This window comes from Nicotiana attenuata, unplaced genomic scaffold, assembly GCF_001879085.1.
Source record: "Nicotiana attenuata strain UT unplaced genomic scaffold, NIATTr2, whole genome shotgun sequence".
NCBI lineage: Eukaryota > Viridiplantae > Streptophyta > Magnoliopsida > Solanales > Solanaceae > Nicotiana > Nicotiana attenuata.
In genome coordinates, this window is record NW_017672449.1 from 29,440 (window position 1) to 101,528 (window position 72,089).

The 72,089-nt window shown below is 40.5% G+C and overlaps 2 protein-coding genes and 2 long non-coding RNA genes across 12 annotated transcripts; 2 read left to right on the plus strand and 2 right to left on the minus strand.

Moving 5' to 3' along the window:
• The first annotated feature begins 37,709 nt into the window (after positions 1-37,709).
• LOC109213246 (titin-like) lies at positions 37,710-56,489 on the plus strand. Of its 9 annotated transcripts, none has more exons than XM_019377021.1 (27): positions 37,717-37,883; positions 40,259-41,677; positions 41,793-42,242; positions 42,357-42,671; positions 42,776-43,183; positions 43,301-43,774; positions 43,889-44,230; positions 44,346-44,813; positions 44,924-45,394; positions 45,508-45,849; positions 45,965-46,333; positions 46,450-46,896; positions 47,007-47,402; positions 47,506-47,880; positions 47,996-48,629; positions 49,121-49,290; positions 49,400-49,549; positions 49,633-49,794; positions 49,907-50,023; positions 51,191-52,408; positions 52,491-52,652; positions 52,769-52,879; positions 53,052-53,162; positions 53,793-54,173; positions 54,286-54,444; positions 54,529-54,786; positions 55,280-56,489. In XM_019377021.1, the coding sequence occupies exons 1-27, from the start codon at positions 37,848-37,850 to the stop codon at positions 56,306-56,308; spliced, it is 10,974 nt and encodes a 3,657-aa protein (XP_019232566.1). In that variant the 5' UTR covers positions 37,717-37,847; the 3' UTR covers positions 56,309-56,489. The 9 variants fall into 9 exon arrangements, with proteins under 9 accessions (XP_019232575.1, XP_019232566.1, XP_019232567.1 ...); XM_019377022.1 differs by having other exon boundaries at positions 53,061-53,162; XM_019377028.1 differs by having other exon boundaries at positions 47,506-47,862.
• Positions 37,890-42,836, minus strand: LOC109213248. The gene is made up of 3 exons (XR_002065977.1): positions 42,747-42,836; positions 42,453-42,588; positions 37,890-39,721 (listed from the first exon to the last, which is right to left on the minus strand). It is a non-coding gene; the product is annotated as an uncharacterized LOC109213248 (long non-coding RNA).
• On the minus strand, positions 43,121-43,591 carry LOC109213247. The gene is made up of 2 exons (XR_002065976.1): positions 43,506-43,591; positions 43,121-43,406 (listed from the first exon to the last, which is right to left on the minus strand). It is a non-coding gene; the product is annotated as an uncharacterized LOC109213247 (long non-coding RNA).
• Positions 56,490-60,097: 3,608 nt separating the features above from the next.
• Positions 60,098-60,433, plus strand: LOC109213245. The gene has a single exon (XM_019377020.1). The coding sequence runs from the start codon at positions 60,098-60,100 to the stop codon at positions 60,431-60,433; it is 336 nt and encodes a 111-aa protein (XP_019232565.1).
• Positions 60,434-72,089: the final 11,656 nt, after the last annotated feature.

Sequence of the window (72,089 nt, forward strand, 5' to 3'; positions counted from 1 at the left end):
TATATCATGGAGAAGGGTGCACTTCGTGTAGCTTCTCTTCTGTTTAGAGTATTTCCCAATTTAGAACGAGGTTTGGATAAGTTGCTAAGCCGGCGGAGCTTCTGTATCCCCGGTACGCTGCCTCCCCCTCGGCCCGAGTTGTCCGCTCGGGTAAGCCAGTTCTAGACCAATAAACCTAGGGTTTAAACCTAGAAGAACAATAACCTCATGCCGGATCCCTAGTAGGACGCTTGTTTGCATCATGTGCATTTGACTTAGGGGGCTCAACACAGGAGATGGGTCTGTCTAGGACAGGTGTACCCGGAATAATGGACCATCCTGATGCATCCTACTTGTGCATTTATCTATTTTGGACTCGCATGCTGACCGGCTTTGAATATCTGGGAAAATTTGGAAAAACAAAAAGAGAAAAAAGAGAAAATAGCAGTGTAGAGAATTAATTACTAGAAAAACCAATGTCCAAGTAGTGCCGAAATGCTGCCGGATTTTTGAGAAAATGAAAGAAAAAGAAGAAAAGTAGTTTTTCTTTAGTTTGTTTTGTTTACCAATGGAAAAGAAAAAAAAAAGTTTTATTTTTCAAATTAGTTTGTTTATTTGCCACTGAACAAGAAAATATAAAAAAGAATCTTGCTTTCAGAAATAGTGTATTTGCCAACAAAAACAAAAGAGTCTTATTTTCAAAAAATAGTTAGATTTATTTGCCCGAACTACGCCGGTTTGATTCTCACCGGATGTGAGATACGTAGGCAACCCTCATCGGGTCCAACCTCCCTTTTTGCAAAAATAGCCAAAAAATGTCAAAATTTTAATTTTTGTCATAAATAAGTCGGGTGATGCCATTCTTGTCTAAAATAAGCCGAATGTCCCTAAAAGGACACCGGAAGGCCGTTTTTGCAAGAACAGCCACCCTGAGTCATTTTTACATGGTTTGCGGGCACAGCTTTAAAATCTTCCTCCCAGAAGTGCTGAAAGGCTGTATTTGCAAATCCAAGTCCTGTTTTCTAAATAAAGAATTTCTGCACAAATAGCCATTTTTCAAAATAAATCATTAAAGTCCCCAAATAAATGTGCAGGATGAATTCAAGTAACATCGAAACCTTCTCAGTCCTGAGCGAGATCCCTTTAAAGCTCCATATGCGGTGGAATGACTTGGGGAAAGGTAGCAGAAAACCATGATCAAGGTTTTGGGTGGTCTCGTCGATTTGCTGAACATCAAACCAAGAAAAGATATTATTGAGGCATTGGTACCATTCTGGGACCTGACCCGTAATGTATTCCGGTTTTCAGATTTTGAACTCACACCTACATTAGAAGAGATTGCCGGATACGCCGGTCTCAACGGGAACATCCGAGGTAGATACCCATTGGCCCCACGACCCGTAACCCTTCATAGGTTCTTGGATTTGTTGAACATCAGCCGGGATATTCAAGATCTGTATCTGGCGGAAGGGTGTTGTACATTGTATTTCTTATATCACCGGTATGGTAACCCAAAAGGTTTCGAGGAACCCAACACAGGATTGACACATGCCGGAAATAAAGACAAATGGGAAGCCCGACGGGGATTAGCCTTCATGGTAGCCTTTTTGGGAGTGGTAATTTGTCCAAGAAAAGATGGTCACATAGACCTTGACCTGGTAGGGATGCTAGATGTTGCCATGAAAAAACCTACTAGCACAGTGGCTCCCCTGATTGTAGCATAAATGTATCGAGCTTTGACCAAATGTCGGGAAGGGGAGAAATTCTTTCAAGGTTGCAATTTGCTCTTACAATTGTGGATACAGGAACACCTCTGTCACCGCACAGGCTATATGAACTACGGTTTAACTGGATTGAGTTGTATTGCAGAATTCGAGACCCGGGTGACAGGTATTGAGTTCCCTGAGGGTACTGAGGCCTTGTCGTCATGCTTATGATCCCTGACCGCAGATAAAGTTGAATGGGCTTATGGATGGCTTCCTGCTACTGAAGCTGTATACACATCAGCAGAGGTCTCTTATATTCTTTTGATGGGTATTCGAAGCATACATCCTTATGCTCCTTACCGAGTTTTGCGACAATTTGGAAGATTCCAGACAGTGCACAACGATAAAGACCTGAGTGAGCAAGTCATCGAGTTAGGCCCGAAAGCTGCATTCCCTGAAGGCAAAATTCAAAAAATATGGAATGAGTGCAGGTACCTTGAACCCAAGACTATAGTACAGGACCGAGCCAGAGGTGAGGTAGATCCCAAATACTTGGTCTGGTTTGGTAAAAGATTTCAAATTCCTGAGAGACCCGCCAAAAGGCCACACGTACAACAATTCACTAACGAGGTCCAGGTGCAATGGGATTGGTTAGCCAAAGAAAAGGAGTACAGGGCCCAAATAGGAGCATTGGAAAAACAGGTTCAGGAGCTCCGGTTTGAAAACACCTTACAAGCTGCAGCTGATGAAGGCGATAAAAAGAAATTGACCCAGGAGAATGAAGCTCTCAGGGCCCAAATTCAACAAATGAAAATAGATACCAGGAATTGAGAAAGAAGTCTATCCGACGAGAGATTGATAAAAGGGTTAAAGAAGCAAGTCTTGGACTGCCAGGAAGAATTGGAGGAATCCGAGGGGAACATGGCGAGACTTCGAGCACAATGGGCAAAGAAGAGTGAGGAAAGGGCCCAGTTTGTACAACAAATGAAGAGAAACTACGAGGGAACCATTGCTAACATGAAAACGAAAATGAATACTCTTGAAGAAAAGGCCGCTCGGCGGGACAAATAATTTCAGGCCGAGAGGGAACAATGCTATGGGTTAATCGCCGAAATGGAAAAGGAAATTAAATTGTTACAAGACCTTCACTTCCAGGATTCTCAGGTGCTAGAGGCTCGTACCCAACAGATAAGTCGACTACTCCAAGAAAAGGGCCAAATCAGGGAAAGAATCAGAAACATTGCCAACTACATTGTCATGAAGTGTCAGGCTGGTGAACGGATGGGTCGTACCACGTCCTTTGCTTCAGTGATGATATTTGTTCGACAGGTCATGAATGATTTGGAGCAGTTGCAAAGGGGTCTTGCACGCAGGCCCGCGGCGATGCCGAATGATGCCCTTCGGGCCCCAGGGTTTGAAGCTTTGATGTATTTCTAGTTAATCGATGTCTGTATTTTTGTTTTTGAGTCTGTTTTGTATTTTCCTTTTGAGAAAAAGAAAAACAAATAGTCTAGTATCTCTTGTAATCGGCGTTTATTAATGGAAAAATTGAAAATTCCCAAAAAATTATCTCTTTATTTTGCATTTAAGTTGCAAGAACTACGGTCGGTCTGATTTACGCGGGGTCGTGATACGTAGGCAATCTCCATAGGATTCGACCATAACTAAATGAAAAGGGGAGAAACAAGAAAGGAATGAAGGGAAAGAGGTGAAAAACAAGAAAGGAAATAAAAACAAAAGAGGGGAAGAAAAACAAAAAGAAAATAGGAAACCAAACAAAAGCAAACCGGAGAAAATAAAAAGGGAACAAAGGAAAGAAAAGAGCAGAAAAACAATTTTGAGGAAAGGAGCGAATAGGAACAAGGAAAAACCAAGGAAAAAGAAAAAAGAAAAGAGGGAAAAATAAGAGAGAAAAGAAAAAGAAAAGAGGGAAATGCAAGAAACAAACAATGGAAAACACGAGGGATGAATGAGAGGAAAGGAATGGCAAATAAAGGAAAATGAAAAGGCCGGGATGACGCATGCGACCGATCAAAAGCATAATAGGAACTGTTGACTACCTAAGTGCACCCACTCCCCAAATGTGTGGGTACCAATATGTTAAATGCCCTAACGCTAACGTGATGGTTTCATTTTGTCATGTCATTCCAGAAAGGTGGTTGGTTTGTGGTTTGAAAATGGTAACTCTTCTTTACAACACAAGGACAAAAGGCAATGGCAAGCAACAAGAGAACTGAGTTGGTTGATACCGGTGCTCGACAACAGTTGGTGGAACGGGATAATGGGTTGGTTGAAGAGGTGCGGAGGCTGAGACAACACATGACAAACATGTATCGAGCCTGGATGACTGGAAAGGCGCCACCCCCGCCACCACCAATTTTCCTGGACGCTACCCTTACCCAAACTCCCAACACAATACCAGATGATCCTCCATATTCTCCAGATACACCCGCTTATCACACTCGTCCCAACTACCCTACTAGCTCTATCGCTCATCCTTCAGTCACTTCTCCCCAAAATTGCCCTCCTGTCATTTCCATTACCCCAAATAATGAACACCCATTCAAAGCTCGTAATGCCCAATTTCACCCTCTGGAGGTTGCCCACAGGGTCCTTGATTCATACAAGAAGAGCTCCCGGGATGAGCTCCATGCTAGAAATGAAAAGGTTACAGGAAGGGAAGGACGAGATGAGACGCCCAGGAAGCTGAAAAGCATAGAACTGTCCTTAAGGGACAAGCGAAGAGTGGAAGGCCAGGGTAGCATGACTCGCACAGAATTGATTGTGCCACATGACGCCCGCCTGCCCGTAGGATTCAAAGTACCAAAATTTAACTTGTATGATGGGCGTGGAGACCCGGTAGCCCACCTGAGGGTCTATTGCAATGCAATGAGGATTGTTGGAGAGCAAGATGACGTGATGATGGCATATTTCAGTAAAAGCCTAACTGGGGCAGCTTTGGACTGGCATGGTCGTCAAAATGTCGATGAAGTGGCTTACATTGGGCGACATGGCTCAAGACTTTGTCCGATACTTTCAATGCAAATCAAGTGTTGCCCCAGACCGCACCTCGCTATATAAGATGGAAAAGAGGCCGGAGGAAAGCTTTAATGAGTTTGTGCTCAGATGGAGGGAGCAAGCTGCTCGGGTCAGTCCCCCGATCAGCGAAGAAGAAATGGTTAAGCTTTTTCTACAGGCCCAGGGACCCACCTTCTACAGTCATCTGATCCCGGCCCTGGGAAAGCCTTTTAATGATGTGTTAAAAATGGGGGAGCTGGTGGAAGAAGGAATCAAGTCAGGCAAAATCGTGAGTTGTTCGGAAGCCATTCAGAACGTACCAGTAAGCTTGGTTGGAAGAAAGAGGAACAGAAAAGACGATCCGATAGGTTTTCCTGATCAACACTTCCAGCCTCAACATCGTCTCCGTGGTTATCCTTGTGCATTAGATGACCTTCCCCGATGCTACTTCTCTCTACAGAAATCCCAAAGTCGCACATCACAGTACCCAACTCAAAATAATGCCCATCTACCCCCGCGAGTTCCCCAAAAACACCCCGGATCAGGTTTTCGGCCCAATCCAGCATTTAAGAATGAGAGGTTACGAAAGAAAAAAGCCTTCACTCCGTTGGGAGAATCATACGCCAGTCTGTTTCAGCGGTTAAGGACACTGGACATGTTGAAGCCGATTCAGATAAAAGTGCCGAACCCTCCTCTAAAGAAGTTCGATCCTTCTCAACAGTGCGAATACTGCTCAGGTGCCCTAGGGCACGACATAGAGAAATGTTGGAATCTGAAGAATGCAATTCAAAAGCTTATTGATGCAGGCGACATCGTCGTGCAAAATCCAGATGCAACAAACACTGGCCAAGATCCATCCCCTGTGCACAATGAGACGCATATGGTGGGTATGATTGATCGTGAGAATGAGCCGGCAGAAGAATCCCAGAAGCAGTTTGCTCAGAACAACGTGATGAAGACTTGTGAAAATTCCAGCAATCTTGGTGTGAAATTCAGTGGCTAAGACGCCGTGCTTGGTAATTGGGAAGACGCTCCATCTCTTGGAGTTTTGGTGGTTTATGTTGTTGTCATTTCTGTTGTCCGGGTTATTTCAGGGTTGTAATCCGGATATTGTCTTGTGACTCAAACCCTTCTATCCTTTCACTTTGTCTTGTTTGTCTCGTCAGTGCTGTTTAGGTTGGTTCAAGGGTTGTAACTCTAGTATAGTTTGCTTGTTTCGTTGTTTAAACCCTTTCACCGTCAGTCTAATTCAATTCTCTGTTTCCTGCCATTTCTAGTTATTTTATCTAGTTCCTTTTTCCTTTTGCAATTCTTTTCATGCTGGTTCTGGTGACATGACATGCACGCATAATTCTCAGCCTGGTTTTAAAAGTCAGAAGCAATAAGACAATGTTGAAGATGTAAGGACAGTCGAGGGATTTTGAAATCTCTTCGAGCCCAAATTATGTGAAACTGGGGTAGACGGAACATAAAGAAATACTGTTGAAATGCATCATGCCACATCGGCTTAAAACCAAAGGGAAGTTTGCCCCAAGTCTACAGGGGCCGTTCATGGTCGATGGTGCTAGGTAATTGACAAATGTAGAAGGCAAATGTGTGGATATGGTTAGTAATTCTGGTGCAATCAAAAGATGTTACGTATGTTTTCCCCATGTTTGTTTAATTGTGTAGTTTGTACTTGGCATGTTTTGGAGATTGGAATGACGAAGGCATTTTGTTCTGCTATCCAAACACTTTATCCTTTGTTACCCCTTTGAGCTTCGGTTATTTTCTTGCATACCCCTCTTTCGGAATCAATAATAAAACTCGTAAGCCGAGCGGGGAAATAAAATGGAGAAACAAGAGAAAAACAGTGAAAAAGGAAAAAGAAAAGAAAAAGAAAAGAAAAGAAAAAAGAAGAGAAAAGAAGAGAAAAGGAAAAAGAAAAGGAAAAGAAGGAAAAAACAAAGAAAAAAGAAGAGAAAAAAAGAAGAGAAAAGAAAAAAAAAGAAGAGAAAAGAGAAACAAAAGGAAAGAAATGAAAAGAAAGAAAAGAAAAGTGGGAGAAAAAGAAAGACCGCAACAACGAAGTAATTCTATGACCTGAACTACGTTTGACTTGATTCCGAAAGGATACGTAGGCAGCCTCTCTCCGAGGTTCAGTCACACCAAATAAAAATCCAAAAGTCCCCAAGAAAGAAACTGGGGCGGAAGTTGTGGTTGTTGTGAGAAATCTGATTCCGAAAGTTGTAATTTTGAGCCCATGTTGAATTGTTTTGAGCCTTTGATACCTTTTCTTCCTAACCCTGTCCAAAAGCCTACATTACGGTCCAAAGAAAGACCTTCTGATCAATCTTCGAGAGATGCCGAGTCACACGAGTAGAGGTGAACCATATCAGGGGCAACACTCCGGTCCAAACAAGGGAAATGAAGAATGAGAGAGTCTTGATGATAAATGCCCTCACGGGCACCATAAGGTGAGTTGAGAGAAATCAAAAATGAGAGAGTCTTATTGGTGAAAACCTTCACGGGCACCTTGAGGCGACTGTAAGTTGAGAGAAAGAACGAAATGAGAGAGGCTTGATGGTGAAAACCCTTCGGGCACTACAAGTCGAATAAGGATTGTGAATCAGATTGGATAAGCGGAGCATCGAAGCCCAGTTTCATGGTGAAAAGGTACAACAAGAGCTGAACATCAGATTTTGCTTGACAAAATATCTACAGGTGCATGTCATGGTCATTAGAGTTGGTATCCACACCTGATAGGTTTCTACTTCGTAGTTTTCTTGTTAGGAATCATATCTTTCCTTTGTCCTTCACTCTGTTCCTTTTGTTTCATTTACTTCCTCCTCTTGAGTCTGTGTGGTCAAAACAAGTGAGAAATGACTTCAAAATCTGCCATCAAGCTTTCCAATTGAACAAAACGGGATCTGGTGAACACATCAAAGCGTTAAGTCAGGAATGAACAACAAACGCACTGAGCTGGTAACAGTTAACATGCCTTGGGATTCGTGTATAATACAAGGATTTGGTACGTATCAATTCATGAACAATGAAATAAGATGGAGGGTGCTTGGTGAACGGATCAAAGGTATTTTCTGTGAAAAGATTGACAAAAGGGTGGTGAACCAGTGACAAGCGAGGTATTCCAAGCAGAAATCAAGTTATTGTTGGAGTATGGCAAGTGAAGGAGATAGATCTCTAGGCCAAGGCCATTGATTCAAATCAGGAAAGAACAACATGCGCGCTGAGTTGGTAACAATTAATATGCTTGGGAGTCCAGGTGAAACACAAAGGTTTGGTAAATGTCGGTACGAGCGGTGCAACAGATAAAGGGTATTGGGCCTGAACGAGAAGAGGTGTTTTTCGGGTCAAGGCTTACAAAGGAAGTGGTTAGTCAAGGAATGAGAAAGGTCGTCGAATGGAAATCAAAATGAAGGACCAACAGACCTCAAGGCCGAAGCCAGTGGTTAAGTCAAGAAAGAACAGCGTATACACAAAGTGGGGGTAATGGACGTGCTTTGGGATTCATGCGAGACACAAAGGTTGGGTAGATGCCAGTTCATGAGCAATGCAACAGATAGAGGGTGTTGGGTCTAAATGGAGAAGAGGTATTTGCAATGGTAAAGATGACAGAGGAAAGTGGTTAGTCACCAAACAAGCAAGGTCTTCAAATGGAATCAGCGATCATGGGAAGAAAAGGAGCAATCACCCTCAAAGTTCAAGGCCACAAACCAACCACCACATTTTTAAACTGACAAGATTTTTCTTTGATTGAAACAGGGGCAGAAATTTTCTTTGTTGCTTATTTTTGTTGCAGTAAGGAGCCCACTTGGAGAACAAGGGAATACTTTTCAAGTTTCAGCAGTCAGGCGCCCACCTGGAGAGCAAGGGAAGTGCAACTCAATTTTAGCTTTTAATTTTTAATATTTGATAACATGCTGTACCCAGTTACCAAACTGGGGCAGAAATTTTCTTTGTTGTTTATTTTGTTGCAGTCAGGAGCCTACCTGGAGAACAAGGGAATACTTTTCAAGTTTCAGCAGTCAGGCGCCCACCTGGAGAACAAGGGAAGTGCAATTCAATTTTAGCTTTTAATTTTTTATATTTGATAACATACTGTACCCAGCCACCAAACTGGGACAGAAAATTTTCTTTGTTGTTTTGCAGCAGTCAGGAGCCCACCTGGAGAACAAGGGAATACTTTTCAAGTTTCAGCAGTCAGGCGCCCACCTGGAGAACAAGGGAAGTGCAATTCAATTTTAGCTTTTAATTTTTAATATTTGATAACATGCTGTACCCAGTTACCAAAGTGGGGCAGAAATTTTCTTTGTTGATTATTTTGTTGCAGTCAGGAGCCCACCTGGAGAACAAGGGAATACTTTTCAAGTTTCAGCAGTCAGGCGCCCACCTGGAGAACAAGGGAAGTGCAATTCAANAATGCAACAGATAGAGGGTGTTGGGTCTGAATGGAGAAGAGGTATTTTCAAGGGTAAAGATGACAGAGGAAAGTAGTTAGTCACCAAACAAGCAAGGTCTTCAAATGGAATCAGCGATCATGGGAAGAAAAGGAGCAATCACCCTCAGAGTTCAAGGCCACAAACCAACCACCACATTTTTAAAACCGACAAGATTTTTCTTTGATTGAAACAGGGGCAGGAAGTTTTCGTTGGTTTCGGAGAAACCCTCCTTAGGGAAAAGCAAGCACCAAAACAGATATGACGGGAAATTTTCAGGACCCTCTTGGAAAATGGGACTAGGTTTTCAAAACAATCATGAATAGCATAATTTAGCACAAATGTATCCCAAAGAACATAGGTTGTCTAAGATAGGATTCAATTAGGAGTGTCAAGACCCTCCTGAATGATGGGACACGGTTTTAACACCTCCTTTAGGCAACGAGATATTGTTCAGCCGTAGAATTGGCACACTTAAGATGAGACTCGAGTTTTGATTTTTCAGGACCCTCCTGGATAATGGGACGTAGCTTTAAAGTTTGTTTAGATAACAAGATATAGTGGGAGTCGTACCTTCAGTAGATATAACTTAGGTTAAAACTATCTTTTAACTAGAAGTTGTCAGGACCCACCTGGATAATGGGGAGTAGTTTAAGACCTTTTAGACAACAAATGTAGTGGGGGTAATACCTTTAGAAGATATAACTTAGGTTCACAATTATTAGAAGTTGTCAGGACCTCCCTGGATAATAGGACTTAGCTTTCAAATTCTTATAATAGTTGGTAGAATAATTCAGTTTAACACTTACCCATGTACCCAGCTACCAAACTAGGGCAGAAAATTTTCTTTGTTTTTGTCTATTTTTGTTGCAGTCAGGAGCCCACCGGAGAATAAGGTAATACTTTTCAAGTTCAGCAATCAGGAGCCCACCTGGAGAACAAGGGAATGCTTTTCAAGTTTCAGCAGTCAGGAGCCCACCTGGAGAACAAGGGAAGTACAATTCCAATTTTAGCTTTGAATATTTGATAACATGATGTACCCAGTCACCAAACTGGGGCAGAAAATTTTCTTTGCTTGTTTTGTTGCAGTCAGGAGCCCACCTGGAGAACAAGGGAATACTTTTCAAGCTTCAGCAGTCAGGAGCCCACCTGGAGAACAAGGGAAGTACAATTCAAATTTTAGCTTTTAATATTTGATAACATGCTGTACCCAGCCACCAAACTGNCCAATTTCACCCTCCAGAGGTTGCCCACAGGGTCCTTGATTCATACAAGAAGAGCTCCCGGGATGAGCTCCATGCTAGAAATGAAAAGGTTACAGGAAAGGAAGCACGAGATGAGACACCCAGGAAGCTGAAAAGCATAGAACTGTCCTTAAGGGACAAGCGAAGAGTGGAAGGCCAGGGTAGCATGACTCGCACAGAATTGATTGTGCCACATGACGCCCGCCTGCCCGCAGGATTCAAAGTACCAAAATTTAACTTGTATGACGGGCGTGGAGACCCGGTAGCCCACCTGAGGGTCTATTGCAAAGCAATGAGGATTGTTGGAGAGCAAGATGACGTGATGATGGCATATTTCAGTAAAAGCCTAACTGGGGCAGCTTTGGACTAGCATGGTCGTCAAAATGTCGATGAGTGGCTTACATTGGGTGACATGGCTCAAGACTTTGTCCGATACTTTCAATGCAAATCAAGTGTTGCCCCAGACCGCACCTCGCTATATAGGATGGAAAAGAGGCCGGAGGAAAGCTTTAATGAGTTTGGGCTCAGATGGAGGGAGCAAGCTGCTCGAGTCAGTCCCCCGATCAGCGAAGAAGAAATGGTTAAGCTTTTTCTACAGGCCCAGGGACCCACTTTCTACAGTCATTTGATCCCAGCCCTGGGAAAGCCTTTCAATGATGTGTTAAAAATGGGGGAGCTAGTGGAAGAAGGAATCAAGTCAGGCAAAATCGTGAGTTGTTCGGAAGCCATTCAAAACGTACCGGTAAGCTTGGTTGGAAGAAAGAGGAATAGAAAAGACGATCCGATAAGTTTTCCTGATCAACACTTCCGGCCTCGACATCGTCCCCGTGGTTATCCTTGTGCATTAGATGGCCCTCCCCGACGCTATCTCTCTCCACAGAACTCCCAAAGTCGCACATCATATTCTCAGTACCCAGCTCCTTAAAATGCCCATCTACCCTCGCAAGCTTACCAAAAACACCCCGGATCAGGTTTTCGGCCCAATCCAGCATTTAAGAATGAGAGGTTACGGAAGAAGAAGACCTTCACTGCATTGGAAGAATCATATGCCAGTTTTTTCCAGAGGCTAAGGACATTGGACATGTTGAAGCCGATTCAGATAAAGTGTCGAACTCTCCTCCAAAGAAGTTCGATCCTTCTCAACAGTGCGCATACTGCTCAGGTGCCCTGGGGCACGACATAGAGAAAAGTTGGAATATGAAGAATGCAATTCAAAAGCTTATTGATGCAGGCGACATCGTCGTGCAAAATCCAGATGCAACAAACACTGGCCAAGATCCGTCCCATGTGCACAATGAGACGCATATGGTGGGTATGATTGATCATGAGAATGAGCCGGCAGAAGAATCCCAGAAGCAGTTTGCTCAGAACAACGTGATGAAGACTTATGAAAATTCCAGCAATCTTGGTGTGAAATTCAGTGGCTAATACGCCGTGCTTGGTAATTGGGAAGACGCTCCATCTCTTGGAGTTTTGGTGGTTTATTTTGTTGTCATTTCTGTTGTCCAGGTTATTTCAGGGTTGTAATCCAGATATTGTCTTGTGACTCAAACCCTTCTATCATTTCACCTTGTCTTGTTTGTTTCGTCGTAGTAGCTTGTGTAGTGCTTTTTAGCGGTTGTAACTCTAGTCTAGTTTGCTTGTTTCGTTGTTTAAACCCTTTCACCGTCAGTCTAATGCAATTCTCTGTTTACCACCATTTCTAGTCATTTATCTAGTTCCTTTTTAATTTTGCAATCCTTTTCATGCTGGCTCTGGTGACATGACATGAACGCATAATTCTCAGCCTGGTTTTAAAAGTCAGAAGCAATAAGACAATGTTGAAGATGTAAGGACAGTCAAGGGATTTTGAAATCTCTTCGAGCCCAAATTATGTGAAATTGGGGCAGACGGAACATAAAGAAATACTGTTGAAATGCATCATGCCACATCGGCTTGAAACCAAAGGCAAGTTTGCCCCAAGTCTACAGGGGCCGTTCATGGTACCGAGATTGTTGTCCGATGGTGCTAGGTAATTGACAAATGTAGAAGGCAAATGTGTGGATATGGTTAGTAATTCCGGTGCAATCAAAAGATGTTACGTATGTTTTCCCCGCGTTTGTTTAATTGTGTAGTTTGTACTTGGCATGTTTTGGAGATTGGAATGACGAAGGCATTTTGTTCTGCTATCCAAACACTTTATCCTTTGTTACCCCTTTGAGCCTCAGTTATTTTCTTTCACACCCCTCTTTCGGAATCAATAATAAAACTCGTAAGCCCGAGCGGGGAAATAAAGTGGAGAAACAAGAGAAAAATAGTGAAAAAGGAAAAAGAAAAGAAAAAGAAAAGAAAAGAAAAAGAAGAGAAAAGAAGAGAAAAGGAAAAAGAAAAAAAGAGAAAAAAAGAAAAGAAAAAAAAAGAATAGAAAAAAAAAAGAAGAGAAAACAAAAAGAAAAGAAGAGAAAAGAGAAAGAAAAGGAAAGAAATGAAAAGAAAGAAAAGAGAAGTGGGAGAAAAAGAAAGACCGCAACAACGAAATAATTCTATGACCTGAACTACGTTTGACTTGATCCTGAAAGGGTACGTAGGCAGCCTCTCTCTGAGGTTCAGTCACACCAAAATAAAAGTCCAAAGTCTCCAAGGAAGAAACTGGGGCAGAAGTTGCGGTTGTTGTGGAAAATCTGATTCCGAAAGTTGCAATTTTGAACCCATATTGAATTGTTTTGAGCCTTTTATACCCTTTCTTTCTAACCCTATCCAAAAGCCCATATTACGGCCCAAAGGAAGACCTTCTGATCTGTCTTCGAGAGATGCCAAGTCAAGCGAGTAGAGGTGAATCATATCAGGGGCAACACTCCGGTCCAAACAAAGGAAATGAAGAATGAGAGTGTCTTGTTATGAGAACCCTCACGGGTATCCCAAGGGGACGAAAGCTGAGAGAAATAAAAAATGAGAGAGTCTTATTGCTGAAAACCTTCATGGGCACCATAAGGCGATGGCGAGGTGAGAGAAAAGACCAAAATGAGAGAGGCTTGATGGTGAAAACCTACGGGCACCACAAGTCGAATGAGGATTGAGAATCAGATGGGAAATCACCAGATGAAGATCGTGAAAGACGACAGAGCAGCGAAGCCCAGTTTCACAGTTTGGGGGTATAATAGAGGATGGACATCAGATTTGCCTAACAGGATAGGCCACAGGTGCATGTCAAGGTCATTAGAGTCGGTACCCACATCCGGTAGGTTTCTACTTTGTAGTTTTCTTGTTAGGAATCATCTCTTTCCGTTATCATCTACTCTGTCCCTTTTGTCTTGTTTTCACGATTCTATTGGGTCAATACAAGTGAGAAATGACTTTAAAATTTGCCACCAGCTTTCCAATTGCACAAAACGGGATCTGGTTAGCACATTAAAGCGTCATAAGTTAGGAAAGAACAGCAAGCATACTGAGTTGGCAACAATCAACAAGCTTTGGGATCCTTGTGAAATGCAAAGGCTTGGTATATATCAATTCATGAACAAAGCAACAGATGAAGGATTGGGGTGAACAGATCAAAGGTATTTCTTGTGATAGGATTTACAAAAGGTGGTAAACCAGTGACGAACAAAATCTTCCAAGCAGAAATCAAAGTTATCATGGCAAATGAGGGAGCCGTAGACCTCAAGGACAGGACCAGTGGCTNGGGGGGGCTGGAGAACAAAAATTTGGGAAAAAGTTGAAAGGCTTGGATTATTTTCTGGTTTTCTGATTCCATTTTCTTCTTTGAAGAGTACTTTCAAAGTTTAAGAGAAACATATATACGAATTTTTATTTTTTGAGTCCGACTTGGAGTTCCAAAGAGATGAAAAGCTGAATTGAAGTTTAAGTTCGGGTTTACTGTTGTTGTTCTGTTGAATTGCTGCTGAACCTCGCTAGTATTCGAAGGAGAAAGGTGTGTTATTAAGGCTGTAATTATTAACAGAAGTTTGCGACTTCAGGTTTGATTTTCTTTTTCACCATGTAACTCTGTTTTGGCTGTTCTTGAGCTATGAAATGGACTGAAGTTTGAAAAAATGACTGAGATTTGTGTAGTTGTCCTAATCTCATCTCACTGCTCTGTTTTTTGTTTCCTTTGGTTTGAATTAGCTTCTTCCCTGATTTCATATGTGTGCTAGGGAGTGTCTGTATGGTCCTCGAGTCTCAGAATCCATCGAAACGTGTGATTTGTGTGTTCGTCTGCCTCGTCTATCACTGTTCGATCATAGTTAGTTCTGAAAATGTTTGGAGAATTGGTTCCTAAACTGTCTAAAGGTTAATTTTGCTTGGCGTTGTGTTATCATAAGCTGTTGGAGTTGGTTTGTTATTGCTATTTGAATCAGCGAAGGACTCGTGTATTTTTCCTGAAATTTCATGCTTATTCATATACTAACCTTAAAATCAGTCGAGTCATGCATAGTTTTCATTCATGCCTTAACGTTAGAAATGTATGACTATCTGGACATTTGAAATAGCTGTTTATGTACCCTCAGTTCCAATGATCTGCTGCACTTCTAGCTAAGATTGGCACCATTGCAGCTGTCACCCTGCTGGAATTAGGCTTAAAAATGCATACCTGGCTGTTTGCTGAAATCAGTTTGCTAGTTTTACTCATGCCTTAATGCTGAAAGTGGATTAACCAGAGAATCACTTGTTTCCATTTCTAGTGGCTCGTTTTCATCTTTGAATAAGATCAGATCATCTTAGCTCTCAAACATTGGTTTTTTTAGTTAGCTGGAGAAACTTGGTAGTGCCATGCTTCTCAGCAGATTCTGTGCAAATGTTTTACTAAAGTTGGATATTCGGATGTCTTTCGTGCTTGATTCCTTTGTTATGCAAACTTTTGAGTTTTGAAATTCAGTAATTAAATAATTTAGCAAGCCAAGTAGGATCAAAGCGACCGTGCTAGAACCACGGAACTCGGGAGTGCCTAACACCTTCTCCCGGGTTAATAGAATTCCTTACCCGGATTTCTAATTCGCAGACATAAACAGAGTCAAACATTTTCCTCGATTCGGGATTCTAACTGGTGACTTGGGACACCATAAATCTCCCAAGTGGCGACTCTTAATTTTTGATAAAATGAATCCCGTTTCGATTGTCACTTATTATACCCTTTCGAGGTGTAGTAGAGAAAAAGGAGGTGTGACAACCCATATAGAGATGAAGGAACATGTCTAGAATCCCAAGGATCGTTGCAAATATAGCATGATTTTGCTTGAAATCACACTGGAGTAGCCAAGAACAGACAAGTGATGAACCTTAGATGCAAGTCGGCATGGCCCTGGGTCCTTGAACACCTTGGAGAAGGCAAGCATGGCATGAGTGAGGCCATTGGAGGTTCAGGAGACTATGAGAGGTCACTGGAGATAGCCGGAGATGGGAAGTCGACGGTTGAAGACTAGGGTTAGTTTGAGAGTGTGCTGAGAGTGGAGAGGATTTCAGGGCGGCGGTGTGTAGAGAATGATTAGGGTTGGGAGGTCGTTTGGAATAAAAAAGGCAAGACTAAACGAGGGCCGTTGATCTTTTAGATCAACGGCCAGGATTCGACGGGTTTGGGGTCGGGTAGGTGCTTTTAGGGCCTGGGTCGGGTTATTTAATCCGAAATTGGGCTAGGGTATTGGGTTTAATTGAGGCTAAAATTGAAATGCAAGGCTAGATTTTAAATAGCCAATTTATCCCCATATAATTTATAATAAATGATAAATGATTTCTAAAAAATAATTTCGTGTACTAAAAATGTTTGAAATAGATATTTAACATTAAAAAATATAGAAGATCATTTTATACATATAAAACGTAATTGTACATTAATAGGGCTAATATTGCAATTATATTCAAATTGCCTTTAAAAATATAAATGCAATTATAAAAAATACAAAAAAATTATCTAAGCAAATTTTTGGCATAAATATAGGATTTAGATGGTTAAATTATCACAACAATAATTTGAAGGATAATTATTGGAAATTTTATAAATAAAAAGAAAGAAATAAATCAATTTAAAACCTTCAAAATTATAGAAAAATTTTAAAGACCTTGTGCATGCTTATATATGCATATATATGCTATTTTGAAAGTATTTATGCATATCAAAATATATAGGAGAAAATTGGGTATCAACAGCGGGTATCTATCGTTCCTTCTGCATTCGGAAAGACTATAATCCCCAAGAACGCCACTATGAAAGCGAACCTACGATGAACTTGCCAAATGCTCTTATCTTGTATGTTGTTCAATCCCTTTTCGTGTGTTCCGAACCCGACTGAATGCCCAAATCTGGAATACAAAAAGTGAAACGAAAACCATCCTTTGTTCACATGAGCCTTCTTCATTTGCTTGCTGATACTCAGAAGATCAAAGAACTTGTGCACAGAGGGGGCCCTGGGAATATAAGTTGTTGTTTTCTCAAGTCCCAGCCAAAGCGAATATATCCGGCTATTTCCTCCAAATTAGGGGTGAGCTCAAAATTAGAGAAACAAAAAACGTTGTGCACAGGATCTCAAAAAGTTACCAAGGCCTTGATTAAATCCTCCCGTGGTTTGATTTCCATAATGTCCGTAAGGGCACCAACCTGTTCTTTCACCCAATCCTTACCATCTTCATCTAAATCATACCACCACATACGCAACTGCAACTGAGCCTGTTCTATGACCAATAGTGCTGGGTTTTGGACAGTGTTCATTTTGTACCTGTGGATGGTTAAGGTTAGGGTTGATTCTGGTGGACTCTTTTTGAGAAAACCAGTTCTTAACTTCCAAAGGAAAAAATAAATATAAAAAAAATCAAAGGAAAAATAGCCCTTTCCCCTCTACACTATTTTTTAACGAAAGTGGTTGTTTTTGTAAATGTGGCCCCTTCACAATTTCAAGTAAATTTTGAGCCCGGGGGAAGAAACTTTAGAAAAATGACACATCACAGACAGACTTGTCCGTTCTCTATGACAATAGCCCTTCGACAATTGAAAGATATTTGTGACGACCCGACCCGTCGTCCCATGTATTATAGCCCCATTTTTCCCCATTTATTGCTTCTTCATGTTTAATTATCAGCAACGAGTGTGTTATAGTTGAATTGAATTGGTTTGGAGGCCCGATGTAGAATTAGGCTTGAATTGGCGAGGTTAGTATTGGCGAATTCCGGTGGATGGGTGAGAATTTGATCCGGGGGTCGGAATGGAATTCCGAGAGTTGCTGTAGCTTCGTTAAGTGATTTTGGATATGTGTGCAAATTTTCAGGTCATTCGGACATCGTTTGCTCGGGTTTTTTATCGAAAGTGCATTTCGGAAATTCTTTAAGAACTTAGGCTTGAATCCGATGTGAATTGATGATTTTAGTGTTGTTAGGTGTGTTTTGATGATTGGAGCAAGTTCGTATGATGTTTTAAGTCATGTTGGTGTTTTTGGTTGAGGTCCCGGGGGGCCTCGGGATGATTTCGGATGGCTAACGGGGAGTTTTTGGAATTTCATACAGCTGAAGGCATGCTGTTTCTGGTATTCTCGCTTCTGCGGGTCTTGGACCGCAGAAGCGGAGCCGCTTAAGCGGAGCTGTGATCGCAGAAGCGGTCCTTGAGGGCTTGGCAATTTCCGCAGAAGCGGAAGGCAGTCCACAAAAGCGGACATCGCAGGAGCGGGTGGTGACCGCAGAAGCGGTCCTGAGGATTTTTAAGTTAGACCGCAGAAGCGGTTATTTTGCGCAGAAGCGGGAGCCGCAGGTGCGGTATCCCAACCGCAGAAGCGAAACCTGGCTGAGTTTAAGTGAACAGTGTTTTCACGATTTTGAAAGAGAAGAAACATTTTGGACTTCGGACTAAGGAGATTTTGGGCGATTTTTGAAGAGGGTTTCGAGGGCTATCATCAGGTATGGATTCTTAGACTTAGATTATGATATTATGGTGTAAAATCATGGATTAACACTGAAAATCCAAGGAATTAAAGGTTAAAAATGGAAGTTAGGGTTTGAGAAAATTATGATGTAAAAATGGAATTTGGAAGGTCAAACGAACTCCGATTTTGGTAAATTTTATATGTATGGACTCGTGGCGAGACGAGGAATCCGGTGATGTGAATTTCGTAATTTTTCGAGAAGCGGGCCCGGGGCTCGGGTTTTGCTAGTTTCGAGATTCTTGCTAATTTTCGATTGTTTTCGATTGGGTATTGTTCCCTTAGCATATTGTGATGTATTCGCTCTGGTTTTGGTTAGATTCGACGCGCGTGGAGGCCGATTGAGGGGCAAAGGCATCGCTAGCTAGGGATTTCACCGGTCCGAGGTGAGTAATACTTGTAAATGATATCCTGAGGGTTTGAAACCCCGGATTTGCACATCATAGTGCTGTATTGTGGTGACTTGCACGCCAGGTATGAGCGTGGGGTAGAGCACCGTTGGGGATTGTGACTTAGTCCGTCCCGGTTGTTGGTTTTATTGCGTAATTGACTGAAACTACTTGTTATCATCATTATTTGGTTTGATTGCTATATTTGGGCTTCGTGCCAATTGTTTGAATCCTTCAGGGATTGATATCACTGTTTTTGCATTACTTTGCATATTATTTTATCACAGTCCAAGGTTTAAAATACTGTTTCGCAAACTCAGCTATCTTTCTAAGATTTGAAAACCTAAATGATATTTTACTGACGTTTTGAGTTAAGATTGTTATTTTACTATTGCCCAAGGGGCTTATGTGCATTTCTGGACTGAGGATGGATCGGGCTGCGCGCCGCAGCGGTGTGATATTGATATTGCGCTTGGGCTGTAGGAGCCCCTCCGGAGTCTGAACCCCCACAGTGAGCGCGGGTACCCAAATGGATCGGGCTGCGCGCCGCAGCGGTCATATGCATTGCATTGCATTCATACATTGGTTCCTATTTGTACTACGTGTCATGACATTTAGCACTCTCATATCATTGGCATCCATGCTATTGCTTGTACTGATTACCAGACGCCCTGGTGTTAATTGTTTGTGGAGTGTTGTGCCCGAGGGGCTGTCTTATGTGCGGACTTGCACTATCTGATTACGCGTTCATTTGCCTGACTGTTGGAAAAGGATGTTTTCAAATGAGGTTTTAAACTGAGCCAGATATTTTCTAAAGGATTTTCACGGTTTTACTGTTTTCTCAAAGAGTGGTATTGTCCTATATAGCATGATGGATTGCTCTTACGTGATTTCTTGCCTCTCAGTTATTATTTACTCTTATTACCACTGAGTTGGAAGTACTCACTTTACTCCCTGCACATCGCATGCAGTTGCAGGTATTGTTCACCCGGTAGCGGGTTATTAGCTGATTGAAGGTATGGCTATTGTAGCTGAGTAAGGTGACCGCCAGCGTTCGCGGCACCGGATGTTGTCTTTTGATTTCCAGGATTTTTCCTTNTTTAATTATTATGGTGTTATTGACGTAGAATGAATCATTTGATTGTAGATAATTTGATTTTGGGATTTAATTTAGGTTTTACATTTTAAATTTTGAAACTAAAAAAAAGAATTTGAAGGAGAATAAAAGGAAATTGAAAACGAGAGGAGGTTAATTTGGGCCAGATTTCGATTTTAGATATGCAAGCCCAAACGGATTCCACCCTTGAACCAGCCCATACCCATTCCAAAAACCCGGTCCAATTCATCTTCACAACGAAACGACACCGTTTTAGGCCGATTGGATCTGAGCCGTCGAGGTGAGTAAATCTAACGGCTCAGAAGTGATGATCTCCGGGTATTTAACTGTCCTAATGCCCTACCCCCCCTCTCAGAACCCCCTCACAACTGGCTATCACAACTCCACCCTGAACCACCGTCTGCCGCCCGCCGAAAATCGCCTACGGCGGCGGCCGGCGTTCAATCACCGTGAAATTAGCACCACAGCCCCGCCTTCGCCTCCTCACCTCAAATCACCACCCAGCTTCCTTCAAAACTTGTCCAAACTCTTTGAATCTTGATTCGCAGCCACGAAGCCTAGCGCCACCCTCATTTCAACCGGTGGCGGCGCCATCTCCAATCACTCTCAAATTAATACCACACAACCCCCATGACCCCCTCACACCTAATCCATTGCTATTTCCCTTCGAATATTCCCAGAACCCCTCGAATCTTAGATCGAGGGCAGAAACCTAATTCCAAAAAGGTTGCAATTCGGGTCTGTTTCGAGGGTTTGAGGCTCACCTTGACATTATTCATGCATTCTTGCATGATTAACGTCATAGTTGGCCAAAAAATCCAAAAGTTAAAGGTTTCAGGTTCCTTAGTTTTTAATAGGTATTTTCCTTTATCCTTTCCAGCTTTATTTTAACTTTTGTTTTATTTTTATTACTCTTCTGTCTCTTCTTGTTTCTTGACCTCTGTGTGATTTTGGGATTTTCCCGGGTGGTGTTCTTAAGCTTGTTAAGATTAGGTTAATGCTATAATTGGTTTTGTAATTAACTTAATTCAGTTTCGTTAGTCTAGTAAATTAGTTATTAATTCGTTTAGGATGTTAATCGGAGCAAAACCATTTTAGAATTCATAAAAACTGTTAATTAAGTGTCTGCTTGGAGATTGGGCTGCCTCTGATTCGTTTGATGAAAAGCAGCCCATTCGACTTGTTTGGGTTCAGCAGGTCATACTTTGGCCCATTCTTGGGTAGTGTCTTGTAGTAAACACAGGGATATCAAGGGGTGTTTTGGTCATTGGTGGGTAGGGAATAATTTCTGTTGTGAGGGAAGCTTCTAGAGGATAAGGTTGAGTTCACATGTGAAGAGATAAGAGAGATTTTAGATATTTTCTGAGGGGAGAAGGGGGGTATTTTATCAATTAGAGTTTTTTACTTAGGGGTGAATTGGATAAGAAGAAAATTAAAAAGGGACTAAAAGGAAACACTAAAATCTGAAGGATGCCCTACTTTGCTTGCCTATAAAGGAATCCTAAACTTGTCTTTCAAGGCAGACCTGAAGAGAGGGAGAGAGCTAAAAATATCAGAAAGTTGAGGCAGGTCTACTGTTCCATTAGAAAAAAAAAGATCTTCGAAAGTGCTTCAAGTCCTATTTCTGATAGCAATTTCAAATAACTAGGGGTAAAACCGAGTTGAGTTTTAATTGTTGTCCAAGGGTTTGGTTTCAGATTCAATTGTATTCAGGTTTCAAGTTTTGGGTGTTGTGATTGTGAATTCCAATTTGGTTCAAAGTGGTTCTATTTCCTTGAGCATCCTGGGGTCGGTCCTGTTGCTGAGACACTACTCTTGCTGTTGCTCGTTTGCTGATCATCTCTTCTTCTCATTTTGCTTTAATTTTCCAGGTATATTTCAACCTTCAGGGATTTCACTTAAACATGTAGTTGGAAGCATGATTTGAAAACGGAATAAACAAGGCACTATTCATGGATTTCACCTTTTCTGCGTGTATTTCCTTTCTAGTTATTCTATAGTTGTAAAGCTTGAATTTATGCATTCTCCAAAAGATGCCATAGTCAGTTTGAATGTGTTAACTTGTGTAGCAGTTTCCTTCTGATTTGGGATTGTTTTGGACTGTTTGTTAAAGTGAAGTAGGTTCTGGGCACATATGCATGTAAAGGGGTCTTGGGTGATTATGAGAACTGTGGGTATTAGGTGGCTGAGGGACTCCTTTAATTCAGTAATTTGTTAATCGAATAAATTAGTCATGGGCTCATGTATAAATTTGACTGAACTGTGATCATATGGTTAATTGTTTCAATCAAGCCACCAATGCTCTTGATCATTGATGTAACGGTTGATATCATTTTCAGATTGTGTGACGTTTATTTCTTTGTTATTGTGTTCTTAAAATTCGAGTTGCCTTCTGTTGTTGATTGGGATCGAACGCATGACCTTTGAGGCCCATTTCGAGTGGCACCTCATGGGGATTTGGAGCCTCCGTTCAGGCCCAAAAAGGGCCAACCATGAGATCTAATTCCTGCGCCCCTGTGATGTTATTAGGGCTATTGGGCCTCATTTTTGGCTAGGTTGGTTTCGGGCCCAAAGTAGTGGCAGACCAGAATCACTTTTGGATTTAATGCCGTTAAAATTAAATGGTGGACTTTGGGCCTTTCAAGTTAAGTGGCATACTCGAGCTAAGGGTCTCTTCAGTAATGGGGAGCGTCCTTGTTTGAGCTTGGACTTGATCTTGGGGCCCAGTTTTTCTTGAATACCTTGATGTTAGTTAATTTGACTAATTAGGTTTTAGGAATAGAGACGTATCCTAATAGCTAATAGTAACTCATCTTTAGGACGCCCTTTTAAAATAAATTGAGGTGCACCGCGCCAAATAAAATCAAAAATTGCGTGGCCCTCTTTGATTACTTCATTAAAATATTTAGAATTCGGGACGTGCCATTTAGCGAATTTTCATGGCCTCCCGCGAAGATAATAACACGCTAGTCGCTTTAGGCGCGCTTTTTAATAATATTACTTTCCTAAATACGGGTGTGCATTTCGTGCAACCCAAATCCAAATCCCAAAACGTTGAATAAAAATGTGTCGAGGATACGGGTGCATCTCATGTGACGTGATCCAAAAACACGTTTTTAAACGACGTTCACTTTCTTGAAATTTTTTTTAACTAAAAGCGGTTAAATAATTTTTAAAATTGCACTATAGGATGACATGTATTAAAATCAGACTTTAGCCAAATATAGCAGTTGAGCGACCGTGCTAGAACCACGGAACTCAGGAGTGCCTAACCCCTTCTCCCGGGTTAATAGAATTCCTTACTCGGATTTCTGGTTAGCGACTTTTAAACAGAGTCAGACCTTTTCCTCGATTCGGGATTCGAACCGGTGACTTGGGACACCATAAATCTCCCAAGTGGCGACTCTGAATCTCTTAATAAACGAATCCCGTTTCGATTGTCCTTTAATTGAAAAACTCTCTTTATTATACCCCTTCTGGGGGTGTAAGAAAAAAGGAGGTGTGACAATAATCCACTACGTCACAGCTGTAAAAGGCAACGATCTGTCGAAAGAACAGGTGTCATCGGTGCTGCTGAAAAAATTCGGCGAAACCTTGACAGAGGGAACGCTGACGTGGTATTCTCAACTACCGGCACGATCAATATCAACGTTCGAAGAAATGGCATACAAATTCGTCACTGCTCACGCGGGAGCGAAAAAGGCAGAAGCCAGGGTAAACGACATCTTCGCCGTTAGGCAGACGACGGACGAAGGACTCAGGGACTTCCTAGCTAGATTCAACAGGGTAAGAATAAACCTACCAAACGTATCAGAAGGGATGTCGATAGCGCCCTTCCAAAATGGGCTTAATAGAAATGGGTCGAAAGCAACCAAAAAACTGCTAAGTAGGCTCATGAAATATCCTCCCACCACTTTGGAAGAAATCCATAATGCCTATTGTGCCGAAGTAAGGGCAGATGAGGACGACCTAAATGGTCTGATTCAACGAGTAACATCAGTCCAAATCGAAATAAGGAGAGATCGCCGCAACGATGGCTGAAGGGATCAATTACCCCGTTTCAGTCGAGAAAGGCATCAGCCCTACATTCGTATATCCATCCGACCTCCTCCCCGACATGCAGATGCCACTCCTCGACACACCGCGCCACACCGAAATGAAAGAGGTATTCCTCCATTATTATCTACTCATAACTTTTGTGTTTCTCCTTCAGAAATAGTGTATGCACTAGAAAAGCTCGGCATAAAGGTACAGTGGTTGCAAAAGATGAAATCCGATCCGAGCACCCGGAGATCGAATGTTTTGTGCGAATTCCATCAGGAAAGAGGGCATAAGACCAAGGACTGCATAGGCCTATGACAGGAAGTAAGAATGCTAAACCAGGGACACCTGAAGGAACTATTGAGCGACCGAGGACGGGTTAACTTCGCCCATGGACGCGACTAACCTCAAGGACCCCCAAAGACACCTTCACCGGCTCGTACCATACAAATGATCATCGGCGACGGCGATGATACGACAATCAACCATGTAAAATTCACCACTACACACAAACTCAAGCGGACAGTCGCTCACGAACGGTATGACGACCTCGAAGACAGTATCATCTTCGATAAGTCGGATACCAACAGTTTGTATTTCCCTCACTATGATGCTCTGGTTATAATTTTACGAGTCGCGGATACCGATGTAAAAAGAATAATGGTAGATGACGGAAGCGGTGCGTGTATTATTCACCCACTAGTCCTCATATAGATGAGACTCGAGGATAAAATAATACCACACTGCATAATGCTAACGGGTTTTAATAATGCAATGGAACGAACCTCTGGAGAGATAGTGCTGCCCGTTCTGGCCGGAAGAGTCACTCTGAGAACGACCTTTCACGTCATGAACAAGGAAACAACCTACAACGCTATCATAGGGCGCCCATGGATACACGCCATGAGAGCCGTCCCATCAAGTTTCTATCAAGTAATCAAATTTCCTACTCCGTGGGGAATATTCAGCATCTGGGGCGAGCCACGCACCGTCCAAGAATACTACCGAATCGCCCAGGATTGCACACACACCAGCAACTAAAGGGAGCAAGTGCAGAAGCATAGAAATCAGCCATATCGGGAGCCAAACCGGACATACAAATGGATGCCATCAAAGACCCAAATGTCGTAGAAGCCTGCAAGGCAACCGTAGAGGACCTCGATCCCGTTCTATTGGACAACAACGACGGCACGAAAAAAGCTTATATCGGGCACAACCTCTCAGAACCAGGTAAGTTCCATGAATTCTTAACTAACAATGCCGATTTATTTGCCTTTTCCCATTCAGATATGCCGGGAATCCCAAGGGACATCGCCACACACAGGCTGAATGTCGACCCCCTTACCTGCCTGTGCGGCAAATGAGGAGAAAATTCAACGCCGCCATCAATGACGCAGTCAGCAAAGAAGTCGATAAGCTGCTCGCTAATGGTTCCATCCGAGAATCAAAGTATCCTCAGTGGGTCACCAATGTGGTCATGGTGAAAAAGAAAAACGGGAAGTGGAGGATATGTGTCGACTTCACCAACCTAAACAAAGCATGCCCAAAAGTTTCGTTTTCATTACCACACATCGACTAGCTCATCGATGCAACGGCATGGCATGAATTATTGAGCTTCTTGGACGCCTATTCTGGTTACAACCAAATTCTAATGGCAGAAGAAGACCAAGAAAAGACCACTTTTATCACTCACCGGGGAACGTACTGCTACATAGTCATGCTGTTCGGACTCAAGAACGCGGGAGCAACATACCAAAGGTTAGTCACCAAAATGTTCAAAGAACAACTCGGAAAGACTATGGAGGTCTACATCGACCACATGCTAGTGAAGTCGAAAAGGAAGGAAGATCACATTGATCATCTGAAGGAAGCCTTCGGAATATTGAGGCAATACGGAATGAAACTGAATCCCGATAAATGCGCCTTCGGTGTAACCTCGGGTAAGTTCCTCGACTTTTTTGTGTCACAAAGAGGCATCGAGGTCAACCCAGATCAGATCAAGGCCATCGAAGGAATACCGGAGACATTAACCAGCAAAAAGCTGGAACAAAAATTGACAGGACGAATAGCTACCCTGTCGAGGTTCATCTCACGATCATCACACAGGTGCCATAAATTTTTCAACGTATTAAGGAAGGACCACGGACTACAGTGGAAATCAGAATGCGTCGACGCCTTAAGAAAGCTGAAAGCATACCTGTCCTCACCGCCATTACTTGATAAGGCAGATCCAGGTGAATGCCTCCTGGTATACCTAGCAGTCTCCGAAGTCGCGGTAAGTGCAGTTTTGGTCCACGAAAACGAAGGTAAACAATCTCCAATTTATTATATCAGCAAAACCTTAATTGATGCCGAAACAAGGTACCCCCACCTTGAGAAATTAGCCCTGGCATTAGTCATAGCTTCACAAAAGCTTAGACCATATTTTCAATGTCACCCCATAAAGGTAGTGATGACCTTCCCCCTCAGGGGCATCCTACACAAACCCGAACTATCGGGTAGGTTGGCCAAATGGGCCTTAGAATTGAGCAAGCATGATATAACATATCAACCGCGAACTGCGATAAAGTCGCAAGTGCTCGCCGATTTTGTTGTCGATTTCAGAGCGGAAATACTGCCCGAAGCGGAGCAGGAGGCGCTCCGCATTTCCGCACGATCCGACCTCTAGATCCTCTACACCGACGCCGCATCTAATGCATCGGAATCGGGACTGGGACTCTTCCTCGAAGTCCCTACAGGCGAAGTGATTCACCAATCCATACGGTGCCCCGAGATGACTAACAACGAGGCCGAGTATCAAGCTGTGATTGCAGGACTGAAATTAGCCCTCAAATATGGCGCTCGACGACTCGTCGCCCAGTGCGACTCTCAACTCGTGGTGGATCAAGTCACTGGGACTTTCCAAATCAAAGAACAAAGATTTCAGAAGTACCAGTCGGAAATTCACAAACTACTGCCAGAATTCGATAAATGCCGCATCGACCAGATACCCCGGGCGCAGAATATCGAAGCGGATGGTCTCTCCAAGCTAGCGGCAGCCACGAGAAATATCAGCAAAGAAAATGTGGTCACCCTTCTCCATTCCTCGATAGACCAGGTCGAGGTACACTCTATAAATTTAACTTAGGATTGGCACAACCGTATCATAACATATTTGCAGGAAGGAACTCTCCCACAAGATAAGAAAGAAGCCAAAAAGCTACGAATGCAGGCGTCCAGGTACAGCCTCGTGAACTGTGATCTTTACAAAATAATGTTTGGCGGTCCCCTGGACAAATGCTTTGGGCCAGATCAAACAAGGAGGGTACTAGAAGAAGTACACGAGGTTCACTGCGGTGCCCATACGGGAAATAGTGCCCTCGTTAGATGCCTCATCCGTGCAGGATACTACTGGCCTACCATGAAAAAAGAAGCTGCGGATTACGTCATGAAATGTGAGCAGTGCCAAAAATACGCCCCTATGATACATCAAGCAGGAGAACTCCTGCATTCCGTCACTTCGCCAAGGCCATTCATAAAGTGGGGGATGGATATTGTCGGGCCCCTCCCAGCAGGGCGAGGTAAGGTCGCTTCCTTTTGGTTTTAACTGACTATTTCTCTAATTGGGTGGAAGCAGGTGCATGCACTCAAATATGTGAGCAAGAAGTTATCGCATTCATATGGAAAAATATAATATGCCGCTTCGGCATCCCCAAAGAAATCAGCTGCGACAACGGACCTCAGTTCGTCGGGAAGAAAACAACCGAGTTTTTTGAAAAATGGCACATCAAGCGAATACTCTCCACACCATATCATCCCGCCGGCAACGGCCAAGCCGAATCCTCCAATAAAATGATATTAAATATATTGAAAAAGAAACTCGAGGACGCCAAGGGGCTATGGCCCGAACTGCTACCAGAAGTACTATGGGCATACCGCACCACGCCAAAAACCAGCACAGGCGAGACGCCATATTCATTAGTCTACGGGACTGACGCCATTATACCCGTCGAAGTCAGAGAACCTAGCCTGAGATACGCCAACGAGAACGGATCAAGTAACGAAGAAAGCATATTACAAGACCTGGATGAAGTCGAAGAGCGAAGAGATATGGCTCACGTAAGAATGATAGCCCAAAGGCAACGAGCAGAAAGGTACTATAACAAGAAAGACAAAGTACGACCACTCAAAGTCGGGGACTATGTTCTCAAAGCTAAAACACAAGCAGCGAAAGACCCAAATTAGGGAAACTGGGAACAAACTGGGACGGGCCATACAAAATCACGGCAGCAACAAACAAAGGAGCATTCAAATTAGAGACAATTGAAGGAAAACTACTCCAAAACAACTGGAATGTCGCCCATCTCAAATACTTCTACTTCTGAAAAGAGGCGTCGCCTACGTCGTACTCTTTTTCCCTCATCCGGGTTTTGTCCAAATCGGGTTTTCTCGGTGAAGTCTTTAATGAGGCGGCAAGGGGGACGTCTCGAGGTCCAAAGTATTGTTCATTGCCCCGCCTGCCGACGTCATCTCCAGGCCGAGCAATGAAGGGACTAGTTATAGATAGTCAAATCTCCATTATATGTATGAAGTCAACATGTATTTCCGATAGGAATATAATCAAATCTCCATTGTATGAACGGAGTCAACATATATTTCCGACAGGAACATAGTTGAATCTCCAGTGCATGAATAAAATCGACATACGCGACACTCTAGTAGATGCAATGGCTAAGGCCATCATCAAAGTAAAGGGTTCGACATCACTTGAACCACGACGGGATACTACTTCGACACCAGCTCGAAAGTAACATCCCAATGTCTAAGTCCATCATCGAAGTAAAAGGTTTGACATCACTCGAACCACGACGGGATACTACTTCGACACCAGCTCGAAAATAACATCCCAATGGCTAAGGCCATCATCGAAGTAAAAGGTTCGACATCACTCGAACCACGACGGGATACTACTTCGACACCAGCTCGAAAGTAACATCCCAACGGCTAAGGCCATCATCGAAGTATAAGGTTCGACATCACTCGAACCACGACGTGATACTACTTCGACACCAACTCGAAAGTAACATCCCAATGGCTAAGGCCATCATCGAAGTAAAAGGTTTGACATCACTCGAACCACGACGGGATACTACTTCAACACTAGCTCGAAAGTAACATCCCAATAGCTAAGGCCATCATCGAAGTAAAGAGTTCGACATCACTCGAACAACGACGGGATACTACTTCGACACCAGCTCGAAAGTAACATCCCAATGGCTAAGGCCAGCGTCGAAGTAAAGGGTTCGACCTCACTCGAAGCAAAATGGGCTTAATATTTTGACAAAGACCCGGAATATCATAAATGCAGCAAAGATTTCCACCAAATCGACAAAATAATTTTTCATTACAATAAAAATATTACAAGCACCTGTCTTTACAAAGGGCTCAAAGACGCCCTTACAAAAGTCGTGAAGCAAAGGTAAGTACAAACTAAAAACTACACATCATTCCCGGTGGCGTACACATCTTCATACCAAGAGTCAGAGGTAAGACGGTTCGCATCATCAGAGTTGATATCATCCCCGTCAGTCGTAAGAGGGTCGTATCCGCATGCCTCACGAGCTGCATGGGCTTTGGCACGCATATCCTGAAGTTCTACTTCATACGCCCTCCCGTCGGCATGAAGAGCCTTGTACACATCAAGCTTAGCCTCAGCGTGAACCCACAACTCATACAAACGACGAGGCACGACAGGATCGGTCGAAGCACAAGACGTAGAAGGTTGCGATTGTCGACGTACGTCCACCGTTCTCAGTGACGCCACTTGTTCGTTTAACGCGGATAACTCCGCCTCCAACTCCCGAACACGCCCCTCAAGCCCCGCTATCTTAAGCACGGACGCCTTTTTCTCCTTGGTCTGCTCTGACCTACAAACACAGAGGGCATCTTCCAAAATCGCTGCCTCAGAAAAGTCGCCAATCTATCGGCACTCACGCTCAATTCACCCTTAAGCTCATTAATCTCTGCCGTCTTCGTATCTAGTTCGGCAGTTAAATTGGCCACCTTTGCTTGTAGGTCGGCATTCTCGGCCATTACCCCCCTACTTAGCTCAAGCTCATCATCCTTCACTTTAAGGGATGCCTCGAGCTCACTGTTCCGGGCGATGGCCTTCATAAGGTCCTTGTCTCGCTCCCTCAACTCCTCGACCTTACGCGCCAATTGATCGTCCCTCTGTTTAAGTCCTTCGCGGAACAGTTGGAAGTCAGGATCCTGATTGTAGATGTCGGCCATCGCACGATGCTTGGTGAGATATTCTTGATATTTAGAAGACATCTTTCCATATATGGCCGTCCTCCTCCTTTCCCGGCGCTCGTGCTCGATCTCCATGATAAAGGTCTGGCACAACAAGTAAAGTTAAAACAAAAGGACAGGCCAAAAATAATAACACAAACCCAACGACGAAAAAGAAGAGAAAGATATCTACCCGCAAGGCCATGCCGGAGACGCTCCGAGATAACTCCATATAAGCGCCTCGTTCTCAGGGGTAGCACATAAAGGGGCTAAAGCAGACGCTATCTGATCATAGTTCGACAACAAGTTATAGTCCCCAGGGACAACTATGTGTCGATCAGAACCCTCCACTCTGACCTCTACGTGACTTTGACGTTCCAAAAACTCACGAACCTCACCCGAGTCGACATCCGAGCCCGAGCCTTAGCCCTCGACGCGTAGGCCCCCTCTGACGTTAGACTATGCGCCGCCCTCAGCGGAGCGCACGGAACCACCTCCTAGGTAAACCCCTACTGTTTGGGGAGACCTCCCAGCCAAGATAGCATCGGCCATAAACGTGGGCATAGGTGTCGTCTGCGACGCACCCGTCCTACTCTTATCAGTATCAACGGCCACGCCCTTCCCAAGCTCCACCCTCCTCATTTTCCTCAGCAACGATTCGTCCCCGTTAGAGGACTCGTCCACGAGGTGATGGATCGGTAAGGAAGAGGCCTCTTCCCTCACGACCATCTCGCGAGAAGAATCCCCCACCTGTATCGGTTGAGAACGACCCTCTGGGACGGACTCACTCAGAGTAAATTGCATTCCTGCAGCGGTGACGGCCTTTCGAAATGCAGGGACGGGGGCCCTGCGCCTAGAAGCACCACGACCTGCCATCACAGAGAGTCATATCAAGTATATGACAACAAACGGCCAGGTAACGGCATAGAGAAAGACACTCACCAGGCGGAACCTTTGGCCCGTAGCGTTTGACAAAAGATGTCCAGTCTCGAGTCTCCACTGTCTGAAGAAGCAAACGGGCCTCCCAATCCCTTATACCAGCAATGGGACGGGGTGGACGCCCCATAGCTGCAAAAAAGAGCCGTAAGTAAACGCTAAGCTGTATAAGAAAAAAAAGGAAAGAATAAATAAGTTGCAACGCCTACGATTCTCATTCCACCATTCCGTAAATTTGGCGGGGTCAGATACAATGTGTCCAGTTCTGACAAAGAAGTACTTGTGCCAGAATTTGCGACTGGCCCGGCCGTCAGTTCCGACCACCAATCCCTTTGTCCCACGATGTCTTAAGTGCACCATTGTGCCCCTGTGAAAGCTAGGAGAAAACAAATGTAGGAGGTGGTGAACGGTAACTTCGCACCCTGCCAGCTCCGCGTATTTTGTCAGCACCAGAAGTATCTTATACGTGTATGGGGAAAGTTGTGCCGGGCAAATCTGATAGAACCGGCAGAATTCTTCTGCCAACGGAATTAAGGGGAAGGAATAACCAATCACAAAGGGGTACTTGTAAAAAGCACAGTACCCCGGTCTGTGAACCTCCACGAAATCCCCTCCCGCAGGAACCATTTTAATATGGGAGGCGATGTTGTATTTAGCACGAAGGGCATTGATATGGGCCTACTCAGTTTCAGATATCACCGGAGCAGGAGTGGGAGGAGGCTCTTTAAGGAAGTCGCTTCGAGACATGGGGTGCCTCGACAGCAACTCTTCCATGGTGGGAAAACTATCCCCCTCCTCCACCGTCACGTCCCCACCGCCAGTGGGGGGCGCCATGGACAACGGGGTAGCGTCAGAAACCCCCTCACGAGATCGATGTGGTTTAGGCATATCTATGGCAATGAATGTGTTGACAGAACAGAAAAAGCCAAGAACGACAAACGGAGAGAAAGCCAAGAGGATTGCTAGAACAAAAGCGGGAGAGAAGGTAAGGAATAACCAACAAAGAAATGGCCAAGAGTTTTTGAAAAAACAAACCCTCCACCTATTTATAGGATTGGGTGGCGCCGGAATCGAAGCGTAAGGCTGCAAGATGGCACCAAAATCGAAGCGACAAACCGTCAGCCTCTGCCTTGAAAATACGCATAATGATGACGCACGAAGACGTGACGTCATTTCCCGACAAGACATACCGCCCGGGATATCGTTGAGCACGCTAACCTTCCGTTGTTGGTCAAACCATTACGATTCATAAGGCAAATTTCTCCACGGATGTGGACAATGTCCGCCTATCGAGGTTGCGGCGGAGGGACTAACTGTATTTGGACGACCACGGCCACCAACGAGGGACGGGACCCTCACGATACGGCGTCCTTTGGTCGTTGAGGAAGGCGACGATTGGTAGCGGCTGGAGAACGTACGACATTGGTAGTAATGTAGGTGCAGCACGAGGCCGTCAGAATATTCTTTTTTGTTATATCTTTTAGGGTTCAGGAGGGGATTGTCCCTTATAAATAGAAGGAGAAGGCTTTGTAAAGGGGAATCTTTTCTTGGACACTTGAGGAAAAAGCAAGAACATTCATTACAATATCTTCCCACATTCAAATATATCATATCAATGCTTAATCGTTCAATTTCGTGGTGTTAAGAAACATTATCCATTGCGCTCGTCCTTTATATCTTTCAATCTAGATTTCATTATTCTTAGCTGAGATTTACCTCTTCATCTTCTCTAATTGATTTAATCAAAAAGGTTTCGATTACTTTTGGTCAAACAATACCGACATGAGTGATGGGTCAAAAAACAAAATAAAAAATGGTAGACTTTCATTAACCGAAGAGCTTAAACTATGAACAAATTAAGGTATAATTGGTTTTTTTTTTATCAATTGAGATATAAATGATAAATATTATGAGTCGGAATGACGGAGATGTCCAGATATAAGTTTGAAAACGGAGATCAACTCATTTAAATCAGCTATAAGTATGAACAGATGTATGTTGAAGACAAGAAGCACGAGTACATTTATGACATTCGAATTCTTATATAGTTAAAGTTGTATAAATTTAAAATTTGTACTTTGTATTAAAGTAAATTACCATTACGAATTATTAGTTGTAGGCTCAATAATCTTTTCCTAAGGCAAAACACCTTAGGAAAATAAAACAAAGGAGCGAGACAGAAGAAGGCAAAATAAAGGAGCACGACTAATTAGAATTGAGTTAAAAGCAAATTAGGAGAAAAACTAAAACAGAAGACGGCAAAGCACCTTTAACGTTAGCGGCAGAAGTTTTGGAAAAAACAAAGTAGGTTATAGGTTGGAGATTTGGAGTTAAAATAAAAAAAAAATAAAAAAAATAAAAAAAAAAAAGGGGGTAGAAAATGGTAAAATAGAATTGTGAAATAATAAGTTAGGGCATAATTGGAAAGAAAAGTAGGAAGCAATCCCACCACACCAAATCGATTGTTTCAAAAAATGAGACTTTTCATTGTACCGGAACAATAAATTTAACAATACAATACAATCAATTTTAATGAAACAATCAAAACAAACATTGTTTTTGGGATAACAATAAATACGATACAATGGGGAACAACCATCCAAACAAGCTGTTAAGTAAAATATAACTTTAAGCTTACTATCTTACCCTTAATAACATAATTTAAACGTCGCGCACAGTCAAATAGATTCATACAAATTGATATGGAGCGATTATATGATTTATATACAACAACAACATATCCAGTATTATCCCACATCGTAGGATCTTGGGAGGGTAGTGTGTATGCAGACCTTACCCCTACCTTGTGAGGATAGATAACTTGTTTCCAGTAGACCCTCGACTCAGAAAAACATAAGCACACGCATTAATGAAAATATAGACAAGAAGGGACAGTACCAAAAAGCCATATAAAGCCGAATAAAAACAAAAGATAGTAAGGTGATCAACAATGAAGGAAACAACAGTTAGTCATAAAAACCTACTACCAACAGAAAGCGAGACTGCGTGCCAATACTACTGTTATGAACACTCTAGACTACCTACTCTACTACCCTAGTCATCGACTTTCATACCTTACTATCAAGGGTCATGTCCTCGGTCAGCTGAAGTAGAGTGGTGGGGCCTGGATCCAAATGGGCGGTGAGTCGGCCTTCTTTGGACCACCCAAAATGAAACGACCGCATGACACTGCGCCAGCTCAATGTTCTTGACCTTAAGATTCTTTTGGGGCCCCCATTTATTCTCATCAACAATTGCTGACAGGATAACTTTAAATGGATGAATCGGCTGTCATCTCCATTAATTCTTAAAGACAGTCAAAATCAAATTAAAATTTCATTGACTATCTTCAATTACATGTACTTTTCTAAATTGTTCGATTGAACGACAAAAAATTCCTATAAAAAAAAGGACATAGGGTGAGAACATGACTGAATTGGGGGCTTTCCCTTGCCTGTTCTAATGCACCTAAATATTCGTAAGTGATCAGTTAATGTGATCAAAGATAATTTTATATTATCTTTTCTTTTTGGTATCTGTTTTGAGGCCTTGAGTAATCCAGACTCGCGTAAGGCAAATTGAAGTGGAAAACGCTCCCTATTAGCAGGATTTCTTTTTTTCCTAAGTCTCAAACCCGTGACATCTAGCTAAGGTGGAAGAATCATATCAATCTCACCACATCTTGGATAGTAAAGATAATTTATACTGTTTTTACTATAAAAGATATACTCACTCCGATTTATATTAAAAGTACTATTAGCGTCCCCAAAAAATTGACATTTTTTCTATTCATTTGGTCAGTGAATTTACCAATAGATTGTAAAAATAAAAGCAAAAAACTTAAAAGAAGAAAGGAACAAAAACAAGTCGTATCAACTACCAAGTTGCAGCCGTCCATCCAAAATTGCGTGGCCCACTGAACCTGACACTTAGGCACTAACGTCTTTTTCTGAACTAGACATACTTTATGATTTTACTTGGATATGGCTGCTATTTTTGTAGTAAATGTTTGGTTTGAGTCAGGGTAGGGGCTGCGGAGCTTGTGGCCTTCTTCTTCTACGATAAGTCTTTCTCCTTTTGGTATGATCGATTAGAGAAGCACTATTTTCTTTCCCCTACCGTATTAGGTATTACTACATATAGTAGGATTAGTCCCGTAAGTAAGCCAATATATGAATTTCGAAAATAGGTGGAAAACGTAAACAAAGATAGAAGCACATGCTACACAAGTACCACACTATTAGTTAACAAACAACGTAAGAATACAATGTTTTTCTTTTATTCATCTTTTTTTTTTTTTGCGGTAAAAAACTTACCGGCACCAGGTTTTTACGTTAAATCAAACTAGTTTATCATGGTTAAACGATAATATATATATATATACATATATATATATATATACACACACGATAACTTTGTTTGTAAAAATATGTATCATGTATTTATGGTTTATGGGATTGGTGTTTAAGTGTTAACATCCGACTCAAGTAAGTTTGGGATAAGGGGTGGCCCGTAATAATGGAGAAGATATAGAATGCATAAAAATGAAGTATGGTAGTGTGTTAGGGATATGCATTTAAGCAACGAAGAATTCAAATCCCAGTATAATACAATTAGATAGTTGGAAAGAAGGTAAAATTAGGACGCATCCACATTTTCTTTCCGTAAATAATTGATGAATGACTGTAAATTCACTTATAAACTATTATTACTAGTAGTGAATGTAATATCAATCGAATGTCACCTTTGGTGTGCGAGTGCTATCCAAACTCTCCTAGTCAGAAATTCCGTAACGTTAGAAAATAATATCAATAAGACATCACTACCTAAATCAGTTAATTGTAGCACTCAACAAGATCAAAATGTAATGCACTAATTACTTCAAATATTAGTAGATATTTAACTGCCAATAATCAAGACGAGCTATAAGTTCGGTAGTAAGTTCAAAAATCATAAACTTTCAATTTTTGTTTCCACCTCCATTGATAGAGTGAAAAAAAATTTAGTCGATTAGTAGAGTTCAACCTATTATAACAAGACAGTTACTATTTTTATAAAGGTATCAGTTAATACATATCATTAAGATTTTCCTGAAATTATCTTATAAGTGATACAATTGTATAAATCTTTTTATACCATAAGTATATAAAACTTAAACTCAATACAATATGATGTGTACTTATTCGATCTTTGAAGTTTGAATCATCAAAGTGGTGAAATGTCTCTCACTTTTTTTTTTTTTTTGTTCTTCTATGCATTATTGCATATTTAAGGAAGAAGGGAAAAAGAAAAAAGAATAAAACACAAACAGCTGAAATATTGCTATTTGCTTACCTTTATCCACCTAAAGGGGCGGCGAAAAAAGACAAACCATCTATTTTGTTTTTGATCAGTTTGATTGAGACTGTTCGTTGTTTAAAATCAATTACTTTTGCAATTTTGCACCAGCTCTACACATGCATGATTCATCCCGTTCCAATTCATTGATCCTAGTCATATTTTTGAAGTTTTTCAATAATTTCTCGGTTTTATGTAATAGTAATATGTACGATAAAATAATTTTTCCACGTCGATGAGTGACATGGAACATGGGACTTTCCTCTTAGTACACCTCATCAATCTGTCCTTTTGATTATATTAAGTTTAATAAGTAAAGAAAAAGGCTTCAGTTCTAAGAAGAATTTGGAGGTGTGGCCCCCGGCTTTGATATAGTGATAAGAGCACAGGCATAATGTAGACGCACGTCACGGGTTTGAATCCTATCACAGGCAAGTGAGACTTGTTCAGTTGGTAAAGCACCTCCACCCACGACCGTTAGGTCCCGAGTTCGAGTCACGCTGGAGAGGAGTGTGAAAACACTATAGATCCTCCTAAATTGGGAGGGATTTAAAAAAAAATTCCTATCACAGACAAAAACATGGTAACCCATTTTCCATTCGTCATCTGTTTTGGGAAATTTGTCATGATGTTCGAGGACAGAGGACTCACTTGATACATCACAGTTCTTGCCTTCTCAGCTCAAACACAACAATTACAACTCAAATACAAACAAATTGAGATTGACTATATAGATCCTCACTGTTCATGTCGCTCCGTTCGCTCCATTTAGCTAAATCCTAGTCCAATGTAATCTCAGCTCAAATAATGGTCAAAAGGGTTCTAAGATCTTTTTAAACTGAAGTTGCAACTTTAGTTTTTCCAAGATCAAGTAATTTGTAGGGGAATTTTAAGCTATTGTCAAATGCACTAAAATTTAAGCTAAAGTTTTCCAAGATCAAGTGATTCAACCGAACCAATTTTTAGGAAAATAGATTCAAGCCACTGTGAAATGTGGCCATCTGACAACTGAGCACCTATCTAAGGAATGTTATTAAGGCATTACTCTCTTTTAAATAACATGTTGTGTACTATAAAGGAATTTATAACCAGATTTGTGACAAAGTAAATAGTAATGTGCTCCTGGCAGTTTCTCCTTGTCAACTGCATAATCCTTACAGTTATTGTGAAACAATTATCTGACTGTTTGATGACTAAAGCTATACTAGAGGGGCATGTGACTACTCATCATTCAAAAGGACCACCCATCTATGTCCAACTCATAATATTAGTAGGATTAACAAGTGGGATTTGTCATTTTCTGTCTACTTTAACAACATGGTCATCAATTGATGATTATATAACTATTATAATCCTACATTAACATATTGAAAGAATGTCTACTTATAGCAATGAGAATTTCCAATCCAATTGAATTACACAAAACACTATCTTGTAGTCTTTAAGGAGGGGAAAAGAAAGCTTAATACTATAATTCCGTGATCAGCTGCATAAGGAATGGAAAACGAAGCTGAAACTCTACAGAACAAAAGTGTAAGTTAACTCACTTGTCAACCAGCTTTACTTTATGTGAGCATGCCACTTCAGCGTCTTGTGTGTTTATCATTCTCATGTAGCGGCAACTGTTTCTAATTCTCCTATAACATATTGCAGTAGTCAAGCTTGCTTTCACAAACTTAAAGTATGTGTAAAAAATTTGAAAGAGGAACCTTTATGTTTGTTCCATAAGGATTTACAGGATTACGAAGTCTCTAAGAAGTATAAATAGAGGGTAGTAGGTATCCTATTGATCAACTATAGATCTAGTATGAAGTATTCTATTCACTACAGAACTAACCATTTGCTTCAAAGTTCAAAGTTTGTCACTAAAGAACTGAAATTAAGGGTATCCATCTTCATGTATGATCATTGTCTTGCAGTCCTGAACTTGCTTCCAGGAACTTGTATGTTGATTATGTCTACAAATTAGTAGATATTCAACTGGCTCGAATTATTTCTTTTGCAATAGAACTCATAACTTAACGTGGAATTTAGGAGTTAGAACCCTGCTAATTGAAGAGCATCCTGACCAAGCTGTATGTTCATATAAAGGTTCGCAAACAACTTTAGCTCTACGTGAGATTCATTCTTGATACACTCCACAGTTCAGTTGTGATTCGCTTGTTAGGCAACAAAGGGTTGGATCTAGATATGTGTATGAAGGTAATATGATCCTAAAAGAAATAGCGCAGAAACAAAGCAATGCAATTTTTTATGCTCAACAAGATTTTGTTAAATAAATTAGTACTGAAAAACTTTGACTCTCCCCAAAAGACCATAGTTACTCATAAAAGAATATCATTCAAAAACTTCGAATTAGCACGGAAATGAATCAATGCAATCTGATACAAAAAAAGCTCTTCTTAAATAAATAGTATTGAAAAACTTGACTCTCTCCAAAGGACAAGAGTTATTCATCCAAAAGTGCTATTAAATAAAAATCCTATGCATGAAAACTTGGTTCAGTTCTATCTCTGACACACCATTTGGAACCATATTAGTTGAGAATCCAAATCCCAAAACCTGTGGTTTTCCAACAAATTAGAGAGAAAAATAGGGCCTGAGTTTGGTTGCGACTAAAAGGATGAAGAAAGGGGTTCTTCAATACAGCTAACCGGCCTTCTATGTTGCTCGGACTCTTCAAAAATGTTGCCGGGTGCGTGTCGGATCCTCCAAAACCAGTGTATTTTTGGAGAATCCGACATGGGTGCAGCAATATTTTGGAGAGTCAGCGCAACATAGCCGGTCTTAGCATACTTAAAACCAACAAAAGGGTTAAATACGAATTAACTCCAGTTCCGGGTTTGAGAAACCTCTCGACCTTCGAAATATACATAAGTGATTTAAGTTGTGTGCATTGACATGTGAACAGGGCGGGATCGATACCTATTTTCTTTTTCCATTTGCTGTATATTCTAAAAAGAAGGTTCTTATGGTCTAAGGTGTGGTCTTTTAGGAGGGAAAAGGGCTTAGAACCAAAACTCGTTCTTCAGTTTAATTGTGTGAGACAAACTTCTTATCCTGGAAAGAAAGTTGCTCACTTCAGTACATACCAGGAGGAGATTATGAAAACATTTTTCAAATCAGTCTTCTCCTATTCTTGAAACTTTATAAGAACATTGGAGATAAATGGTCTAACATGAGTACTTGTCATTGACCTCGAAAATTCTCAATAGGTGACAATGCACAATGAAAATTTTGAGTCAAATAAGATAGCTAAATTCTTTGTCAGATCAAGCTAATATTGAAATACGAGATCCTACCGGTAATTTGTGTGTACAATTTCAGAAGTTAAGGAGCTTGTTCCAAGGCCATATCTGTAAGTAAGCCAACTGAAAAACCACAATGTATCTTTCTTTAGGAGACCCTACCAAATCACTTGCAAGAAATAAACAGTACCGCACGTGCTTTCCAAAGCTTATTAGGAGTAAGATAACTTCAAATATCGTATATAGAAGTCTTCATGCATTTCCTATTGTTTTATTGTTTCCTATGGAAGTCGCTTCATCAAAGAAAAATATCTGATACATTATTCAAAGAGACAATCGGTCATGTTGGATATTGATTGGTTAATAAAGGGAGTAGCAGTAGCAACTACTTCTGTGAGAATTCTCAAACATGGCAAAGAAAGTTCAGCGAGCAGGTCATACGTTGGGACTTAAGGCTAGAGCAATAGGGCTTTGACCACTAGGCCAGGATTAGTAACTCCGTTTCAATTATAAACAGGAATCCAGCTAATATATGCAGTTTAATACGCTAGGGTTATCCTGACAAAGTTCATGTTTGAGTGCTGCTCTGTCAATATTAGACAAACACATTTCTTTTTTAATTTAGCTACAATAAAGCAAAACCATTTTTACTTCATGCAGAAAAAAGAAGAGAATTTGCTAGGTGAAGCATATGCAGTATCAGACAAACTGATCATGGAGGCAGACAACAAAGTCCATCCAGCACCTGAGGTTGAAAGAACTTCAGAGGTTGAAAATGTTAAGGATCCCATTCAAGGTAACAACGGAAAAACTGAGGGTGAAAATATTTTTGAATCACCCTCAGTTGCCAAGGCTGTTGAAGAAATTAGCAGTTCAATGGAAGTCCATGTGTCAGTCGATACACCAAACAAGTCAGGCGAAGAGATGTCAGGGATTTCATTCCACCTTGGGGAGAAAACAGAAGACCAAAAAGTAGAAATCAGCTCAAACGAAAATATTTCTTCAAACGGATACATACAAAATGTAAGAGAATCAGCAACTAACTCGGACAAGGATGAGGGATGCATGACACAAGAAAAACCCAACGGAGATTTGACAAAGACAATCTCAAGTCAGATTGTACACATGCTAAACTATGAAGAGAGTTCCATAGGACATTTACCTGGTGACACGAAGGATGAGAAAGCACTCAAAGATGAGAATGACTACGATGATGATAGAAGTATTTTCATCTCCCCCCAAACAGAGTGCCAAACAGGAGAGGATGAGAAAAAAGAGACAGGAGATGGAGAGGGTGCTAAGAATCTGCTTGTTAACCCAGTTGTTAATGTTGTAGAAGAAACCAGATTAGATGATGCTGAATCAGATACGAGCAGGAAACATGGGGACAACTCAATTGAGAATGGAAACCAAGAAGCACATCAGTTTAACGAAATAATAATAAATACAACATCGAAGGACATTGATGATATTCAGAGCTCAGACATATTGGTATCTTCGTTTACAGAAGAAAGAGAGGACATATCCCCCAAAGAAGATACCAATTCTGCACCATTAAGAGACGTCATCAGAACTGTCTCTGAGCATGATGCCAACACGAGCCGGCATAGAGAAGAAAACCAAACCGAGATGTTTGAGAATGCCGCTATAATTGATTGCAGAGCAAGTAAAGCAAATGAGTCTGAAAAAACCCATGTCCAAATTGTTGATGATTCACAGGTAGCGTGCGAGGAAAATGTGCAAAGGAAAACTGAACAGCTGGACATGCCAGAAGGCTCAAAAGGAGAAAGTAGAGATGACGAAGCATCAGAAATTGCAGCAGAAGGGCAGGAAATTGCTGAAATTCCAAAAGATAACAAGTCAAATGACATCTTTTTGGAAAATGAAGAGGAAAAGAATCTCACTGAACTCTTGCATGTCACTGATGACGAGATCGGAAACTCATCGTTCGGGGAACTTATAGAGACAACATCCGACCATAAGCTTGATACAGCCACCAGTTCAGAAGATATCCATGGTGGTTTGAAGGGAAAATGCAACATGGATGACAGTAAGGAAGAGGTAACTCTCCTGGAAATGGTGAGGATCAAGCATTGTTACATAATTTATCCGTCCTATTAGTTCTATATGTGCAAGGAATTCACATCTGCTTATCTATTGAAAGACTAAGTGAAACTTTAAATTCTTCTTCCAGAATATGCCAGTTGTAGACTCGAACGACAAGACGAACAATGAAATTTCATGCAATACCAATCATGAGGCTGTTGACTATCCAGCAGTTGAGGAAAAACCTGAAGAACCAGCAGTTGAAGAAAAACATGAAGAACCAACGGTTGAAGAGAAACCTAGAGAACCAGCGGTTAAGGAGAAACATGAAGAACCAGCGATTGAGGAAAAACCTGAAGAACCAGAGGTTGAGGAGAAACATGGAAAACCAGCGGCTGAAGAGAAACCTAAAGAACTAGTAGTTGAAGAAAAAGCTGAAGAACCAACACGGGAAGAAACACCGGAAGAACTAGAATTTGAAGAGAAACCTGAAGAACTAACTGTTGAAGAAACACCTGAACAATTAGCAGTCGAAGAGAAATCTGAAAAACCAGCGGTTAAAGAGGAGAAACTTGAAAAGGTAACTCTCTTGGAAAAGGTGAGGATCAAGCACTATCACAAAGTTTATCCATCCTATTAGTTCTGTATGTGCAAAGATTCGTATCTACTTATCAATTGAAAGATTAAGAAAAACTTTAAATTCTTCTTGCAGAATATGTCAGTTGTAGATTTCAATGACAAGACTGACAGTGAAATTCCATGCAATACCAACAATGATGTTGCCGACTATGTATCAGTTGAGGCAAACCTTGAAGAACCAGTAGTTGAAGAAAAACCTGAAGAACCAACAGTTGAGAAGAAACCTGAAGAACCAGCTGTTGAAGAGAAGTCTGAAAAACCATCAATTGAGGAGAAACGTGAAACATCAGCATTTGAGAAGAAACCTGAAGAACCAACAATTGAGGAGAAACCTGAAGAACACACAATTGAAGAGGAGAAACCGGAAAGGGTAACTCTCCCGGAAAAGGTGAGGATCAAGCATTGTCACATATTTTTGTCCATCTTATTAGTTGTGTATACGATACGATTTACATATGCTTACCTACTGAAAGACTAAGTAAGACTTTAAAGTTCTTCTTGCAGAGTATGCCAGTTGTAGTCTCGAACGACAAAACTGACAGTAAAATTCCAAGCATTACCAACAATAATGCTCCTCACTTTTCAGAAGTTGAGGAAAACCCTGAAGAACCTGCAGTTAAAGAAAAACCTGAAGAACCAGTTGAGGAGAAACCTGAAGAACCAACGGTTGAGGAGAAATCTGAAGAACCAGTTGAGGAGAAACCTGAAGAACCAACAGCTGAAGAGAAACCTGAAGAACCAGCAGCTAAAGAAAAACAAGTGCTAGTAGGGGAAGAAACAGCTGAAGAACTAGCGCTCGAAGAGAAATCTGAAGAACTAACGATTGAACAGACAGATAAAGAACTAGTTGTTGAAGATAAAACTGAAAAACCAGCAAATAAAGAGGAGAAACCTGAAACGGTAACTCTCCTTTAGCAGTGTCACAGAGTTTATCCATCTTATTAGTTCTCTATGTGCAACGAATTCATATCTGTTTATCTATTGAAATACTAAGTGAAAATTTAAATTTTCTTGCAGAATTTGCCCATTGCAGACGCCAAGGACAAAACTGACAATGCAATTCCATGCGATACCAACAATGATATTGCTGACTATGCAAAAGTTGAGGAAAAACCTGAAGAACCTGCAATTGAAAAGAAATTTGAAGAATCAGCGGTTATGGAGAAACCTGAAGAACCAGCGGTTAAGGTAAAACCTGAAGAACCAGCAGTGGAAGAAAAACCTGAAGAGCCAATGGTTGGGGAAAAACTTGAAGAACCAGCAGTTAATGAGGAACCTGAAAATTCAGCGATGGAAGAGAAACCTGAAGAACCAATTGTTGAGGAGAAACTTGAAGAACCAACTGTTGAAGAGAAACCTGAAAAACCACTGATTGAAGAAACACCTGAAGAACCAACATGGGAAGAACCTAAAGAACTAGCATTTGAAGAGAAACCAAAAGAACCAGCAGTTGAAGAGGAGAAACCTGAAAAGGTAACTCTTTTGGAAGAGGTGAGTATCAAGCATTATCACATAGTTTATCCATCCTATTATTTCTGTATGTGCAACGATTTACATCTGCTTATCTATTGAAAGACTAGATGAAACTTTAAATTCTTCTTGCAGAATATGCCAGCTGTAGATCTCAACGACAAGACTGACAGTGAAATTCCATGCAATACCAACAATGATGTTGCTGAATGTGTAGCAGTTGAGGAAAACCTTAAAGAACCAGTAGTTGAAGAAAAACATGAAGAACCAACAGTTGAGGAGAAATCTGAAGAACTAGCAGTTGAAGAGAAACCCGAAGAAACAACAATCGAGGAGAAACATGAAGAACCAATAGTTGAGAAGAAACCTGAAGAACCAGTAGTTGAGGAGAAACCTGAAGAACCAACGGTTGAAGAGAAACCTGAAGAACCAATAATTGAAGAGGAGAAATCTGAAAGGGTAACTTTTCTAGAAAAGGTGAGGATCAAGCATTGTCAAAAGGTTTATCCATCTTATTAGTTGTGTATTTGCAACGATTCACATCTGCTTACCTAATGAAAGACTAAGTGAAACTTCAAAATTCTTCTTGCAGAGTATGCTAGTTGTAGACTCGAACGACAAGACTGACAGTGAAATTCCATGCAATACCAACAATGATGCTGCCCACTTTCTAGAAGTTGAGGAAAACCCTGAAGAACCAGCAGTTGAAGGAAACCCTAAAGAACCCATTGATGAAGAGAAACCGGACGTACCAGTGGTTGAGAAACCTGAAAAACAAATGGTTGAGGAGAAACTTGAAGAACCAATGATTGAGGAGAAATCTGATGAACTAGTCGAGGAGAAATCTCAACAACCAGTGGCTGATAAGAAACCTAAAGAACCAGCAGCTAAAGAATCACCTAAAGAGCTATTAGGGGAGGAAACACCCGAAGAACTAGCACTTGAGAAACTTAAAGAACCAACAGTTGAAGAGATACCTAAAGAACTAGTTCTTGAAGATAAACCTGAAAACCCAGAAAATGAAGAGGATAAACTTGAAACAGTAACTCTCCAGGAAAAGGTAAGAGACAAGCAGTGTGGGTTTATCCATCCTATTAGCTCTATATATGCAACGAATTCACATCTGGTTATCCACTGAAAGACTAAGTGAAACTTTAAATTTTCTTGCAGAATTTACCAATTGCAGACTCAAAGGACAAGACTGACAATGCAACTCCCTGCAATAACAACAATGATATTGCTGACTATGCAGCAGTTAAGGAAAAAACTGAAGAACCAGTGGTTGAGGAAAAACATGAAGCGGCAACTGCAGAGAAATCTGAAGAATCAGCATTTATGAAAAAACCTGAAGAACTAGCGGTTGAGGTAAAACCTGAAGAACCATCAGTGGAAGAGAAGCCTGAAGAACCAGCAGTTAATGAGGAACCTGAACTATCAGCAACGGAAGAGAAACCTGAAGAACCAATTGTTGAGGAGAAACTTGAAGAACCAACTCTTGAAGAGAAACCTGGAAAACCAGTAATTGAAGAAACACCTGAAGAACCAACACTGGAAGTAACACCTAAAGAACAAGCATTCAAAGAGAAACATGAAGAACCAGTTGAAGAGGAAAAATCTGATAAGGTAACTCTTTTGGAAAAGGTGAGCATCAAACACTGTCACAAATTTTAGCCATCCTATTAGGTCTGTATGTGCAACAATTCGTATCTACTTATCTATTGAAAGACTAAGTGAAACTTTAATTCTTCTTGCAGAATATACCAGTTGTAGATTTCAATGATAAGACTGACAGTCAAATTCCATGCAATACCAACGATGATGTTGCTGAATACGTAGCAGTTGAGGAAAACCTTGAAGAACCAGCAGTTGAAGAAAAACATGAAGGACCAACAGTTGAGGAGAAACCTGAAGAATTAGCGGTTGAAGAGAAACCTGAAAAAACAGCAATTGAGGAGAAACGTGAAGAACCAATAATTGAGAAGAAACCTAAAGAACCAGCAGTTGAGGAGAAACCTGAAGAACAAACCGTTGAAGAGAAACTTGAAGAACCAACAATTGAAGATGAGAAACATGAAAGGGTAACTCTCCTAGAAAAGGTGAGGATCTAGCACTGTCACAAAGTTTGTCCATCCTAATAGTTTTATGTGTGCAAGATTTTCAGATCTGCTTATCTATCGAAAGACTAAGTGAAACTTTAAATTCTTCTTACAGAATATGCCAGTTGTAGACTCAAACGACAAGACTGACTGTGAAATTCCATGCAACACCAACAATGATGTTGCTTACTATCCAGCAGTTGAGGAAAATCTTGAAAAAACAGCAATTGAGGAAACAACTGATGAACCAGTGGTTGAAGAGAAACCTGATGTACCAGCATTTAAGGAGAAACCTGAAGTACCAACGATTGAGCAGAAACTTGAAGAGTTAGCAGGAGAGGAAACACATGAAGAACTAGCAGTTGAAGAGAAACTAGAAGAACCAATTACTGAAGAGACAGCTGCAGAACTAGTGATTGAAGAGAAACATGAAAACCTAGCAATTGAAGAGGAGAAACCTGAAACAGAAGCTCTCCTAAAGAAGGTCAGGATTAAACATTGTCACAAAATTTATCCATCCTATTAGCTTTATATGTGCAAGGAACTCACATATGCTAATCTATTGAAAGACTAAGTCAAACTTGTAAATTATTCTTGCAGAATATGCCAATTGTAGACTCAAAGGACAAGATTGACATTAAAAGTCCAGGCAATATCAACAATGATGGTGCTTACTATCCAGCAGTTGAAGAAAAACATGAAGAACAAGCAATTGAAGAGAAACCTGAAGAACCAGTGGCTACGGAGAAACCTGAAGAACCAGCGATTAAGGAAAAAGCTGATGAACCAACAGTGCAAGAGAAACTTGTAGAACCAGCAGTCGAGGAGAAACTCGACGAACCAGCAGTTGGAGAGAAATCAGAAGAACCAGTAGTTGAACAAACTCCTGCAGGACCAGCATGGGAAGAAACACCTAAAGAACTAGCATTTGAAGAGAAACCTGAAGAACCAGCAGTTGAAGAAACACCTGAAGAACAAGCAGTTGAAAAGAACCCTGAAAAACCAGCAGTCGGCGAGAACCATGAAAAAGTAACTCTCTTGGAAAAGGTGAGGATCAAGCACAATCACAAATTTTATCCATCCTATTAGTTATGTATGTGCAACAATTCACATCTGCCTGTTGGAAGATTCAGTTAAACTTCAAATTCTTCTTGCAGAATATACCAATTATAGAGGTAAACGAGAAGAATGACAGCGCAACTCCATGCAATACCAACAATGATGTTGCTGACTATCCAGAAGTTGAGGAAAAACCTGAAGAACCAGCAATTGAGAAAAACCCTGAAGAACCAATGGCTAAGGAGAAACTTGAAGAACCAATTGTTGAGGATAAACCTGAAAAATCAGTTATAGAGGAGAAATCTGAAAAACTAGCAACTGAAGAAACACTTGAAGAGCAAGCAGGGGAGGAAACACCTGAAGCACTAGCAGTTGAAGAGAAACCTGACGAATCAGCAGTTGAAGAGACAGTTGAAGAACCAGCTATTGAACAGAAACCTAAAAAAACAGCAGTTGAGAAAGAGAAACCTGAAGCCGTAACTCCCCTGGAAAAGGTGATCAAGCAGTGTCACAGAGATTCCTTGCTCTATATCTGCAAGGAATTTACATCTACTTATCTATTGAAAGATTTAGTGAAACTTTAAATTCTTCTTGCAGAATATGCCAGTTGTAGATTCAAAGGACAAGATTAACAGTGAAATTCCATGCAATGCCAACAATAATGTTTCTGACTATCCAGCAGTTGAGGCAAAACCAGAAGAACTAGCAGTTGAAAAAAAATATGAAGAAACAGCAGTTACATTGGAGAAACCTGCAGAACTAGCAGTTGAGGAGACACCTGAAAAATCAGTAGTTGAAGAGAAGCCTGAAAAACCAGCAGCACGGGAAGAAACACTTGAAGAACCAGCATGGGAAGAAAGACCTGAAGAACCAAGAGTTGAAGAGAAACCTGAAGAAGTAGCAGTTGAAGAGAAACTTGATAAACCATCAACTGAAAAAGAGAACCCTGAAAAGGTAACTTTTCGCGAAAAGGTGAGGATTAAGCACTATCACTAAGTTTGCCCATCCTAATAGTCTTGTATGTGCAAGGAATTCACATATGCTTATTTATTGAAAGACTAAGTGAAACCTTAAATTCTTCTTGCAGAATATGTCTGTTGTAGACTCAAATGGTAAGACTGGCAGTAAAATTACATGCAATACCAAAAAAGATGTTGCTGATAATCCAGCAGTTGAGGATGAAGAACCAGCAGTTGAGGAGAAACCTGAAGAACCAGCAATTGAAGGAAAACTTGAGAAACTGGCAGTTGAAGATAAACTTGAGGAACCAGCAGTTGAACAGAACCCTGAGGAAACAGCAGTTGAACAGAACCCTGAGGAACCACCAGTTGAAGAAAAAACTGAGGAACCAGTAGTTGACGAAAAAGCTGAAGAACTAGTGGTTGAAGAGAAACTTGATGAACCATCAGTCAAAGAAAAGCCGGAAGAACAAAGCAGGGAAGTAACTGAAGCTCCCATAAAAGAGGCAAATCATAACCAGAATGCAAATGAAGCAAGCAGCAGTCCGCCAACAGCTATTCTAAGCCATCTGCCTGCTCAAGGGACAACAATGACCAACCCAATATTGGGAGAACCAATTAGTATTGACGAACCTAAAAATGTGCAACAGCTAGATTCTCGAGAAATATCAGAAATTGATGATGCAATGCAGAGAGATGAAGTGAACATAAAGCAGAAGGATGAGGCTTCTTTCACTTTAGAACAGAAGTTTACACCACAGAGTGAGTAATACTAGTTCACATACATGCTTTCCCTATCCAATTGATTTTATTTGCAATGGAAAATGGTGATACACTTTAGAGAACAGATCCAATTGATTTAACCATAGTATCAGTCGCAAAAAGTAGAGAAAACAATTATACAAATGGAACAATCGCTAAAAGAAAGCTGAAATGGAGAGAAGCGCCAGAGACAAGACGCCTTTCTGGTTTGGAGAAACCTTGAAAAAGTAGAATGCACATCCACAGTATTTAGCAATAATGATCATCTATCACTTGATACATGAACATAATTAATTTATTACTACATGGATATAATAAAGAAATCCTATGATATGCTTTTGCTAAGATATCAGGGCTAGCTGCATTCATTAAGTCGTAAATTCCAATAAGGATGTAACACGCACTTTTTTGGGGGTTCAAAGAGATGCACTTTCTAGTCACTTCAATAATGACTAGCTGTGGTATTAACATCTACTACCGACATATTGCAGGTGATGACAATCAAAATACTTCGACAGGGGATAGTTTCTTAAATAAGAACATGTTCGCTGAAGGTGAAGCTGTGCGCATTAATAATCAAGAGCGTCTAATCAGGCAAGAAACTTCAGGAAGCACAAAATCTGAGATAAATCCAAATTCAAGTAAAGGAACAGAAAATGAGGCAAGTGACATTGCTAATAGAGAAGGATCAAGCAGACTTGGTTAAGTAAATAATTTAGTTGCTCTTCACCCTTATTGTTCTAAACTTGATGAGCTACTTGGTTATGCAGGTAAACGAGCATCCAGAAGGACCAGAAGTACCAAAACAAACTGATGAAATGGAAAAATGTATAGTACAGACGCAAGAAGTTTCCGTTCGCAACCAGGAAGAACTGTTTGTTGAAGAAAAAAAGAGATCTTGTGAAGAGGTTGAAACAGAGGTATTAAATGATCTGGCTTCTATTAATACTCTGGTCTTTCCTGTCCATAGACTAATGATTGCCAAAACTATAACTTCAAACAGATAAACAAACTTAAAGATATAAATTCTGGTGATGGGACAAATAAAAACATTATGGAAAAAGAAGAAAAGACTCTGGACAAAATTCTGACGTCCACCAAAGAAGAAATTGGTACCAAAAACTCTGAAGAAGGCCAAGTGGTTTCAGAGATTCCCAGTCAAGAGGTTAAGTGACCATAGAAGCCTGTTCTTAAATCATATATGTAACTCTCAGATATAAATATGCCTTCTCACTTTCTACTAAAATCACAAAATTCCCTCCTTTTCAAATCTGCAGAACTTTCAACAAGCTAATTTAATCAGAGATGAAGCTTTATTGAAAGATGAGCATGGAGTCGAGAACTTCATGGTAGTTTCTTCAGAAGAAATTAGTTGTGAAGGCTCTATTGAAAAGGTAAACGAAATGAGAACCTGAGAATGAATCAGCCAATTAGCATCAAGGCACTCATATGATAACCGTTCACGTAGGGTCTTAAGTTTATTGCATGCATATGAATTCTCTTGCCACCTTGTCTTTCTGGGAGAAATATTGAAATTCAAGTCTGAAAGTATTCGAAGTATGTAGTTCGTAGTAACTACTAACTACTATAAATTTAAAGTTCTCCATATAAAACAAAATAAGTCTTCACTTCCTTACCCAGAGTTTTTGTTTAGTTTGTAGTTATTGCACAAAATGGGAAGCAATACATGATAAGATGATATATACAAGAATAGAAAATAAATTCACTGTCGATAGAGTATATTCAATTACAAATATCAACCATCTTTGCTCTTTTATTTGTTTATTTATTTATTTTGTTCGAGGCTGTTACAAGTGAGAACAAAAATTAGCCAAATGCTGACAAATGGGTATGACTTATTTTTCTGAAAAAGAACGGACCATTGACATTGCAAATCGAGTATTCCTTTGAGTCTTTGAAACAATAAGTTGCAAGGGAAGGTTTAAGCAAATTTCAAATATTGCAGGTAGATGCCTTCATGCATTTATTCTAATCATTTTATTGGTTTTCTTCGGCAGACTCTTTAACAATGACAAAAAGAAAGAGATTCTTCTTGGAGAATTATCAGCTAATAAAGGAAGAGGCAGTGAAAACTCTTCCTGGGGGAATTCCAAAATATGACCTTAAGAGAATTCACAACCAAGAACTTAAACCACTAGGCCACGGAACTGTATTTCAGTTATAAACAATAATCTTGCTAAAATAAGAAGTCCAAAACCTCATCATGTAGACATCTGTTAACTTGATATAAAGCCCGGCAGTTGACAATTACTAAAACCATCTGGAGATTAAGATATGAACGCCTTCTTCTCTCGTTAGAATGATTCTTAAGTGCATAACTTTTTGTCCTTTTCTCACCAGTGTATGTAACATACTAAACAATGCTAGCACTCAAAATATTCCAATCACGATCATTGTTGCAGAACAGTGGAGCAAGTGTAGTAACCCTGTGCGAGATGCAACCAAAAGAATTTCACCATCCTATTAGTTCCGTATGTGTAAGGAATTCAAATCTACTTATCTATTGAAAGATTAAGTGAAACTTTAAATTCTTCTTGTAGAATATGCCATCTGTAGACTCAAACAACAAGACTGACGGTGAAATTTCATGCAATACCGACAATGATTTTGCTGACCATCCGGCAGTTGCAGAAAAACCCGATGATTCAGCAGTTGAAGAGAAACCCGAGGAATGGATAGTTGAAGAGAAACTGGAAGAAACAGCCGTTGAGAAGAAACCCGAAGAACCAAAAGTTGAGGAGAAACTCGAAGAACCAGCAGTTGAGGAGAAACCTGACAAACCAGCTGTTGAAGGGACACCTGAAGAACATGCAGTGAAAGAAACACCTAAACAACCAACGGTTGAAGAGAAACCTCAAGAACCAGCAATTCAAGAGAAACCTCAAGAACCAGCAATTCAAGAGAAACCTCAAGAACCAACAATTGATGAAGAACTTGAAGAACCAACAGTTGCGGAGAAACCCGAAGAATCAGCATTTAAAGAAAAACATGTAGAACCAGCAGTTGATGAAAAACGTAAAGAACCACAAGTTGAAGAAAAACATGAGGAACCAGCAGTTGAAGAAAAAACTGAAGAACCAACAGTTGAAGAAAAACCTAAAGAGCCAAAAGCTGAGGAGAAACCTGAAGAACCAGCGGTTGAGGAGAAACCCGAAGAACCAGCAGTGAAAGAAACACCTGAAGAACCAGCAGTTAAAGAGACACCTGAGGAACTACCAGTTGAAGAGAAACCTGAGGAACCAGCAACTGAAGAGAAACCTGAAGAACCAGTAGCTGACAAAAAACTTGAGGAACCAACAATTGAGGAGAAACCTGAAGAATCAACAGTTGAAAAGCCTGAAGAACCAGCAGTTGATGAAAAAGGTGAAGAACCGTCAGTTGAAGAAATACCTGAGGAATCGGCAGTTGAAAATTTTGAAGAAGCAGCAGTAGAAGAGAAACCTGAAGAATCAGCAGTTAAGGAAATAAATGAAGTACCACCCATTGAAGAAAAACCCGAGGACCAAGCAGTTGAAGAGAAACCTAAAGAACTAACAGTTGAAGAGAAACTTGAAGAACCAATAATTGAAGAGAAACCTAAAGAACCACCAGTTGGAGAAGAACCCAAAGAACAAAACAGGGAAGATACTCAAGCTGCCACAGAAAGAATTGATGAATATAGAACACATATAGTAGAGAAAGAAGAAGCTTTGACTGGAAAACAGACAGAACTGTTTGTCGAAGAAACAACTAGACTTTGCAAAGAAGTTGAAACTGAGGTATTATGTGACCTTCTATCAATGCTTTGATATTCTTTCGTGTGCCTAAACTAGTCATAACAAAACCTATCACTATAAACAGATAAAAGAACTAAAAGATGTCAATGCTGGTGATGAGACAAATAAGAATGTCCTAGGAAAAGAAGAAACGACTCTTGATGAGCTTCTAACATCAGCCAAAGAAGAGATGGCAGCAAATAACTTTGAAGAAGGCAAAGTGGTTTCAGAAACCCCCAATCAAGAGGTTAAGTGACACACAAGCCTGTTTCCAATTCATATATCTAACCGCAAGGTAAAACAAAAATGCTTGCTTTCTCTCTTTCTTCTAAATCACTGGATTGCTCTTTTTAATTTCTGCAGAACACTCAGCAAGCCAATCTGACAATAGAAGAGGTTAAAGACACGCGTGGAGCAGAGAACTTCGTTGCACTTTTTTTAGAAGAAAAGAGGGTGGAGGACTCTACTGAAAAGGTAAATGAACAAGACTTTACATTAGATTAGCTGATTAGCATCTACTGAGAATCTATGACCACATAAGCCTGTTTCAAATTCCAATATATCTAACCCAAGGAAGGTAAAATAGAAATGCTTGCTTTCTCTCCTTTTTTTAAAATCACTGGATTGCTATTTTTTAATTGTGAAGAACTTTCAGCAAGACAATCTAACCACAGAAGAGGTTAAAGACACGAGTGGAGCAGAGAACTTCATTGCACTTTCTTCAGAAGAAAAGAGGGTGGAGGACTCTACAGAAAAGGTAAACAAGCAAGATCTTAGAAGGAATTAGCCGATAAGCATCTATTGAGAATCTATGAGTTTGTTGCATGCTTATGAGCCTAGAAGTTTAATTTTCCTGCTGCATGATATTTTCAGAACAACAACAACGACGACAACAACTAAGCCACAACTCCAAGTTAGTTAAGGTCACAAATCCCTAGAGGAATATATTATTCTCAGTTTCTGTTCCCTTCTGCAACGAGAGGATTAAGGAGATGTTGCTGTGAGAGCACTATGTCGGACAACTGCATGAAACATTTCATATAAGCAGGCAGAGTATGACATGAATGTCGATTTGCAATCTGCTACAAGAAATCGCCATTCTAAATTTTAAAAGTTGGAATTAATTTATAACAGTAAAGGAAATAAGTTTTAGCAAAACTAGCAAAACAGAACTTGATGTTTCCCCCTCCGATACAACCATTAAAGAAGCATGAACAGAACTTACGAATTATCTCAAGTTGAATCACAGCTAGAAGCAGCATATGCACTGCAATCATGTTTTGTCGCATCATGCAATCCTGCTAGCAGTCTCCAGAAATTTCTCTATTTCCTCACCCCTTCAGTTATTTCTGGATACTAACCAAATTAGAAATGACTCGTTCTACAGGTTGAAAGCTCTAATATCGGGTTCCAAAATCATAATAAGGACAACACAGCTGCAGATAAGCTTGAGCTACAAAACAGAGAGACAGATATTGGCCATATGCTCGATACTCCGGTTGAAAAAGAAACAAATGGAAGAAACAGTGAAAAGATATCTGAATCCACAGAAGAACTTATCCATCGGACAGCTGAGATTTGTGAAGATAACGAAGCAGCAGTAGTTACGGACACCAATACGTTACAAAGCTGTGCAGATCCACAGGAACAACTGAAGCATCAGTTAGCTGAGGTATGTGAAGAGAAACAGGCAGTAGGAATAGCAGACACCAATTCTTTACAAAGGTCTGCAGACCATGAGAAGCCTTACAGTGCACCTGCTCAGGAGGTAAATTGTAATTAAGTTTTTTGTACCATGCATCATTTGATTAAATGTTAACGTTTTCCTTTTTCTCCTGTATTTCTTAAAAGATTGCTAATGTTGACTGGTCAAATTCCAGATCATTGACAAATCAAAAACAGAGGATGTTTCCTGTGCGGATTGCAATGAAGAGGAAAATAGCATCAGCACCAAACAGGAGAAGTTAAAACAGGAAGAAAATCCAGAAGTGAAGACAGCTGAAAATTTTGACAAGAGAGAGGAAAACCAAAGCATAATGGTTAGAAACTGGATGTATTTATCATACATCTTACTTAAAAATGTGTGGAAGTTACCTATATCAGAAAAATTGTTTTTTCTGTAGATGTCAGAAGGAGCTGAAATGGATGATTACAAGCAGCATATAAAGTGCAACACATGTGCAGTCATGAATACAGAAGAGCATAATGAAGATTCACCTGCTGGGAAACAAACATCCGAAAAGCTAGAAGAACCGGGAAAAATTAATATCGATGACAACAACAACGTTAATCATGGAAATACTGAGATAGACCTTCCAGAAGAGGCTAAGGAATCAAAGGGCGAATGTGTTATGATGGAAATCAAGACTCCAATTAAAGAGGTCAGATTAAATTGCGCATCTATCTTCAATTTCATTATTTTACCTGCATGATTTGATCTGTTTTACTCCCTCCTGTTTAGGAAGGAGGTTGCTGGCAGAAAATGATTGAACTCAAACTGCATGAAATATTCAGCACATAGATTAACGAGAGAAAACAAAGTATTGATGTAAATAAAAAACTTGAATCATATATAGTTAATTGTTCGCTGGATACAGACTAACTTAAAATATACAAACATTATAAGGACAGTCAACAAAACTACTCTAGGAAAGATCACTAAGATGAAATCCCCTAAAGAAAAGTCTACTGAAGCCAAACGATGTTCCAGTGTCAAAGATGGAAAAGGCAAAACTAAAAAAATAAAAAAGCTAAAAGATACAAGCAAAAATACATTCTTCCAATCTTTGCTTACTTCCCCCTGCCTCCTTCCCTGTTTACTTTACAATGTACACATTCAATCAAGATTCCTGACGGTAAAATATGAACTCATAGGAGGAACAAGAAGATTTAAGAGAGAGCACTGGCGAAGACTCCTCAAGCAACAACACAACACATGTGCAACAAGAGAAGGGAACAACAATAAGTGGACCTGAAAGAGGAACTTTGAAACCTTTTGGATCAGAACAAAAAACAGCAGCAGGTCTTGAAGAGATGATAACAAGCAATGGAACAAAAGAAACAGAGAAAGAAGAAGTAAAGACTGAAAATGTTCCAAGTGTCCAAGTAGGATGCGAACAAGAGGAAAAAACAAGGGATGATTGGGAAGAAATAACAGAACATTTCACATCATTGGAATCCGTTAAGGTTCCCGAAAAGGAGATAGCAACGGATAACATGGTGAGCAATGAAATCAATGTAGCTAAGCAGATACAAGAGCAAGCAGCATATCCTTTACTTGCATTGGAGAGGGTGGAAACTGATCCAACCGGCAGCACGGATGTCAATGGCACACCCAAAGACAGCATTACCCCACTAGTGCAACTGGGTGCAATGGCCAAAAGTATCCAGAACATGCAGGAAAAATGCAAAACTTCAGAAACAGAAGAGGATCAGGAAAATTACAAAAACGAGAAAGGGGTAGAATGTGATTTAGAAGAAGCACCAGAGGAATCCAGATCAAGAGAGACACAAGCTAAGGCCGCACTTCCTGGCCTTCTGCATGAATCAGTAAAAGAGACATCAAAAATGGAGGAAAGTTTTGCTGAAGAAAAAGCGGTAATGATCAATAAAGAAGACCTGCAGGCACACAAAACTGAAGAGTCTGAAGATGAAGAAGAAATAACTGATAAGGAAAAAGACAATGACAAAGATGAGGAAGGAAGTCAACAAACAAGAGAAGAGTCGTGTTCTGAAGGTCCAGTCATGGTAGAAGTCTCGAGAGATGCTGATATCAGAGTTCCTCACAAGAAACATCAGAATATATTGTCAGGAGTTGGATCAAAAGTCAAGCACTCAATTGCAAAGGTGAAGAAAGCCATTACTGGTAAGTCCTCTCAGAGCAAGCCACCATCACCCAAATAAGACGGAAAAAGATGATCATGACTTTACATAATACAAAGTCATAAGTTCTCCAGAATAGTAAGTGAAAAGATTTTTAGCAATTCAAGTTCTCAATAATGTACAAAAGTTGGTCCACAATGTGAAATCTTATTGTATTATGAATTATTTAATTATCAAATACATAGTGGCAACTTCTCAATGACAACTCCAGTAATATAAAGATCAGAGCATCAACCAACCCAGCTGCACCACAAAGTAAGAACCCCTATTGTTTGCCCCCCAGCAAAAGAAAATTTATAACTTACTTTCCATGACCCACAGTTAACATTAAGAAGGAAGACTTGGAATAGTTTTCCTAGCAAGAAAACTATCAATACAGACATTCTAAACTTCCTCGAATATACTGCAGTAATCTTTTTCTATAACCTCCTCAAGTAGACTAACTTAAAAAGGCAATAGTGTGTTTCCACTATACGATGACCCCTGCCTCAATCCTAAATTAGTTAGGATCGGTTACATTTATTCCTTGTAATCACTCCGCTCTATCCAGGTGCATTTTCTACTAGAAACAATGAAGTTTTTTTCCCATTCGGAATATACAGGTGGGCTCTAAACCAACAAATGCCATTTGAAAGCACAGCGGATTAAAGGTATTTCAAAAAGAGCAAGGTTTTTACATTACGCAAGCATTAGTTTGTTGTTATGAGTATCACAACTTCAACAGACAACTCCACCTAAAAGGACAGAATACAACACATGATCCCTAACATAACAATGACTCTTTTTTTCACCAACAGGAAACAAGGACTCTGTAATGCAGATAAAATAAAACATGACAATTAGGAAAATATAAGAGTAAAATTCAATAGAATTTCCAAAATGGAACATATTTAGTGATTAACAGCGTAAAACTGTATCCAATCAAGTTGAATCATAAACAAAAGCAACAATCACTCACCGCAAGCTTATTTTTTATGGAAGACACTTTAAATAAACGTCTAAATATTCCATATGAACTCTCTCGAAATTGCACTACAAACAAATACCAAAATCTTCGTCCACATGCTACGGAAAAAAGACCTAGAGACTATGTAATTCAAAACCTAAAACAAATGGGTGGAAACAATACAAATTTTTTTCGTACCTCTGAAGCCAATTCTTTGAAATCCTTGCCATGGGATGGGAGCTGGCAGATTCTCACCGCGGGGGGTTGGGCACGACGCGGGGAAAAGGGTACCTTAGAATTAAGAAGTTGGGATGTTAGCTTTTACTTCCTTAAGTTTGTTCAACTCCATGCCGAATCTTACACATTACTCGCTCCGGTCCAAAATAAGTGATTTTTTGGCATTTTTTTTGTGGTCCAAAATAAGTTATTTTTCCAGATTTCAAGAATGAATTAATTATTTTTTTCCTACATTGTCCTTGAAGTAAATGGTGTTGGAATATGTATTAGGAGTGTTTATGTGAGATAGTAAAGGTTAATATGGTCAACTCCATTGCTAATTAATGCTAAAAGGTGAATTTCTTAATTTGTGTGAAAACATCCAAAAAAATCACTTATTTTGGACCGGAGGGAGTATAATTTTAAGTCCCTCGTTTGACTTATTTCTTTTTTTTTTTTCCTCCATTAAATTGGAGAGAATATTTTCTACAAAAAGAAAAAAAAGATCTAAAATTCTAAAAGACACCAAATCATATCCCTAGTCCCTACCAACAACCAAGTGCGAAAAATTTTATTTTATTTCTCACACAACTGACACTAGTTGTGTGAACCTTTTTTTTGTCTCACAACTGTGTGGTCTCAGAATTTTTGTGGACCAAGATGTGTAAGATATGGGTCCACAAATATGTGAGATAAAAAGAGGTCTCACGCAACTAATGTAAATTGTGTGAGACACAAAATAAAATCACTCACCAAGTGCCAAGATCTCTAAGTTTTCGGTCATAATGAGTGTTCATAATTTATAATTATAGTAATTATATTGGGTGGATGACACAATTGCCTACAAAAATAAAACTATTTATCTTTACCTACCCATTTATTTTTCTACCCATCATACTAATTACATTTTCTACAAAAATAAAACGGGCTCTTTCTCTCTCCTCCTCCTCCGTTCTTTCTCTCTCCCCGCTAGCAACGTTCTTCTGCCTCCTGTCTTCCGGCGCCGGCGATCTCAGGTAAGTGTCTCTCTCTCCCGATCTCCCCCCACCCTCCTCTCTCCTCTCATCCCCTTCCTCTCTCTCTTCTCCCCCTCTTCCCTCCCTTCTCTTCACCCCTTCTCTCTCTTTTATTTTTCTGCTCAGCGCCGGCGACCCCCCCCCCACCCCCACCCCTTCTCCCTTCTTCTCTCTTATCCCCAAAAACCCGTCTCCCTTCCCCCTGCTGTGCGCTTCCCCAACCCAACCCGTCTTGAGCCCAAAAATTCAGTCCTGGAACCCTAGCAGCGACGCCGGCGACCCTCCCCCTCTCCGTTGTCCCTCTCCTGTTGTCCCTCCATCAGCGAATCTGCCCAGGTCCACGCCTGGGACAACCCCCCCTATTGGATTCGTGGTGTTTGTGTGTAATTTTTCAGGGAATTAGTTGCGGCTGCCGAGGCAAGCGCGGGGCGTACGGGTGTGTAGAACGGAGCAGCTCCGGCTAGGGTGTGCAAAGGTTGGTGGGAGTTGGAAGGACGCACGTCACATTTCTGTGACCTCGGGTGCCTCAAGTCATATTTCCAGGTTCTTCTTATCGGGAGTTGGTACCTCCCGCTTTCTTGTCTCTTTCTTTATGTAAGTTAATTGTGGCTATTTGGTTAGTATATTTGGTTAGTATCACTTTAAGCATGTTATTAGAATACTTGTAGTCGCTTCCGGTTATTTTTTTTAGTTTGGGTCCGTGTTAGCATTTTTCGGAGTTTGTTGTAGGTATTGTGGCTGTGGTCAGGGATGGTACAGTAAGGTCTTGTCCTCGAGGGGTTCCGGGGGTGAGTAGGGGGGTGGGGAGGGGGTTAGTGGATGGGACGAGAGACAAGGAGGGTAAGGGGAAATAGGGATCTTGCAAATTAAGGATCAGGTCGTGGAACATAGGCACGCTGACGGGTAAGTCTATTGAGTTGGCAAAGATTCTCCAGAAGAGAAAGGTTAATATAGCGTGTGTCCAGGAGACTAGGTGGGCAGGGTCGAAGGCGAGGAATGCGGACGCATTCTTTAAGCTTTAGGCGAACTAAACGATTGACTAGAATCAATTACCTTATTGCGCTCTTCGCATTCTTTCTATTTAGCAAACCTAAGAAAGGAAAGGGACAAAAAGTGGGATTAATCCTGATTTCTTTGGTTAGTTCTTGTCATCACATAAAACTAGCGTTCGCCTTCTATGAGTAAAATCCATTCTCTAGCGGATTCCCATATGCTGAGATAGTCCGATTAATCCAGATGATAAGGGAATGACTGATGAGACTACCGATACCTTTTATCGAGTAAGTCATACCGAGCTTGGTGAAAGATAAAAAATGGTACTAGCTAAAGAGAAGGATCAGAGAAATTTCTTTAAACTCTCATACAAAGGGGAAAAAAGCTACGGTTGAAAGATCACTGGGTTTAGGAGGAGGCTAGGTTAGCCGAAAGATGGTTATCGGTTGGTATGAGTACCATTTTCTCTTCACTTAACCCATCACCCCTGCCAACCAAGTATCAAAAAGAAAGAGAGAAAAATCGAAGTATAAGTTGTGGTACGTGGGAGTCGTGAGGGGTAAGAATGGAGTGGGTATTTTGGTGGATAGGGATCTTAGAGAGTCTGTGGTTGAGGTTAGGCGAGTGAATGATAGGCTAATGTTTATTAAGTTGGTGATTGGTGAGTGCACCCTCACTGTAGTTAGCGCGTATGCGCCGCAAGCGGGCTTGGATGAGGAGGTTAAGAGGCGCTTTTGGGAGGGTTTGGATGAGATTGTGCGTAGTATTCTGCCTACTGAAAGGTTATTTATTGGAGGGGGTTTTAATAGCCATATTGGGTCCGACGCTGGTAGCTACGGCGAGGTGCATGGTGGCTTTGGCCTTGGGGATAGGAACGGAGGAGGCACTTCGCTGTTAGACTTCGCTAAAGCTTTCGAGCTGGTAATTGTGAACTCGACTTTTCCGAAGAGGGAGGAGCATCTGGTAACTTTCTAGAGTACGGCGGTGAAGACTCAGATTGACTACCTTCTCCTCAGAAGGGGTGATAGAGGGTTGTGCAAGGATTGCAAGGTTATCCCGGGAGAGACCCTCGCGACTTAGCATAGGCTCTTAGTGACGGACATGTGCATTCGGATGAAGAGGAAAAAGAGGCACGCTCGTGGTCGATCGAGGATTAGATGGGGAGCTTTAACCAAGGATAAAGCCCACGAGTAGGAGGGGAGGTTATCCGCTATGGGAGCTTGGAGGAGTAGTGGAGACGCGAGCACTATGTGGTCAATGACGGCGAGCCGTGTGAGGAAGGCGGCAAGGGAGGTGTTAGGTATATCAAAGGGTTTTGCTAGCATGCACCAAGGCGACTGGTGGTGGAATGACGTAGTCCAAGGTAAAGTGCAGGTGAAGAAGGTAGCGTACGCGAAGATGGCAGGGAGCACTAGCAAAGAGGAGAGGAGAGCAAATAGAGAGAGGTACAAAGTGGCTAGGAAGGAGGCAAAATGGCGGTCACGGAGGCTAAGAATGCAGCGTTCAGCCGTCTATACGAGGAATTGGGGGAGAAAAGCGGGGACAGGAAGCTGTTTCGGCTAGCTAAAGCGAGGGAGAGGAAGGCCCGGGATATGGACCAAGTAAGGTGTATCAAAGACGAGGATGGTAGAGTATTGACGGGGGAGTCCCAGATTAAGCAGAGATGGCAGACGTACTTCTACGGTCTTCTAAACAAGGAGGGGGACCGGGATATAGTGCTAGGGGACTTGGGGCATTCGGAGAGTCTTCGGGATTTTAGGTATTGCAGGCGCATTAAGGTAGAGGAGGTCGTGAGGGCGTTGCGTAGGATGAGTAGGGGTAGAGCGACCGGGCCAGATGAAATCCCGGTGGAGTTTTGGAAGTGTGTGGGTAGAGTTGGATTGGAATGGCTGACTGGGCTGTTCAATGTAATCTTTAGGACGAAGAGGATGCCAGATGAGTGGAGGTCGAGTACAGTGGTACCGTTGTTCAAGAACAAAGGTGATATCCAGTGTTGTAACAATTATAGGGGTATCAAGTTACTTAGCCATACCACTAAAGTCTGGGAGAGGGTGGTAGAGGTGAGGGTGAGGAAGACGACGTCGGTTTCCGACAATCAGTTTGGGTTCATGCCGGGTCGCTCCACTACGGAATCTATCCACCTTATTAGGAGATTGGTGGAACAGTACAGGGATAAGAAGAAGGATCTGCACATGGTGTTTATCGACTTGGAGAAAGCGTACGACAAGGTTCCTAGGGAGGTGCTCTGGAGATGTCTTGAGGTGAAGGGCGTGCCGGTAGCCTACATAAGAGCAATCAAGGACATGTATGATGGAGCTACGACCAAGGTTAGGACTGTGGGAGGCGACTTGGAGCATTTTCCGGTTGTTATGGGATTACACCAAGGTTCTGCGCTTAGCCCGTTCCTATTCGTCTTGGTGATGGAAGCTTTGACACACCATATTCAAGGGGATGTGCCATGGTGTATGTTCTTTGCTGATGACATAGTTCTAATTGATGAGACGAGGGCCGGTGTTAATGAGAGATTGGAGGTTTGGAGACAGACCCTCGAGTCTAAGGGTTTCAAGTTGAGCAGGTCTAAGACAGAGTACCTGGAGTGCAAGTTTAGCGCTGAGTCGAGGGAAGTAGGCAGGGACGTGAGACTTGGGTCACAGGTCATCCCGAAGAGAGATAGCTTCAAGTACCTTGGGTCGATGATTCAGGGGGACGGAGAGATCGACGAGGACGTCAGTCACCGTATAGGGGCGGGCTGGATGAAATGGAAGCTTGCATCTGGAGTTTTGTGTGACAAGAAAGTGCCACTGCCACTTTAAGGTAAGTTCTATAGAGCTGTGGTTAGACCGGCCATGTTGTATGGAGCAGAGTGTTGGCCGGTTAAGAACTCCCATATCCAGAGGATGAAGGTAGCAGAAATGAGGATGCTGAGGTGGATGTGCGGGCACACTAGGATAGACAAGATTAGGAATGAAGATATTCGGAAGAAGGTGGGTGTGGCCCCTGTGGATGACAAGATGCGGGAAGCAAGGCTCAGATGGTTCGGGCACGTGCAAATGAGAAGCCTTGATGCGCCAGTAAGGAGGTGCGAGCGGTTGGCAGTGGTGAGTACGAGGAGAGGTAGAGGGAGGCCTAAGAGGTATTGGGGGGAGGTGATCAGGCAGGACATGGTACGTCTGCGGATTTCCGAGGACATGGCCCTTGATAGAAAGGTCTGGCGGTCTAGCATAAGGGTTGTAGGCTAGGGGGTAGTAGTTCTTTCCTTACTTCGTTCCGGGGGTGAGGCGGGGCTGGATTAGGGTAGACCTTAGATTGCTTGCAGTTTAGGCTGAATACACTCTGTACTTGCTGTTTATCTTGGCCCCGGACCTTAGATACTGGTTACTGTTATTGCATGTCTTTCATCTCTTGGTTGTTATGCTTTCATTACTATTACGGTTGCTACTGGAGTTACTAATGAGTTGTCTTTTCTTTTCTTGTTTTCTTTTTCTCTGAGCCGAGGGTCTATCGGAAACAGCCTCTCTGCCCTATCGGGTAGGGGTAAGGTCTGCGTATACATTACCCTCCTCAGACCCCACCTGGTGGGATTTTACTGGGTAGTTGTTGTTGTTGTTGTTGTTGTTGTTGTTTTTGTTGGGAATTTTCTCTTTTTTCTCCATTTCTTTTTTATTTCTATGCTTCTTTTCGTTTTTCCTTTTTTTTTCTTTCTTTTCTCCTTTTCTTTTTTTGTCGTTTTCTTCTTCTTCTTCTTTTCTCTTTTTCTATTCATTTATTTTTGCCCAAATCGTATTATTGTTATTTTTACCATAAGTTATTTCACACTCAATTTTGACTCCTTCTATATTTATTTTTTACTTTTTATTAATTTTATTTATTTCTTGTTCCTTTCCATTTAACTCCTTTTTTCCTTTTATTTTTTCTTTATTTCTTGTTCCTTTTCTAAATTCATTTAACTTCTTTTTTTTATATTCTTTTTCTCTTCATAATCTAATTTTATTTACTGTTTTCACTATTTTTTATTATTCTTTTTTTATACAATAAGAAAAAAATAATTGATATAGTAAATATTTGTTAACCTTTTTTTTTTAATGTAACTAGTAGTCATACCCGCGCGATGCGTGGTTAATATTAAAAAAATATTAATTAATTAAATTATGATCGGGCTTGTTTGATCCTATTAGACCGTATTGCTTTAATAAATTTCAATTATCATCTTATTTGTCAATACGATATACCCAATAATAAAATCTATATAGAACAAAAAAGTTATTCACTAACTATATAAGTACCTTTAATAAATTTCAATTGTCATCTTATTTGTCAATACGATATACCCAATAATAAAATCTCTATTAAATTAAAGGTACTTATATAGTTAGTGAATAATTTTTTTGTTCTATATTTTTCTTTATTACATTATTCATTGTTTAGTATTATTATATAGTTAATAGAAATTTTATTATTATATTACTTTGTTTACTATTTTTGTCTGCTCGCTTTCTTTTTGTAATATAAGAGAAGATATATAATTTATTACTGTTGAAATATTTTTTTATTTTGAATTTTATTCTGTTTTTTGTTTTGTATTTTTCTTATTCTATCATCCAATATTTAGTATTATTACACTGTTAATAGAAATTTTTATTAGCATATTACTTTATTTAATATTTTTCTGTGCTACTTTATTTTTGTAATGTAATAGAAGATATATATTTTATTACTCTTGAAATAATTTTTATTTTAAATTTTATTCTATTGTTCTTAGTAATATTGTCTGAATTTTAATGAACAAATTCTCGATTAAGTTAAAGGAACTTATGTAGTCATCATATAACTTTTTTTGTGCACTTATCTGTATTATATCACCCTTGTTTGAGTAGTTAATTTCGTTGTGTCATTTTTTATCATTTTTTTTGTAAATAATTTTTGAATCTCCAAATTTGTTGGAGCTTTGTCCTAAAATTTGTCACTTCGTTAAGTTTTTGATGTTATATTTAGAATTATCACAATGATTTGCTTCTCGGATTCTATATAAATAGAATAGATATTGTCTGAATTATTATGAATAAAATCTTTATTAAATTAAAGGGACTGATATAGTCATCAAATAACTTTTTTGTTATGTATTTTTGTTTATTATATTATTCAATATTTAATAGAATTATATTGTTAATAGTAATTATTAGCATATTATTGTATAATATTTTGTCTGCTAATTTTTTTGTAATATTTAATTATATTTTTCTCAAAAATATCGTTTGAATTTAAATGAATAAATATATTTTTTATTTCAAAAAGAAACGAAAATGATTTTAAAAAATGAAATAAAGAAATTAACTAACCTAAACCAACTATCACCCATGATTGGGTAGTTAATTTCTTTATTAATTTTCAATAAATATTTTTTTTGTTATTAACTAATTATGCCATGTGACTTTTTTCTAGGCTACCACTTGAATTAATGTGGTGCCTTTTTCTTTGGCTTTTAATGATATATAGATAGATTATTAGTATATTACTATGTTTAATATTTCTGTCTGCTAATTTTTTTGTAATATAATAGAAGATATATATTTTATTACTCTTGAAAATATTTTTTTATTTTAAATTTTATTATACCTTTCTCAATAATATTGTTAGAATTTTAATGAATAAATACACTTTTTATTTTTTTAAAAAAACGAAAATGATTTTAAAAAATGAAATAAAGAAACTAACAAACCTAAGTCAACCCTCACCCATGTTTGAGTAGTTAATTTAGGTAGATAAGTTCTTTGTTAATTTTTATTAGATAATTTCTTTGTTATTAACTAATTGTGTCATGTGGATTTTTTCTAGGTGTAATGAGCCGACCGGTCGTTTTGAGCTTTTGCACTTCGCTCGCCAGTTCTCGGGCATGTCTAGCCCCGTATTATGCATCATGACTTATTTAAATCCTTGGTTTTGGTTTTCAGGGTAATCAGAATGAATTTGGAAGAACATTTCTCAGCTTGAAGCTTGAAAGTTGAAAGGTTTGACCAAGTTTTGACTTGTTTGTATATGATCTCAGATTGGAATTTTTATGATTTGGTTAGTGGGACTTAGGAGCGTGATCGGAATGCATTTTGGAGGTTCGTGGAAGGTTTAGGCTTGAATTGGCGAAATTGAGATTTGGGCGGTTTCCGGTTGATAGGTGAGATTTTGATATAGGGGTCGGAATGAAATTCCGAAAGTTGCAGTAGTTTCGTTGGGGCATTTGGGATGTGTGTATAAAATTTCAGGTCATTCGGACGTGGTTTGGTATACTTTTTCATCAAAAGCGGAATTCGGAAGATGTTAGAACCTTAGGCTTGAATTCGAGGTGTTTTGGTGGTTTTGATGTTGTTTGAGATGTTTCGAAGGTTGAAATAAGTTTGAATGGTAGTATAAGACTTGCTGGTGCTTTTGGTTGAGATCCCGGGGGGCCTCGGGGTGATTTCGGATGGTTGACGGAAGGTTTGGAATTGAGTTTGAGACCTGAAGTCTTTTGATTGCTGTCATAACCGCATCTGTGGTTGAAGGATCGCAGATGCGACCACCGCAGATGCGGATAAGAGTCGCAGAAGCGGAAATGGTGAGGTTGGCAAGAAACCGCAGAAGCGGTTGGTGAACCGCACCTGCGATGGCACAGGTGCGGCTGGTGCATCGCAGATGCGGAAGGCTGGAGGATAAGTGAGGACCGCAGAAGCGGTTCTTGGACCGCATATGCGGTACCGTAGAAGCGGTAATATGGCTGCAGATGTAGAACTCCTGGACCAGAAGTATATAATATTTCCCTTCGCGAATTTTGGCTAAAAACTCCATTTTTGGAGACGGGAAACGAGCTAGGGCAGAGAATTCAAGGGAAAATCAAGGTGAATCAGTTGGATTCGGAGCATCCGGAGGCCGATTCGAGGGGCAAAAGAATTGCGAGCTAGATTTTGGGCCGGATTGAGGTGAGTAATGATTTTAAATGTTGTCCTGAGGGTATGAAACCCCGGATTGCACATCATGGTGCTATATTGAGGTGACGCACACGCTAGATGACGAGCGTTGGGTCGTGCACTGTTGGGGATTGTGACTTAGTCCATCTCGAATGATTGTTTTACCGCGTATTTGATTGAAAACTATTTGTTATCATTGTGTTTTGGGCGGAATGCCATATTTGGGCCCTGTGCCAACTATTTTTGGACCCTTAGGGGATTTTTACTGATATTTCCTATCACGACCCGGATTTCCCACCATCGGGAGTCGTGATGGCGCCTACAAACGGAGCTAGGCAAGCCAACTTAATTAACAAATTCATTAAACACCTGTTCCCTTTTGACAATTAATGACATTAAATAAAGGCGACGGAATTAAAATCATAAGCGGAAGACTTAAATGTAGATAGATGATCAATAATACAGAAGTTCCACACATATATCTCTACCCCGGGACTGGAGTAACATACTCACGAACATCTAAGGAGTTCTACATACAAGGTCTAAAAGAAACATAATCTGTTTATCTCGGGTATAATGAGATGACAGCTAAAATGTAAAGATAGAAGGGAGACGCCGGGCCTGCGGACGCCTGCAAGCTACCTCGGGTCTCTTTCTGGACTGAAGGTGCGCCCCCGTGCTAATGCTGCTGCTGCTGCTCAAAACCTGGACCTGTGCAAAAATGCACAGAGTGTAGCATCAGCACAACCGACCCCATGTGCTGGTAAGTGTCTAGCCTAACCCCGACGAAGTAGTGACGAGGCTAGACTGGACACCACATAAACCTGTGCAGTTATAAATATACAGCGGAAACAAGATACCCAACAACTAGAAACATGGAAGGGGGAAACATGCTGTGGGGAGATAACAACAGTAACAGTAAATCCGAAGTAATCAATCTAAGTGCAACTTACAATTTAAAGCGAACAAGAAACTGATACCGACACTAAACACATTTGCATCAATAACTGTTGCGGCGCGCAACCCGATCCACAATTATAACACTGTTGCGGCGTGCAACCCGATCCACATATAACGCTGTTGCGGCGTGCAACCCGATCCACAATTATAACACTGTTGCGGCGTGCAATCCGATCCATAATTATATCAATAACTGTTGCGGCGCGCAACCCGATCCACAATTATAACTCTCAACCTTGCCCAAGCAACAGTCAAAAATAAAGGGCAAGAGAGTAAACAAGTATTTGGAAAGAAATCCCAACAAGGGTACACAAACAACCAATGACAACCATGCAAGAGTAAATCGTTATTTCTCTTTTTCTCTCATTTTTAAATCCTAACTCTCCTTAGCACTCGTGTCAAGCTCTAAGGCATTTCTCATTTCACATGCTCTCACCATTTGTATTTCAGACCGAGCCAATGCTACACGAAGTTCTACAATCACAATATCATTCCCAATATATTTACCACGTATAGAAGCCATCAATGACATGGAAGGCATAACAATATCCAAACAACTCACATATAAGGACTCACGGTCATGCTAGACCCTAATGTATAGGAACTCGTCACCATGCCTATACACCGTACCCGATCATTTAGCAATTAGCAAACAAGACTCGACTCCTATTCCCTCAAGCTAGGGTTAAACCAAACACTTACCTCAACTTCCGCGGCCAATACAATCCTCCACAACCGCTTTCCCTCTCGAATTCGGCTCCAACTCGACCAAATCTATGCAATAAGGACTTCATGATATCAATATATGCTAAACAAATCCAACCCAATGACTAATTGTAGCCTTTTCATCAATTTACCCCAAAAGGTCAAAAATGCCCCCGGGCCCACATGGTCAAAACCCGAGGTTCGAACCAAAACCCGTTAACCCATTCCCCCAAGAACTCAAATATGTAAGTTATTTGGGAATCGGACCCCGAATTGAGGTCCAAAACCCCCAATTTTAGAAAAACCTAGGTTCTACCCTAAATTCCCAAGTTCCCCATTAAAATCTTTGTTTTGAAGTTGAAATTATGTTTAAGGATGTTAAGGAGTAAAGAAANGGACCTTCCGGGATGCGTGGCATATAGAGTTCGAGCAACTGCGTCAGGGCACTATGACAGTGTCAGAGTACACTGTTGATACCCAATTTTTCCCTATGTATTTTTATACACAAATGTTTTCAAAATAACATGTACACGCATATATAAGCATGCCCAAGTGTTTTGGTATTTTTTCTAATTTTTAAAGATTTTTAAAATTAATTTGTTGTCCATTTTAGCAATACAAAAGCAGTAATTATTCCCAAAACTATCAATTTTGTTGAATAATTTATTTTATTCTCATATTTATACCAAAATATAGTTAAGGTAATTTTTGTATATTTTTACAAATTTATTTGGTATTTAAAAGGTTAAATTGCATACAATTGCAATTTTAGCCTATTCTAAGATTAATAGCATTTTTTATTATAAAATTGGTCCCAGTATTTTTAAATTAATATTTATATATTATTAATTAGTTCAATAATTTTAATTTGCCTTTAAAATCATTTTCACTATTTTTACAAAATAAAAAGGGAAAATTGGCCATTTAACATTTAGCCTCCCCTTATTTCAGTTACAGCCTCGTTTGCATATCAATTTTAACCATAAATTGACCCAATTCTACCCCTATTTGGACCAGCCCATTTTCATTTCAACCCGGTCCCCCGACCCAATTTAAAATCCGCCCGTTTCCTATCTTTGATCCAGGCCGTTGATCATTTTGATCAACGGCCATAAATCCCCCTTACCATTTTTAACCCCCAATGACTTACCCTAATACCTCATTCTCACCTGGACCGCCGCCTTTGAATCCCAAACTCTCTCAAACTCTCTCCAAAACTCTTCGAAACCCTAGCCTCCTCCTACTTTATTTCACCGTGTTTTCACCAGAATCCATGGCTTCTTAGGCCATGGACGGTCCGTACTCACCCCTCTCCACCATTGGACCTTGGGTGTTTGAGGTTTTGAAGGCTGACCTCGACGGTTCTCTTTTAGATCTTCTCAAATCTTTGGTTCTATGGCTTCTCCGGCCTTTGCTCCGGCATATTCAAGCCTCAGGAGCCTCATTCCTGACCTCTTCGACTCAAGATCTGATTTTTTTCAAGCCTATATCATTTCTAGGGTTTTTCCGAAACCCTAAGCTGTTCGAGGTTTTTTCTCTGTTTATTTTTCTTAGATCTATGGTACGATTGTGTTCTACTGAACTTCTAAATTGTTTTTCCCCAAACTTTTCTTTCAGAATTGTTTTCTTCGATTTAGGGTTTCTGAAAGGGTTTTCAAAACATCTTTCTGATTCTTTCTATTCTTTCCTTCATGTGTGTTTGTCTATATTATGCTAGTATGTTTTCTTTTTTACTACGCATATGTTGTTCTTCTGCTTCTTCTTTTTCTACTATACATGTTACTCCTGTGCTCTCATGCTAATCCTTGTTATGTTTTCCTTACTCTTCTACTATATGTGTTTACTGTTTAGTTCTTGGATTTTGTTTGCTTTTCTAGACTCTATTTGTGTCCTTGCTAAGCATGTTTCATCTACTGTTGCTTAAGTTTACACCACCTCTCTTTTCTTCTGAACTTGCTTGAGTTCCGACTTTTCTAAAACATGCTCTTTTATGCTCTTAAATCAGCTTTCTTTCTTTGTTGTTTCAAACCTGCTATCATATCTGTTTTGTTTCTCATAAGGCTCTGAAACAGAATTTTGAGTCTGTTTCAATGGCTTTCCTTCTCATCTCTATGTCTAATTCGATTTGAAACCCTAGGATTTGGGGGTTTCTTTGGCAATTTTGATTAGGGTTCTGCTTTGGAACCCCGGACACTCACCCTAAGTATTATGAACTGAATATGAAACTCTTTGCTTGTGATTCTGAACCTTTCTATGCCTGTCTTTTCTAATTAGCATGACAACCCTTTCTTGTTTGATATCTGTGTACTTTATAAATGAGTCTTCTTGCAAAAGGGTTTTGCTAACTATTGATTGATTTCGAATTTCTTTTAATAAGATCTGATTGATTGCTACTGATTTTCTCTAATTGAACCCTCTTTACTTTTTTCCTGGCTTAGTTCATTCGAACAAAGCCGGTGATTTTGATTTCACTGGCTGTCGGATTGATTCCCTTTCCTTATTTTTCACAAACCGTGTACCACTGAACTTTGCCTTAAATAACTCCTGTGTACTTACCCTTCTTGTGTTACTTTGGAAATGATTTCAATCAAATTTCTTTCCTTTATTTTCTTCTACCCGTTTGAAATCAGAACCCCTTAACTGAAGGGAGATTCTTTGTGATTGATTGCAAACTATTTTCTTACTTGTTTTCTGCACTATAAAAAGGGGCACGACCCTTCTGTACTGACAACAACCTTGAACCCTCGGTTGAACACTTACAAACCAATTCACACTACGAGTTGAATACTCTCTCACACATACTTTCAGTCACAATACTCTTTCAAACTCTCTACTCCCTGCTGAGACTTTTGTACTGCTTTGCTTGCAACTTGGCTTTTCAAGACTACTATTTTTACTTATTTGTTTCCCCTGAAACTGGTATGTCTCAATTTTGATTTCAGCTCTTTCCCTATGTGTTTACTTTACAGTTGCTCTATTCCTGTCTACCTTGCTGCTCATGTTCTATATGTTACTTCCTTTTATGTTTACTGCTTGTTATAAATCCCCCATACCCCCATTCCCTTTTGTGTGCTGAGTTAAAGTTCATGGCCTGGCAGTATCCAAATTACTGCCCAGGTCTGAACATGACCTTCAATAGGTCCAAACACCCAAATTCAAGCTGACAGGCTGGTCAGGGATGTGCCGGCATCCTAATTGATAGGCATGACCACTAGTTTGTCATGGCTTTCCCTAATTCCCCCTCATTGCACTTACACTTATTCTTAGACTCTAAATTTTGCCCCCCTCCTATGAGCCTTGCCTTGGGGACCATGAGTTCCCTCTAAACTTGGACATTTAAGGGCTGGCCCTTCCACAATGCACTATAATCTGATCCTGCAAATGTAATTGGGTGTAAGCACTGCCTGGAGTTCATGAAGCTCCTTGGAACTTTGACACACCCAAAGGATGAGAAAGGCTTTTGGAAATCTGATCTTTGGAAGTTGGTTTATTTCATTTTTCAGACTAGGAGTCTGAATTAGGCTCTCCTTGGTTGGAACTTTAATTTCTGATGTAATTTTTTATTTTTTTTATTCATTCGGGTTGTAATAATTTGTAATAACTTATGGGGTGTATAGTGAAAAGGGGATGGTCACTCATGTTATGCATGTGGGTAGACATCATGCTTTAGGTATTTATTTCTGCAATCACAGCCTGTTTTTCGCTTATGCATCTACATATAGAAATCCTGCCTATAAGTTTATGCATCTGCATGTAAAAATCCTGCTTATAAGTTTTCTGCACTTCTACATATACACATGTCATTAGGCAAACAATCCATAAGTTAAGGAATAATCAATTGCATCCTAGATACCATGCTCATAGGATTCCTGCACTTACATAACCGTTTTAAAATCAGTAACGCTTAGAATTCATGCCTATAGGAGCAATTGTTTAAATCTGATTCATCCGCAAGTCTAAAATCAGTAATAATGTTGTTAATATCCGCATAATTGGTTTATTTCTAAAGTCAGTAATCTTCTTTAAAATCA

Excerpts from the sequence above, each read along its gene's own strand:
- LOC109213245 (XM_019377020.1), top strand. The coding sequence starts at position 60,098 with ATGTTTATTAAGTTGGTGATTGGTGAGTGCACCCTCACTGTAGTTAGC.
- LOC109213246 (XM_019377021.1), top strand. The coding sequence starts at position 37,848 with ATGGAAAACGAAGCTGAAACTCTACAGAACAAAAGT. Across the intron at positions 46,334-46,449 it reads CAGAAGCTCTCCTAAAGAAG|AATATGCCAATTGTAGACTC; the intron begins GTCAGGATTAAA and ends TTATTCTTGCAG. Across the intron at positions 52,409-52,490 it reads GCAAAGAAGTTGAAACTGAG|ATAAAAGAACTAAAAGATGT; the intron begins GTATTATGTGAC and ends CACTATAAACAG.